We start from the raw sequence: 71,787 nt of genomic DNA on the forward strand, positions 1-71,787 counted from the left end.
ACACACACACACACACACACACACACACACACACACACACACACACACACACACACACACACACACACACACACACACACACACACACACACACACACACACACACACACACACACACACACACACACTTGAGCCAAGTGTAGCAATGATTCATTCACACACAGTTCTAAAACTTTTTTTCCTCCACAAACACTTTGGTGTGAGAGGGGACATGTGGCCTGAGGATCGACTGCCAGCTGGACTGTGTGTGTGTGTGTGTGTGTGTGTGTGTGTGTGTGTGTGTGTGTGTGTGTGTGCATTTGCATGTGTGTGCTTAGGTGTATGAGTGCATGAGAGAGAGAGAGAGAGAGAGAGAGAGAGAGAGAGAGAGAGAGAGATGGTGTTTGTGCCTTTTGAAACTCCATATTTGTCTTCAAAAGGGCAGAGCAACCTCTGATCACGTTCATCTCCATTAGCCCTACAGTGTCTCAAGAAAGACAAATAATGGAAAAAATGCTATTAAAATAATACATTTGATATCCAAAATGTGAAGATGCTCTCTCTCTTTTCTTCAAGCATGTGAGAAGTGACAATACAATACGTAGCTGTTGTGAGTTTATCAGGTGTAAAATACAAATGAAAAATGTCAACCAATTCTTGAAATTTATGGGGGTGAATGAACAGTCATTGAAAAGAAAAACACTCATTTGATGATACAAATACCTAAGGATGTTCTCAATGGGATCGTTAATGTTTCTGGACATACTGCATATAGTGCCATTTGGCAGTGGTCCAGTTCAATGTATTGTTCTCAATGACAATGTGGAAGGCTGTGTCACTTTGTTGGCTGACTGCTTAACTCTGATCTAAACAAGTGAATAAATTAGCATCCTTATGAATATTTACTTAATAATAAAGGCACCATATGTCTGTTGATTGTGTTCAAGGGTGGACAGGAAGGGGGGGGGGTGTTATTGAAACACTGTCAGAACAAGGATGCCGTCAATGGGACAATGTGCTTTTCTGCAAATACGCTGTGCAACTGGTCATGTCTCCACCTACATAAAACAGGCCATTAAGAATCAGCTTGACATGTTTATGTCTTTTGTTCGTCAATTACTCTGTTCATCTCTGCAAGCTAAAGTATTTTTTGTGTGATGTTGTGGGCATGAAGTGCATCGAGAAAAGACAAGAGACAGATGGGCTGACAGCATCCATCAGATTCTTCGGCGACTCGAGGCATCTTTGGCTTCCCTGCCACCCACAGTTTACTGTCCAAAGCTATGTGCTGCGGCCATAAATCCTGTCAACACTTAGCAGATGTGTGTTGTGATGAGAACATTGTTCTGGCGCACGGTGCAAGGGAGGCATTGGCAAAAACAACAGCAGCAGCAGCAACTAAAACAACAACAACTGAAACAACATTAACAACAACTCTAATGGTTAAGGGATTTGATTAAAAAGGTTGAATCTCGCCCTACCCAATAGGTAGGCTGAAGTGCCCTTGACCAGGGTACTTACAGTACCCCCACAAAGCTCCAGGGACCATAGCCAATACCCTGTAGCTAAATAACTGTGTTGCTTAAAAGCATCAGCTACAAGTAATTTAGCAACAACAAATACCAGAGGAAAAATCCTTAAATCTATGGCTAGAAGATGATGGCAGTGACAGGCATACTGTGTAACACCAGACATAAAATAGCACTTAGAGTAACATTAAATAGTTGACATTTGGTTGTCCTGCAGCTTGGAAGCAGACTTGTCGCTCAAGAAAAACAATAGAAACATGGGCTGCACATCTGAACTTGCGTAAAGCCATCATGTTGTAAGTTGATGAACCACAACTTTGAAAACATCTTTTGAGGGTTCATTAAAAAAACTACTTGGAGTTCCTTTAACAACTCCTACACAGTGAAAAAATCCAGAGTTAATTCAATACTTGGGAAGTACTCTCACAAATACACTCCATGAGATGATGGATCGACTCTCTATATAGTGTTGAATTAACACAGTATTTTTATTTTTTATTTTTTACTGTGCAACAAGGCTGCAAGGGGCCTATTTGTTGCTGCCAGGCCCTGACCTCCAGGGAGGTTAAGCTAAGGGAGTGTTCATCATTTATTGTCTGGGTCACCGGAGGAAAATAGGGGAGGGTCATGACACATTTTTCTTTGTTTAGGGGAGGGTCAACCAACATTTTTGATCTATTGGGAAGACAAAGAGTCATTCAAAAATGTTTGGCCCATTTCATTAAAAAAACATTCCAAAATGCCTTGTTTGTAGGCCTATATGTTTCGATGTAGCATAATCCTAAGAAATGCATCCGCCTTCCGTTAAAATTGATCAGACCATTAGACCGCCCCACCCCGAATTGTTTGTCTGTAAATCTACTGAAATGCCCTCCACCTTTGGGAAGTATGTGTTCAAGAATCCAACATTCATTTAACAACAATGTCGGTCAATCAACGATTGTCAAAAGATGTCCGTAGGGGAGGATCATGCATTTATTTTAGGGAAATAAATAACAAACTGTCAACAGATCTTCTAGTGCTTCCGATCCCTGTGTCCCAGAGGCCTGTCATTGCCTTTCATAATATAATATATAATATAATGAAGACTTGGAAATTGAAGGCGGTGGGAAATCATGAAAAAGAAAACATTTGTGAATGGGCAGCATACATTCTGTAACTACTAACAAATGTATACTCTACTTTAGGTGGGGGGGGGGTTGTTTGTTTGGTTGGTTTTTTACCTGTGGCCTATACTACAAAGCTGGTTCAGAAGTAAACCAGGTTAAGTTAAGAGGTAAATCATCTAATAGAACAGCATGGAGTCCTGTGTGTTCTTAATAAAATGAGGACTCCAGGCTCTTCTATTAGATGATTTACCTCTTAACTTAACCTGGTTTACTCCTGAAGCAGCTTTGTAGTATAGGCCTATTATGCACTGCTGGTTGGAAGCAGAGTTGTCTTTCATAAAGAACAACAGAGAGACTGTCCGCATCTCTGATCTTAGTACAGTAACTGCCATAAATGGAGGGCAGCATTGCAAAGTCACAAGCGTCTCTATTGCATGTCAGCCTGTTAAGTTTATGAAGCACTAAAAAGACTTCACAACTGTTATTTGAAACCTGAAAAAACCTTATTAGTGTTGCTTTATAATAGCCTCTGACAAACCCCTAATGAGTCTGTAAGGGGTCTAATTGTTGCTGCCAGGCTCTGAGCTCCAGGAAGGTTAAGCAGAGCGGTGGCCACCGTGAGCTACTGCAGATCTCCTGGTGCTTCCGGGCCCCCACGTCCCAGAGGCCTGTCGTTGCCTTGGTCATTTTCCATCACAGCGCCGATGAAAAACACGGATGGCACCCTGGTGGGAACACCATGGCTTTTCCCGCTCAGTAGAGACCGACCGGCGCTCCGGAGAAAAACAAGAGGGAAATCTGGCGGAGGGTATTTTTCTCACCAGCCACGATAATGGTGATGATGAGCAGACTTGCCAGTCTTACAAGAGACATCTATGAGGCTGACTAACCAGGGAGGGGCAACAGCTGAGGAAATGCACACGTAAGCGCACACACACACACACACAGACACACACACACACACACACACACAGACACACACACACACACACACACACACACACACACACACACACACACACACACACGCGCGCGCACACACACACACACACACACAAACACACACACACACACACACACACAGACACACACACACACACACACACACACACACACACACGGACACGGACACAAACACACACACGCAGACACACGCACACAAACACACACACGCACACAACAAAAAATATCATACATAAAAAAACACCTCTAAAATAGCACTACATGTGAAAATTACTGACTTGAAATCAAAGTAAAATGAGTAGTTTTTCATGAAAACAAATCCTTTGTGCAAACGGCAAAAGAAGACTTAAGTCTAAAGTCTCTTTAAAATCTGAGAAGGAAATACAATCTCATATGGTTACCTAGCTATAATGACACACTATATCTACAGTATGCGCGGCTGAAGAATTGGCCATCAACAGGTCGAATTGTGCGAGCAGCGCACTGGGTGAGCAGGCGGTGTCTTGAGGGAGCCCAACACGTCTTCCGCTAACGATGACTCAGAGACTCAATCCCTTGACAATTTTCCAGAAATACAGACAACCCCCCCCCCCCTTTCCCTTCGCTTCAACACCAACGTCACTGAGGATTTCAAGGTTCGCTGAAAACATTTCCCCTGAAACAAAATAGCATCAACAAAAAAAAAACATGCTACTACACACACGCGCACACACACACACACACACACACACACACACGCACGCACGCACGCACGCACTCACACACGCACGCACGCACGCACGCACGCACGCACACACAGGCACACGCACTCTCTCTCTCTCTCTCTCTCTCTCTCTCTCTCTCTCTCTCTCTCTCTCTCTCTCTCTCTCTCTCTCTCTCACACACACACACACACACACACACACATACACACACACACACACACACACACACACACACACACACACACACACACACACACACACACACACACACACACACACACACACAGGCCTACATTAGGCTAAGACAGCGAAGACAGGGAAAAGAGCCACTGTATCAAGGGAGCGAATGACATTACTGAATCATCTCAGTAGTGAATCACTGTGATCAAATCAGCCATAACCTTTAGCCAGGGTTTTGTCCTCCCGTGAATACATAGCAAAACATTGTTGTGGTATGAAATCATTGAGAAACCCTACCACAGTCTGGACACCTGTTGCAGTTGTCACCCTCCATTAAGGAGTGAAAAAAGATGTTTGGATACTGTTCAGATAAACTTCATTAACACACATGAACTCTCTCTCTCTCTCTCTCTCTCTCCCCCTCTCTCTCTCTCTCTCTCTCTCCCTCTCTCTCTTCTGGGAGGCCAGAGTGAGTAATAAAATAACTCATAAGGGGTCGAGTACGGAAACAGCTCCGAAAGCATAAATAAACCATCACCTCGCTCAGCCATTTTGTTATTGGCCATAACTCAAGCGTCCAATACAGCGTTGCTTGTTTATATAATAACGTCATAATGGTGGCATAGTTAAGTCGCTTGGCAGCCGCAAGTCATCTCTTCTCCTCTCTCCTCTCCTCTGTGGCCAAGAAAATGAATATTAGCTCAGTGATTTGTTTTCAAGGCTGCTCAGTTACCCTTCAAAACTATTAGATGTCATGAACACATTTAACATTCCCAGCTGGGCAGATTTCCCATTTAATTACAGCCATTTGGCTGAGCTCTGTAGATGTGTGAAAAGGACATTCAGTCATCGTTTGCTATAAAGTTTGCTGCTAGTGATACAAAATCTGGTCATATTTATGGATACGGACTCGAAAGGTCAGGTAAGTTGTGAATAACTATGGCATGTGAAAGAAAGACATGTGTCCATTATGTCATTAATAAAGGGAAGTGCCTATTTTTATAATCAACAGGTAACATATTCTGATTGATGACACAATCAAAATATGCATGCTGGGCCAAGAAAGTATGTTGAATCTGATGAAGACAAGGTTGAAACGTCGTTCTGTGCCATAAGAAATGAATAGATTTCGAGTGTGCATAATTCTTTCAACTGGAAGCTAAATCAGACTTTGTCCCGTATACTCTAAGATGGGAAGTCTAGTTTTCTGACACATGCATTATGTGTGGAATGTGACACAATATGGACATTATTCAGTTAAAATATATATCTGACACATTTTGTGGTAAACTGCACATTGATTAGCCTATTTAAATGCATTTTAAAATTTACAACATTACCAAATGTACTAATATTTTCTCATCACAAACCTGGAATGTGGCTTAAATATGACTCAAAAACAGTTCTTATTTCATTGATTCCTTTTATCACACTATCATTACCCCTTGCTTATACATATGACACATCTAACAATTGACACAACACGTGTTGTCCCTGAGCACACACAGCACATGTGTTGTCCCTGGGCACACAATTTGAGTAATTTCTGACACAGCACTTTTTAGAGCAGGGATGTCAAACTCAGGAACGGGGGCCAAATTTGGCCCACGGGGCCATTTTATTCGGCCCGCAAGATCATTTCAAGTGTGTATTACAGCTGGCCCACATACACCATCAATGTATAGTGTAAGAAGCCTTGAACATGAAATTTGGTGTGTCTCAGGACATGCAGACACATTTGAACTATCATACTACAGGTATATGATGGGAAACAGTGTGTGTGAAATTTAATTATGTGTATGAAGTGCATGCATACACAATTTTAGTCCATTTTTTTAAAAATAAATGTTGAGTTTGACCCACGACTTCATTCCAGATTTTGATTTTGGCCCTCAGTCAATTTGAGTTTGACACCCTTGTCGTAGCCTTGACACAGAATGTGCACAGCTTTTTCATTTTAACTGAAGTTAAAAAACACTGAAGCAACATGGTGTGTTGTGAATATTATCGCCAACCAACATTAACATGAGAGGGAGAATATAGTGGAAAAAAGAGATGAAGTCACATCCTTTTCATCTATAGAAACATAAACGCACAAAGAAAAACATGCAATGCCGAAAGAAAACATGCAATTCATCACACATGTTTTTTTCTTTGTGTGTTCACATAAAGCTTAACATTATCCAACAAACAGCTTCTTCTTTGTACACGTGCGCAGCAACAGGGTAGCGTAAATAACAATGAAATGCAATACTCTTTAGCAACTATAATTCTCTCCAGCCTAGTCTGAAATATGAGATGGAAGAAGTGTTTGAAATTTGCCCAAAATTAATCATGAGCTGCTGAGCCAGACCAAGAAACTGTCTTCTGTTTCTCACTCTTTTTTTCCTACTCAAAAATTCTTTTTCTGCCTATTTCTCTCAATTACAAAGCTCAAATGCTTTGAAAAGTGGCAGACTGTGTTTTTTAAAAGGGAGAGAAGGAAAGTGAGATCGGGAGACAGGAGGCAGAGACAGAAAGTTTGTGTGTGTGTGTGTGTGTGTGTGTGTGTGTGTGTGTGTGTGTGTGTGTGTGTGTGTGTGTGTGTGTGTGTGTGTGTGTGTGTGTGTGTGTGTGTGTGTGTGTGTGTGTGTGTGTGTGTGTGTGCGTGTGTGCGTATGTGGGTGCGTGCGTGCATGTGCGTCTGCGCCTGCGCCTGCGCGAGTGTGTGTTTATGTGTGTGTTTGAGAGACAGCGAGCGAGAGAGAGAGAGAGAGAGAGAGAGAGAGAGAGAGAGAGAGAGAGAGAGAGAGAGAGAGAGAGAGGCGAGAATCAGAAGACAGAAGCCACCACAGTCCCAGTGTCAGCTCATCAGTATGATAACTGCCTGTGTGTGAATGTCTCCCCGCTTCACAACTAGGCAACACATGTAGACTGGAAACATGTTATAGGCTATAATTGATTCACGAAGTCTCTGTTTTAAAGCCATGCAAAACCCTGACTGTGCGAGAGACTCACTAATTGGTTGGCCCGTGTGTGTGTGTGTGTGTGTGTGTGTGTGTGTGTGTGTGTGTGTGTGTGTGTGTGTGTGTGTGTGTGTGTGTGTGTGTGTGTGTGTGTGTGTGTGTGTGTGTGTGTGTGTGTGTGTGTGTGTGTGTGTGTGTGTGTGTGTGTGTGTGTGTATGGATTTTTGTAAAATGTGGATTGTTGTTAGATACGCGGCTCATTAACACAGGAACGTGCATCTCTCTACACGTGCACGCGCACACATACACTACACACGCACACACACACACGCACACACTCACACACACACACACACACACACACACACACACACACACACACACACACACACACACACACACACACACACACACACACACAGGGCCGCTGCTAAGGTTTTGGAGGCCCTAAGCATAACTGGACAGGAGGCCCCCCATAATTAAATAATAATAATAATCTATTACCTAATAAATATATGTTTTGAAATGTAATTCAATATTTTTTTAATATTTCATTTTTTTTTAATCAATAGGCCCATTATTTACATTTTTAAGTCAATCTCAATTTACGAGGCCCCAATTTTGGGAGCGCGCGCACACACACACACACACACACACACACACACACACACACACACACACACACACACACACACACACACACACACACACACACACACACACACACACACACACACCCATATACAAGTATAGTCCAGCCAAGGCCCCCTTATATGGGTTGAGCCACACTATTTTTCTGTGCATCCCCTTTCACTACCATAGGTCTGTTAGTCAGTGCCCTGGCATATGCAAAATAATAACTGAACGATAACAGTAGTATTGGTCAGAGATGCAATAGATGATAATAATGCAGTTCTTACGGTAATGGTTCTGATTCTCTCACTTGGTTCATGCTATATTTTCCCCAAAAGCAAGTCAGGTCAACATGTATTTATTTATGGAGCACAACGTCTGACCAAAGTCATGTACAGCACAGGTCCATATTGATCATACTGCATAACAATAGCAATATAATAATAAAAACCAGGTCCACTTTTTACATTTTAAAGGAATCATTCAGGATAACGTTATACCTGTATTTGCCAAGCTAGCTCGGTTCATTCAAGCACTATGATTTAACCAGAAGCTGCCACTGGGGTACACTGTTGGTCTTCATGTGCGCTATCGTCAGCACAACATACTACATACGTCCTAAACAATAAAAAACTCCATCCTTCCTGAAGCAGATCAGGCACACACACAAAATAACATCTAGGCCTGTTCAAACACATAAAAAATGAAATTCATTACCAAAGGTCTACCAAGTACGGGTGATACTGTCACTTTAAATAATATTGCACAAACAAAATTATTTTTCAATCATTGATGCTATGTAAATAGTCAGCACAGGTCAGAAAATGGCTTAAACGGCAATAGTGAATACGAAAATACAAAGCTGTACTGCTCTATGTCAGCATACAGGTGGAATTCATACAACATAAGAGATCAACATCTAAAAGATGTTGATCTCTTATCTTTGATCTTTGATCTTTGATCTCTAGTATTCTTACAATATCGTGCCACTGGGTGGCAGCCTTGCATCATCTTTAAGTTGCTTCCATTCTGACAGATTTCCTCTTTCAGGACTTTTGCCAATGTGAGCAATACAGGACCTTTAGTTTGATTGTTCATGTTTTATCTATATACTAGGCAAACCACCTTTTCATCAATTTAGGTCAAATTACAGAAAGAATCAGTGACAGCAATGCTCCCCTTTACCCTCAGTAGAAACACTGGACTGTCAGAGCAGACCTTTGTTTAGGAAGTCCGCATGATCTGTGACCTAGGTCACCAACCTTTTGTTTATTCACAGACTCTGTTCCTGTTCCTGATGTTAGCGACATGCTGTGTTACCAAGTAACAGTTTCTATGGGTTGGTTGCTAGTGACAGCACTGCAGACAGTAGTCTGGGAAGGCTGCAAAACTAGGAACCAGTCAAAGGTCTATTTGTCAAGTACAATAGAGTCCCAAAATACTGCCCTGCTATAAACTTAGACAATGAGGTGTTGCATGTTGGGCGGTGGTGAAGACTGTGACGTCTGCACAGATCATTTGATCTGACAATGGCTACTCTCACACAATACACAACACAACAGTATCAATAATATCACACTTGCAATTGTATGATGTAGTCATATCTTAATACCAATATCTTACCTAAACATCAATGAATACATTCGTCAATATTGAGCCTTTTACCCATTTACATAGTTAAAAATAGTAACCATGAGCCATAATTGTATGCTATAGCCTACTATTACGGGAGTATTTCTTTCCTCAACAGGTACATGAGCAAATAAAAAAAAGAATAATCTATTTCTTACCATGGGCTACATCATTGTCCACATCTGTCCAGAGTAATGACTCAATCTACCAGCGGTCTACACACAGGTGTAATGGATCGCTCAGCCTGTCCTTGGCAGCAAAGCCATACTGATGGTGGTGCTGTGTGTAGGATGACGTTTGTGAGGTCAGGTATTGTGGGTGCATGTAGATGAGCTTGAAAAAAAAAACCTGTGTCTGCATAGAAACAAGGGCAGATATGGCATATTGCTGCCAGGTGACGCAGATTTCATAGTGATTTAACCAGGCCACCACCACAGAACATAGTTTCAGCTCACTTGTGCCGTCTCCATTTGGCCCCGTGTGCTCCCTGCCCGTGTGTGTGTGTGTGTGTGTGTGTGTGTGTGTGTGTGTGTGTGTGTGTGTGTGTGTGTGTGTGTGTGTGTGTGTGTGTGTGTGTGTGTGTGGGGGGAGAGAGAGAGAGAGAGAAAGAGAGAGAGAGAGAGAGAGAGAGAGAGAGAGAGAGAGAGAGAGAGAGAGAGAGAGAGAGAGAGAGAGAGAGAGAGAGAGAGAGAGAGAGAGAGGAGACACACACACACACACACACACACACACACACACACACACACACACACACACACACACACACACACACACACACACACACACACACACACACACACACACACACAAACACACGATCAAACTTGTAATTGGCCAAGAAGAGCCCAAGTAGGACAACGTCTCCATGGTTCAGGGAGCTGAGCATCCTCTTTCTGCGGGAGTTCGCCTAAAGTGTCACCTGTTCCTGCACACAGGCAGCCTGTGCTAAGATAAATTACCATGAAGTTGCAAAATAATGAAATAAACAGAATAAACAACACATGCCCTTACGATCACCTGAGACAAAATCGGATACTATGTTCTTGAAAATTGTGATAACACTCATCCCAGAACTTCTGTGATAGATGAAGTGATAGCTAAAAATAATTCTGCTGTCATAAACAGGAGCTTTCGGGGAAAATATTGGAAAAGAATCATAAGATACCCAACACTAAAAGTCAAACAACACTAAATGAAAGAGGAAAGAAAAAAAAGATCATCAAAAATATAGGTAAACAAATAAACAAATAAAAGAGACTTTGCAGCCATTCATTTACTGTAGTCAATCCTGGCAACCCTGGTTGTCATGGCACACATCACATGACAGCAGTCTCTCCTGCATAACCGTCTCCTGCTGCTGTTGGCCTGTCCCTTGTTAATCACTCTGGGAGAAGTTGTTGAGAGCTAAACAGTGCTGAAGTCATTTTGTACGAGTTCACTTTGGTTTTCCTGGTTTTATGGCACACCAATCCTACCAGCCAGTGGTTCCATGCGTGAGTAAACTACTGCAGCACAGATGGGACCAGAGCAACTATGACATTCACAGGAAAAAGGTACGATTCAGATGGCAGAGCAAGTGTCAGTCTGGTTTTGACACACACCGAGCATTCAACAGCATCCAGCTGCAGAGAAACTGAATACCTCTGTTTGAGTTAAGCTTCTCCCTTGGAATGGAGTGGAGACAAGAATAGATGTAGAATAGAAACAGAGTGTGATGGGATCTTGAGATGGGTTTAAATTGAACTCAAGCAGAGGGGAAAAACAGAGTCTTTTTTATAGCTGAGGAAAGTCTATTACCTAGCCTTATTTTTCCAGTGACACACTTGCTGTCTTCGTGTAAGTTGATTTATCTCCTGTGAGGAAAGGAATTTTCATTTAAAATGCTCTTGTTATTAGTAGGCCTATGTGATATTTTTTGAACATTTTTGTAAACATTTCTAATGATTAATACAGATTGCATGGGACTTAGAATGGAACCAGAGTTTGCCTCGGGTATATTTTAAAGGTTTTAAGGCTGTGAGTTTTTTCCCCTCCTCTTCAGGTGTCGTCTGCTAAAGCCACCATAAATCGGACTCCACCTAAAACATACCCCCACATCAATAACAACAGCAAAGAGAAAAGGGTAAGCAGATAGCCATGCAGTATTATTGGTAATTAATAACCCCCTCCATAAGGTACCCTGAGCTTGGCACTGTCCTCCACACACACACCACTGGGGCCCCTGTTGGGCTTACCACTGCTTTGCATGGGTGAGGGACGAGTGCGATGTCTTTGTGTGCTGCTGTGGTGTGTTGATGCTCAACACAAAAAAACCCTTACATTAAATTGTTTTTATCAATATTGCAGCAGTTTTTGCAGTAGGCTATTTGTTGCATTTCAATAGGGTTTTTTGTGCATTATCTGCTGTAAAGGGGAGGATGCAACTATGCAAGCAGGCTGCAGTATGATTATGTCACCAGTATTGTTTCTTGTTGGACAAAAAAGGGGGACATATTGCACCCATTGCAAAAGTCTCTGTACTAATGATAATGGCATGCTATTCCAATGCCTGACCACAAGATGGGAGTGTTCATCAGCAAAGAAAATACGTTGCCCACCTGTTTCTGATCTGCTGCTTCTTTTTTTCACTCAAGCTGAAGGAGGACCGCATATCTGTTATCGAAAGAGACAACCACATACTGCTTGAGAAAATCTCTCACATTATGAGGACAACTGGAAGGATTGACAATAAGAATGACTACATAACTAAAAGGTAGTAGGCCTAACCCACATTGATGTGATCAATACAGTCCCATTAGTCAAAATGTAAAGCCCTGGTGATGTCTTTCATTCCTTATTTCTGATCCATCCACAAAGTAGATGTTAATTCAACATGTAAAGTCAGATTTAAAACTCGAAGTGTTGGTCCCAGAGATGTGGACTTGAGACTTGGACTTGAGTCAGACTTCAGTCACCACAAATGACTTGACATGAGACTTGTCTTGGCAATATTAGCAATGACTTGAGACTTGACTCGGACTTGTATGCTATTGACTCGTGACTTGATTGACTTGACACTTTTAGCTTGCAATGACTGGCAATAGCGTGCCAAGTCTAAATATATTATTTTTTTTGGATTTGTATATGGAAAATACATGGGGAAAAATAATAATAATTTGGCCTTAACCAGTAGGGCCTACCAGTAGGCCTACTATTTTTGTTTAGAACACGACTGACAAAGGGGGACATGCACACAGTAGTATGGAGATGAAATGAACTCATGCCCACATGTAAATATTGTGCATAAAATGACTTGTTAAGGGCTTGGAAAAATTAGACTTGGAATTGAACTTGACTTGGCTTTGGCACGACTTGGATTTGAACTTGATTTTGTCAAACGTGTCTTTGTTTGTGACATGACTCGGACTTGATTGGATGGACTTGAGACTTTGCGCTACTTGGGACTTGCAAAAAGTGACTTATCCACATCTCTGGTTGGTACTCTCTCTGTTGAATTGACACTGCATATTGTACATCATCATCAGACTTAGCAGCGAGAAGAGGCAACAGGACCTCCTGAGGATCACAGAGGAGAATTTGCTAATCCTTAGTCGCTTGTCTCAGTGCGGGCCCAACTACAGTGTCCAGCGATGGCATGATGACTGGCTGAGGACCACAGCACTGATGGAGAACATTGGAAGATATCCTCGTTTGACTTCAGTACAGGTGCACACAATGTGTACAACAGGACTTCTTTTTTTAAACTAAAGTCACCTGATAACCTACCTATTTGTAGGCTACGGTACTTTTCCGTTGTAAATTAACTGTGTATGGATTTAATTTCAGGCCCAGAGGTTTGGTGCATGGTCTGCCAAGAAAGTCAGTGGTGGGCAAGTGGACAAAAGCACAGCTGAGCAAGAACAATCAAGTGACAGCACTGATGGAAAGCATCCAGGGCACACCCAGCCAGAGGAGGATGATGATAGTGACATCTCACCAGAGGAGAAGAATGCAGACCACCAGGACCAGAAGAATGCTGAAGTGTCTGAAAATTAAACAATAGAACCTAATACTACAATGCAGGGAAAGACCTCAATAAAGATTTGTCACATGCTACTTGTGTGTGTGTGTGTGTGTGTGTGTGTGTGTGTGTGTGTGTGTGTGTGTGTGTGTGTGTGTGTGTGTGTGTGTGTGTGTGTGTGTGTGTGTGTGTGTGTGTGTGTGTGTGTGTGTGTGTGTGTCTTGTTGGACAGATATTAATCAAACACAATGAGAAGATTTTGATTGTAGGCCGTGTAGGCTACGGCAGTGGTTTTCAAAGTGGGGGCCGCGAGGGGTTGCCAGGGGGGCTGCGGAAAGTTGTTAGGGATAAAATAAATTGGGCCTATTGAATAAATTGAATAACTAATGTAGCCTACACTAAAATAAACCAAAATTGAGGTACACAATATTCCCATGAGTTAATTTTATGTGGTGCACTGACTCACAGGCCTAGGACTGTGGTTGTGGGGGGTGCACAGGAAAAGTAGTGCGGCACAACCCATGTAAAGGGGGCCTTGGCTGGAATCTACCGGTGTATGGGGGGCCTTGGCATGGTTAAGTTTGGGAACCCCTGGGCTACGGTAGGCCCATAAGGTTCCCTCTAAATCATTCGCCTTGATCTTGATCCTAGGGAGTCTGAAAGTTTCCTTCTTGTGGTATTTTAGTCTGCACTTCGTTGAATCTTACCGATCATTATTTGGCACTTACAAAAAAATTGTGTCACTGATGCCAAAGTCCGGCACTATGGTGAAGTTTCTACACGGTCCATTTTCAGAGTTGCACTACCGGTGCAGAAGTAACCGCGGAATTGAACTACGCTGTGCATTTGTCAACCAACTTTGATCCTCCAGACATAATTTCCCTTCCATAATCTTAGCATGGTGTTCTTGTCAGTATTGTAGAATAATTTTAGACAATCACTATGAACCTTGACAGACTGCGAAAGCGTGTCCGACACTACATAGATCAGGTAAGGTTTAATTTTAATCTCCAGTGGCTACCGTTAGCGCACCCAGCTATCTATGGAGTTTGCATTAGTGCTATGGCTATTCAATGCAATGGCAATGCAGTTTGCTAAAGCTAACGCTAACCTGTTAGCTAGCGTTTCTTGCTAACTTGTCACCACGTCAGCTACATAGTTTGGCAAACATTCCCCTCAATTTCTTACACTTACGTTGTGAACAGGGTGAGTTTAATAATGTACGCATTAACCGATAACAGACATGTCTCAGGTCCTACAGCCCGTGTTGTCACCCACGCAAGCTCTCGACCTACTATGTGGATTCAGTTATCCTTAGTCCATAATTGGATGTCTAGCCAGCACAAGTGATACTCCACAGGTTCACACTCACAGTATAGTAGAACAACAAAACATATGGCAAGCAAACCTTACTCGGAGATGATTTGGTTAACAGTTAACGGAATAAAGTTTGTAGTCACACATGTAGCCAGCATGTGTGTGTACAAATAGAACGCGCCTTATGTGTGCAGACCAGAATCATGTAACAGAGTTCTATCACCAGCTCTCGTGTCGCCCTTTGCATACGTGATGGGACAGACTAGTTACCTGGTCCTGGACCGACTTTTCAGAACCATATCTGAGGCAATGCGGTGGAAGAGAACATGAAGTACTACTCTTGTCAGCTAGATTGGCAACAACACTTCACCCCCCATGTCTTTCGAGTCTGTTGCACTGTACAGTAGGAGCTGAATTGCATTTCGCTGTGAAGTGTGACCGCAGCAGAAAACGCGCATTTAACATGTTTACACGCTTCGCACCTTTAACAAATTGTGCATTTTTCCCTTTTCTTGGACCTGATGTAGTCCCTGTACAGGCTGCGTATGGCTGTACTACTGACGTCTTGTAAACATACCGTAGTAGGACGAGTAGTGTCTTTGAAGTGGCGTGTGATGTGGACAAATAAACTTGCATAATTGTGCTTTAATCAGCGAAGTTGCTACTTGAACATATATGTGATTACTGCATATTGCTCTCCCTAACATCCTGTCATTGGTTGTCCTGTCTCATCTCAACAGCAACAGTATCAAAGTGCTCTCTTTTGGGCAGACAAAATAGCATCCCTTTCACATGGTAAGTGTCACCCCAAAAGTTTATGCCCATTGCCTCATTCCTCTCCATATTTTAAGATGAGCAATACATGTATTGGCCAAGATGAATGCATTTATTGACTAAATGTACGCCACTTGATTTTCAAAGCAGTTGAAGCATCTGTGTTGGTCTTGTTTTCACAGAGGACCCTCAAGACATTTACTGGTTAGCACAGTGCCTTTACCTAACGAATCAATATCATCGCGCCTCTCATGCTCTCCGATCACGGAAACTTGACAAGGTACGCGTACGACTCTAAGGCTCGCTGCACAGAAGGCATGTTTTCCTCAAGTTTACACCTCTTGTATTTCACACGCATCAGTAGCTAGTTACTGAGTCAAACCAGTTACTCAGTCAAACGTTTAGGCTGGACTTAATTTTGTTTGAAGCTAGAAGTTGCATCAGTTTCGTTTTGTCTCTTTCACTGAGAGCCAACCTCAGTTCCCATTTCGATTTTGGCCTGGATGAATACCAATCACGATCAGTTTCACTATCGATTTTGCAGATTTTGTTGTGTCTTAATCATCCTTACACTTCTATGGATGCTTTCCATTTTCTATGTGGGCCTCTGTCTGAATCGTGTTAAGAACTGCTGGAACATGTTGAACGGTCAAATTAAGGCGTATTCTGGGTCGAATACTTAACTCTGTCTCTTTTTCCTGTAGTTGTATGGAGCCTGTCAATACCTCGCTGCTAGATGCCATGTAAGTATGAGAGATGCATCATTGGACTTAAAATTTGAACAGCGCTGCCAATGTGTTGCTTATTGTTGAACACTACACTTGTCAAAACTAAATGTATCTTGTTTCGGATAAAAATTCATGAACATTTTGAAATTACTGCAATACATCTCTTTTTTTCCCTTGTCTCTGATTTGTTTCTGTATTGATGCTTTAACTGCTCTGTTGTCCGCAGTATGCTGCCAAAGAGTACCAGCAGGCTCTGGACATTCTGGACATGGAGGAGTCTGCCAGCAAGAAATTACTGGACAAACCCATCAAGGAGGACAATGGGATAAAGGAGAGCGCCAGGGAATGGGAGATGTCCCCAGCTTCAGTAAGTGGCCTCCAGTCTACCCTTGTGGCTGAGGCTGTCAGTCTCCAGGTCCATACATACCCCAGTGTTTCCCATACATTGAGGAAACTATGGCGCACCGCCATAGTTTAAAATTGGCCGCCATAGTTTCCGAAAATGTTTAATTTTGTTTGTTTTTTTGTTTTTTTTGTTGTTTTTTTTTTTTTAAACAATATCCGTTTAAAAAAAAAAAAAAAAAAGATTTCCTTCGCATTTTCCTCCTGGAGTAAATACATCCTAAGAGAAAACCATGAGTGCTTGAAAGACAAGAGGGATCAAAAGTCTAGTCAAATTGTTGTTATTAACTTGGGTTTGGGAGCAATAAAAAATCTTCAGAGAAGGGACAGTTGGGATTTCACAGTGCTCCTAAATTCTTAACTGTGCTCCTATTTTTTTTTTTTTTTTTCCATTGCATAGACCCCTGCATGAGGGACAAATGAAACGTGTGTTGCAAACACAAATGATCCACTGTAGGCCCTACTGCATTTTAAAAAAATATAAATCACAATGTACTACTATACTTTTCATGGGTAAAATCTTGTGTAATTTCTCAAAACATAAATGGCTGAAATGTAGGCCTATAGTTTCTCCATGCGCCAATGTCATACTTTACTCATTGTTTTGCCGTTTTGCATTTACGCCGTGTGAATTTCCACGCACACCCCCCCACCCCACCCCCCCAACAAAAAAAAATCCCGGCTGCCCCCATAGTTTCCAATTTTTTTGTGGGAAACACTGTACCCTAAAAGGGGTGTCCAAATCAACCCGACGGTTGGGTATTGTCGAGCGTTGGGGACAGTTCGGACAGAATTGGCTCGGTGTGTCTTGGTGCGTTTGGGGTAGTTGGAGGACGTTGGTGCTTGTGGGTCTCCGTTGAGAGACGTTCAGCATGTTCAGTTGGGCTGAGGAGTGCGTCGGTGGTCAGGTTCAATACCGGGCTCTGACTGGTTTGTGCTAACTGCAAGCAGGAGGTGGGAGGGCAGTTAATTAAGCTATAGCAAATTCGCAAACGTCTACTTGAGTTTCATTATATTACACTTTGTTTGTTTAGACAGCTTGTAACACACTGCCCAGCGTGCCTTTTTCCTCTTTAGCGAACTAGGTTGCAGTGAGAGAAATTAAGTCTTATATTGAAATAATGACACTGCGAAAGTCATCGTGTTTTGTGAGCTAGAGACGGAGATAGAACGTCATCTTGATGGATTAATTATGAATGGGAGGCGAGGGGGACTTGGCCTATAGGCATAGTAGGCTGTAGCCTATTTAGAGTCATTAGTAATTAGGGGTGCAATGGTACACAAAGACCACGATTCGGTACGTACCTTGATTTATTTCAAGCACAGGTCTGATTGGTTCGGTACAAATACAATACATTATACCGTTACAGGCCTATTAGTAATGCATCTACTCTCAAGGCATCCCGTGAAATGTAGAGAGTTGACTTCGCAAAAACATGAAAACATTTGGCTACTAATAGGGCCAGGTGCCACCCGGAGGAGTGTCCACGGCAGGTGATATCAGCCCGTTGTCTTGGGAAGAAAACTGTGTCTGATCAAGACCGAAAGGAGCAGACAGGCAACTTACTAGTCGTAGTTGGAAAGTCTGGTTGGATCGGCTATGTGTGCATGAGGCTTTACAAGTTAAAAATGTTAAGGAGGTGGGCTTCAGATCAGAGGGTTACTGGTTCGAGTTCCATTTTTCCACTCCCTAAGTCACTCCTTGGCTGAAGTGCCAAGGGACTGTGAAAATGAAACAATGAATCAACCTGGGAAATTGTAACTCCTATTGTCATTGTGACACAGCACACAAGTTCACACTGCACGGAACGAAATTGCATTTATGCCTCACCCGTACAAGGGGGCAGCCCCCAATGGCTCCCCAAGGGAGCAATGCCATGGGACAGACCATATTCAGGGTACCTCAGTCATGGAGGAGGATGGGGATAGCATTGGCTAATTACTTCCCCCACCAACCTGGCGGGTCGGGAGTCGAACCGGCAACCTTTGGGCTATAAGTCTGACACCCTAACCGCTCTGACCCCCTCGCAAAATGTAACTGATAGTGAAACAAGAGCAGTTGATTTTTGATTTGCCATTTTATTTGTGCAGTACTTTGAGGTGGACACTGACATTAGTTCAACCTAGTGCAAGCTTCCATAAGCCCTATAGTAGGCTGAGGATGTTTGTGTTTACTCTGTCTTTGATGTGGGTGGCTTTGGCTTAGACACTGATATGCTGCTGACGTTGGCAGCAGTCATTTTTTAGTTTTTGAAGTCCAGTGTGGGGATGATGCGATGTGTGATTCTCTCTTTCTCTTGTGCTCATTCTTCTGACCCCTCTCTCTCTCTCTCAGATCAGCAGCTCCATTTGCCTCCTGCGGGGGAAGATCTATGATGCCATGGACAACCGCCCCCTGGCCACGTCCAGCTACAAAGAGGCCTTGAAACTCGACGTCTACTGCTTTGAAGCCTTTGACCTTCTAACGTCCCACCACATGTTGACCGCCCAGGAAGGTAAAAGGCCAGCGACGTGTGCTTGGGGATTATAGTTCAGTTCAGTCCAGTCCAGTCCAGTCCAGTCCAGTCCTGTCCAGGCCTGGTCCTGTTGGTGGTGGGGCCCCTGATATGCCCTCGGCCAGCCGCGGCCCTTACCTTGGGCCCTGTGTGCGATTGTTCCTCCACTGTACTTCTGCATGTGCATACATTTTAATTTTCTCAGAATAGGTCTTGTTGTTGTTTTAATTGTTATTTATTATTGAGAATCTCAGTAGGGGGTTACACTAAAAATACATTGGTGGATGGCAAAGTAGATCTCTAATCGTAAGAGCACTTGAATGAAACTGCAGTTTGTTTTAATGCAGGATGAGCTTAAAACTAATTTATGCACAAGATGAAACCTTTTCTTGCCCGTAAACAAGTGCATTGTTTTGATCAGTAAGAGCACTTCACCCCTCCCGCATAATACAGTGCACTGACACTGATGGTCTTTCTGCAGAGAATGAGTTTTTGGACTCCCTCCCCCTGAGTCAACAGTGCACGGACGAGGAAGAGGAACTACTTCGGTTTTTGTTTGAAAATAAGTTGAAAAAGGTCAGTTTAACTCTTCAAAATACACGGTTTTCTTGACCTTTCTGACCTCATTGTGTGTGTGTTTGCACGCGTGCGTGCATGCGTGGACTTGTGTGCATGCTTTGTTTTATGAGGAGTGGGGGTAATGGAACATTTTTCATTGATAAGCAGATGCTCTCTCCCAATCTATTGACATTAGAGTATGTGCGAGGACTCCTTGAGGTTCGTGCCGGGGTGTGTGTGACGCAAATCATTTGCATGTGGAGGCCAGTTGGGATGCTAATGGCATTGTCTGTCCGATGAACCATATACTCAACCCAGCCTCTCCACCTCTCTCTCTTTCTCTCTCTGTCTCTCTCTCTCCGCAGTACAACAAACCCAGTGAAATGGTTATACCTGATTTAGCCAACGGACTGGAGGACAATTTGGATGTAGTCGTCTCTCTGGCAGAGCGACATTACTACAACTGTGACTTCAAAATGTGCTACAAACTCACTTCCATGTATGTTCAATAACACTACAGCACAAGACACACACACACACACACGCACACGCACACACACACACACACACACACACACACACACACACACACACACACGCACACGCACACACACACTCCATTGCAAGTACTCCATTGCATGTTGTGCATGTTTCAAGTTTTATCTTTTTGTGGTTATTCGTTTTCATGTTGAGTCCCCTTTGATGGTTCTTTTGTGTCTTACTAGGGTAATGGTGAAGGACCCATTTCATGCCAACTGTTTACCTGTGCACATAGGAACTTTAGTAGAACTCGGCAAAGCAAATGGTAAGAAAAGCAGCCTGGATATCAAGTGATGTTCTATACTGGCCACGTGGTCATTTTGAGAGGCTGTAATCAACCCATAATGGAATTAGCTTAATTTTTGCATTTGAAGAGTTCAGATGCAAAACCCCCTAAGTGCCTTTTCAGAAAATAATCTTAATTCATTTTTATTTAATACCAAGCTATCAAAATTGCATATTTTTTATTTATGTAATATAACTATTTATATGTATTATCAACTACATGAATGTAAACCAAACCAACAACGGGGTTCTCTAAAAATAAAGAAGTGCCGGTCTTCAGAAATGGAATTAGGGGGTTTTGCATCTGAACTCTTCATTTGTAGCTGCTGAATTTGTGGATTTTTGGATGGTAATGAGTCATTGCTTACTATATACATATTCTTGAAAACATTTGGGATTGGTGACGATCCTTGTAAATACTGTACATCCATAGTATACAGAAGGATTCAATTTGATTTGAAAACAGACAAGTTTCCTGGAGCCTCTATTATATGGTGACTAATGTGTTTGTTTTTGTTTTCCATTTCAGAACTGTTTTATCTCTCTCATAAGTTAGTGGATTTGTATCCTAATAATCCGGTAAGAAGGGTGGTCAATCTTATGTTTTTGGATGAAGACGGTTTGAAAGAAGATGTGACTCAATATGAATCGCTTATCTGTGTCTGTGTCAACAGGTGTCATGGTTTGCTGTCGGTTGTTACTATCTAATGGTAGGCCATAAAAATGAGCATGCTCGCCGATATCTAAGGTAAGACCCTCTAATGAAATATGATTAGAGTACTCCAGTCATAATGACACATTGATCGTTAGCCATTTATAAATAATAAATAATTTCCATTCGGTCAAATTCAAATGGACATGGTAATCTTTTTATGATTTTCATCTAAACAGTTTTGAAGTCTTATTCTTGACATCTTTGCCCATGCATTTTAGTAAAGCCACGACTCTGGAGAGGACGTATGGGCCAGCATGGATCGCGTATGGACACTCCTTTGCCGTGGAGAGTGAGCACGACCAGGCCATGGCTGCTTACTTCACTGCTGCTCAGCTGATGAAGGGGTGCGATCCTGATCTTTATTTTACACTGAGTACAAATGCCGTTTAGAAGGTCGCTGTTCCTATTTTTTGCTCGAATAATCAATCAATCAATTGGAAGCCACCATTGGTGTATGCAAATGTTTAAGCACAGTAAGGACAAGACATACCTAGAAGATTGTACCTTTCACAGTTCTTCCGTGAAAGTTTCCCCCTGTCTGAAGTTGAACTGACCTAGTTATACTAGTGTATTCTGTTTTTCCTTTTTTGTTGTGTATGCCCTGTTGTAAAGCTGCTTGTTAAATATAATGCAAAACACACACACACACACACACACACACACACACACACACACACACACACACACACACACACACACACACACACACTATGATGATTTCATGTAACACATACAGTACACATTCACTATGTAATGTACACTTTTTAATAGTCAGGTGCGAGGCATACCGTAGACAACGTGTAGAGTTGTCTGTAGACAGTGCATGTCTAATGTGGGTCTTGCTGTGTGTGCGGTGCTCCAGGTGCCACCTGCCTATGCTGTACATCGGCCTGGAGTACGGCCTGACCAACAACTCCAAGCTGGCCGAGCGCTTCTTCAGCCAGGCCCTCAGCATCGCCCCTGAGGACCCCTTTGTCATCCATGAGGTGGCCGTGGTCGCTTTCCAGAATGGAGAGTAGGTTAAGCCTCAGTTTGTTATCAATCATTCAAAATGCATTGATATCATATCACATCATTTTTGCCTGACTCAGTGCTTTCAAATACGCATACACATTCACACATTCACACACCAGCTCTGGAGGCTGCCAAGAAGATGACAATTGTCCTGGGTTCACTGTGAGGGTGTTTCACATGCACATTCACACACACACACACACACACACACACACACACACACACACACACACACACACACACACACACACACACACACACACACACACACACACACACACACACACACACAGATGGTAATAATGGACCTACATTAAATACTAGACCTAGCGCGGGATGACTGTCATGAGTCATGTCATTATATATTTTTTTATGGGATATGTGAAGTAAAACTAAGTAGTTTGTTTTACAATCTTTCCTTTTTTTCAACTCATAACAGGGTGAAATGCACTTTTGAATATCCATGGGCTATAAAATCGCACACCGCAAGTTTGCTACAACTCTGTTCTCTACTTACAGTTAGACATCAGAAAGACAATTATTCTTCCAAGCTGTCAGGGGGGGAAATGGTCTAGTGTCGCTTTAAACCAATACTGCAATGTAGCTCATGAATTGCATTGCATTTTTCTTTGTCTGGATGGAGCTCATATCCCTAATGTGATTAAATGTTCATGTGCCCTTTCAGTTTTAAGACGGCGGAGAAGCTGTTTCTGGATGCTATGGATAAAATCAAAGCAATTGGGAATGAGGTACGTGTGTTTATTTGTTGTTGTTTTTTGGTTTGTTTGTTTTTTCAATCAAGAAAATAAGTTGTGTTTTGTGAGTGGGTGATGTGTGTATAAATGGAGTTACAAAATTCATGAAATCTGCTTTTATACATCTGTTGTCTTTAACACATCAGGTCACGGTGGATAAGTGGGAACCATTACTGAACAACTTGGGACATGTCTGCCGAAAACTTAAGTAAGTTTTCATTGTTTTTCATTATCTTGAAAAGGCCATGTGTGTGCATTGTGACTTGGATGTGTACACTATTTTAGTGTAGTGCGAGTGACAACTGCTAGCAGTCTACTCAACTGACAACGAGCGGTACAAATACTCCACAGCAGACTGGCATCATAGAAAGTCATGGCGTTATGACGCTATTGCATTCCACATGTTTGGGTATCGTATTGTCTTGTTAAGTTGCGGAGGGCAATGCCACAAAAAACAGTTTTGTAACATGACTGCCTCGCATGAGGTTAGTAGTTGTCCAGTGCAAAATTGTCCCCAGACCAAAACCGCCCCTAACCCTTACCTGTTAGGGGTCAGACATACCAAAGCCGAACGGAACGGACGCGGCCTTTCTGCCGGTGTGTTCTACTCTGCCTTTCACACTGACAGCGTCGGTGTGCACGGCCAGTCCTGTTCAAAACCCCCCCACAGCCAAAGCTAGCTTGCTACTTTGCCATTCATTTGAATGGGACCCCGCCGGTGAAAAATACGCTCGAGTTCTATTTTCCAAATGCAGCGCGGCGCGGAGCCGGCTCCTGTGCCGCTGACGCCTGACTACCGCCGGTTGGTGTGTGAGGACAGATATGTTTCCATGTATTTTCACCGACGCCGGTAAAAATCGCGTCCGTCACGCGACGCTTTACCGCCCTGGTGTGTAAGACCCCTTACAGGGTGTTGTAGAGCAGTATTTCTTAACCTTTTTTCTTGAAGCACCCCCTAAACTCTGCCCAAGACAAGCCGTGCACCCCCAAACCAAACGTCTATATGTGTGTATGCACAAAAAAGTTATTCTTGCTTTAGACATTAATCAATTATTAAATGACTTTACTTTTGGTCCAAAGCATGTTTTAATTTGTTCTTGATTTGGCCTAATTATGAGGTTTAGAATCAGAATTTTGGTCACAACCTCAACACAAACAAAATTCTGTGCACCCCCTGAAATCTCTGGCGCACCCCCAGGGGGTGCCCGCACCCCAGGTTAAGAACCACTGTTGTAGAGCATGAGAAAACCTGCAAAAGCATGGTGCGCACACGCAAGGACTGTCAATATTGGCGCTGTATTAACACGTTCTCATAATGCCATTTTGCTGTATAGCTATATTTTCCTCCATCTCCAGATCTGTACCCTATGCACTGCTTTGTAAATGCTGGCTGCCCGTGATTGTTGTGCCGTTGTGCCGTTTAGCCTCTAATTAAGTACACCCTAGCAACTGGGAACTCGCACCTCCCCAGTGTGCTAATTTATTTAATTAGCATTGAAAAGTCCGGAAACATTTTATGTCTCAAATATTCTGAGGGAATTAATAAATGGGAAGTTATGGGAAAACATTTTATATCTATATGCGTAGTTTAACTTATCAGGGAAAGTTTCTAGAAAGTGCACTGTATTTGGAAGTTAACTGGAATAATAACCATCTGATAAAATGGCAAATAATAACTTTTTGTTCAATAGTTGGATCCGGTCAAATTATTTATCAATTTCTGATTGGAAGAGGCACGCCTACGACATTCCCCACGTCAAATATGTGCTAATTAAAGTCCCACAAACAAACTGGTTGCCGTAGCTGCCTCTCACCATCTAGTTAATTATAAGTTGGCCACCACGTCTGATTGATATAAATAGATAACAACCTTAAAATGATGTTACGATGTTGTTTAGGGAGCATACCATACAGATAAGTGGTATAAAAAAAAAAAAACCTAAAAGGGAGATGCGGCGTGTCTTTTTCTGAAAATAAAAGCAAAGGAACTATTGTATAAAAGCAATATAACACTTGTAGTAGTTGTAGTGTGCGGTTGGTGTGGGATACCCTCACCCTCAGCCTTCGTCTTCGTGTCTGCGGCGAACCACACCCGTGAGGGTATCACAGACCAACCTCACTCCCACCCGTGTCACGTTGGTTAACTCTATGTATTTTCTCAGTCTCTTGAAGACGTTCCCCTATGCACTGCTTAGTAATGAAGTGCTGCCCTTAGTTATTGGGTCTGTTGCCCTCATTAGGCTCACTCCACCAGCTTGGAACACACACACACACACACACACACACACACACACACACACACACACACACACACACACACCCCAGTGTGCTTACTTAACATTAAAGCTGCATTCACTCTACACGTGGTTAACCGCTGAGCGATAGCAGTCAATAGAATGTGAGGCTTGGAAGTGTGAATTAAGTGTTTAGTTTAGTTTAATTGATTAGCTTATATGACATGGCATATACAAGACAGTTCTAGTACCAGAGTTGGTGATAAAACTCATTTCCATCTGTGGTCCCTCGGCAGGGAGCTAAAATAAACATATTAAAAACATGCACAATATGTTCCTTACTGTTGCCAATACCGAGCAATGTGATGTCATGGGATCTAAGTGAAAACGAGCTTTGAGCTTTTGTGCAATTAAGCGAGAATAGAGTAGAGGTAGTTGTACAGGACAGTTGTGCAGATGCAATCTATAAAAAGGGTCAACAACGTTTATTTCCTAAGGAAACATAACTTTTTTTAATGTTGACAACACAATTTTGACCCTATTTTACAAGTCTTTTATTGAAAGTGTTCTCTCCTATGGTATTGTATGCTGGTATGGTCACTCTAAAGTGACGCACAAAAGTAAACTGGGTAAAATTGTTAAAACATGTGGGAAAATAATGGGGCGTCAGCAAAATGAGCTTCATAAACTTTATTTAGATAGATTAACAAAGAAAGCGGACAAAGTTTGTACTGACACTACCCACCCCCTCTCAGTTAAGTTCCAAATACTCCCTTCAGGATGCAGGTACAGATACCCTAAGTTAACATTAGAATGAATAGAGCAAAGAACTCCTTCATCCCCATGGCAATTGACGAATTGAACAAGATGTGGGAGATACATTCTTGACATTATGGACATTCATAGTGTTAACGGATGCATTTGACCAGTGGTCTGTATTTATTACGTATTTATTTACATAGCAACTCATATGTCTAGCTATTTATTGTGTGTATTAGTTGTGTACTGTATGTGTTTTTATTGTAGGCCTATATGTTTTTCTGCCATTCTGCTGTGCTTTAAGTCAAATTGCCTTTTTAGATGCGTCCCAGCATCTCTATAAGAGGGTCTGTCTGTCCGTCCGTCTGAAACGCATTCTTTCAATTGTTCCTTCTTTTGTCCACAAGGTGGCAGAGTTGGCATTTTGGACCGGAGCGTGCAAGCCAAAATGTATAATATATGTTACCAAACCGGCAAGGCTAAGCTGATTGCATTGTGAGACAACTGAGGTGTTGAGATGTTTGTGCTCAGATAGAGGGGCATTGCATTGCATAACGCTCCACGTCATGGAACCGTAATTAGTTGACAGGCGACCGGCAGCGCATACAGCTCTTCCTCTAAACGTGGACCTGTAACATTTGGTTAACTTTTTTCCTTTCATAACATTCACATTTTCCTTTGTGCTCGGATAGAGGGGCGTTTGCATTGCATAACGCTCCACGAGATGGAACTGTAATTAGCTGACAGCTCGACCCGCAGCGCAGCTCTTCCTCTAAACGAACCTCCCAAACCAGCGAGTTTGCGAACATTCTGCCACTTGTTTCAGTGAGTAGGCTAGTCAGTGTGCGCTGCGCACTGAAACATATTGCTCGAACTATAAGTAGACAGCTGGGCCATTTGACATACGGTGTTAATGATGTTCTCGGACATATTGCAAGGGAGGTTCATTTGTTTTCTGCTGGCGGGCCCGTAGCCTACCCTACAGGTGCTTTCAGTTGCGCTCAGAGAGAGCACGGGAGAGAACACGTCTTTTAATTCGTAATTGCTTGGTAGTCATGTGAATTTGGTAAACTCTGACACGGAAGCTCACTGCTGTGTGCCTTGACGGTGAAGCTGGTATTGAAAATTAAGCGCATAATTCACCCAAAGGGTGAACCCATAAGCGCATGATTCACCCAAACGTTTTGTTTATTTATTATTTGTCGATGTTAAGATTCTTTCCCTCATGCACATGGTGCTGAAATTGCGTGATACTAAAGGTTGATACTAATAAATGTCTAGTAATTTCTAATGTAGCCTACTTGATCTAGCCTATGTGAAATTTTAAATCATATGGTTCTTTTTCAAATCTAAGCATGATAGGGTTATTATAGCCTAAACTGCAAATGTTGCTGCCTGCTACATTATTTGGAGTTTCCATGGGCAATATGACCAATAATCAAAAAGTATCCTACATCCTCAGGGGGGCGTTGACAGGTTAGGAGGAGGCCAGAGGGAAAAATGGCATAGTTGGAACTGGCATAGAGGGACGCATCTGTTGTCCTCCTATTTGCCTTGTTAACGACATTAAAGCTTTCAAGTCAAGTCAAGTCAAGTTTTAGACTAGAGCCAGCAAGACTGAGAGAGGCAGTCTATGGTGCTTTCCTGCTGATGGCTCTCTGACCCAGTGGACTAAATTCTGCTCCTTGTAGTGCTTTTTTTTTCAGATGAGTTGAGCTTTTTCTATTTTAACGACAAACAATGTGCATGTTCCAGCTCCGCAGATCAGCAGCCACCACTCATTGATAATGTTCTTGTACATATTTTTTGGTGTTCTCTGATGTTCTCCGATAAATCAGTAACACTGTTCCTGCTTTCGTTGAGTATGTGTGTGCCAGACACGTCACCTTTTGTATTCAGTGCTTGCATGATTTCCCGCCATTAGTGATTCATAGATTCTCCACACAGAAATAAAAGAAAAGGGCTGATTTACATTTCAAGATGTTGTTGGTCTTTTCACCCCCTTAGAGGTTGTTTTTCTTTGTGTGTGTGTGTGTGTGTGTGTGTGTGTGTGTGTGTGTGTGTGTGTGTGTGTGTGTGTGTGTGTGTGTGTGTGTGTGTGTGTGTGTGTGTGTGTGTGTGTGTGTGTGTGTGTGTGTGTGTGTGTTTACATTTAGTGTGCACATTGGATGTATGGTGTAGTTACTTAGACAGACACCCTAGTGACGTATGTTAGATGTACTCACATCGAAATGATGACTATAAACAGTTTCTGTCTTGAGTTTTGTATTCAGCCCCGTCATATTTACAGCAGGAAATGTCACCCCACACCCCACCCCCAAATGTAACTCGTTTCCTCTTTAACAGGAAGTATGACCAGGCGTTGGAGTACCACCGTCAGGCTCTGGTGCTCATCCCCCAGAACGCCTCTACCTACTCGGCCATCGGCTACGTACACAGCCTCAAGGGAGACTTTGAAAGTGCCATTGACTATTTTCACACAGTGAGTGCCACCGACTTCCTGTAACAGTCATGCCATCACTCTGTTATCACTCTGTTGATCTCATGAGAGACACAAGTGCGAGATGAAAGCTCACTCAAATTACTCACTCTGCATCAGAGGCGACTTAATCCCTTGTGATTTAGTCTAGTTTTTAAGTGTGTGGTAGGTACAGCCTACCAGCGAAGTCTCATTTTCTATGTTATTACCACAAGGTGAATCAAATGCATCGCTGTTTTTTTCTTCTTTTCACTGGTAAATCCCGGCAAGAGTACAGCGGAAGGGTTTGCGGTTTTGTGTTCAAAATCAAAGCCAGTCATTGGCAGCATGGTGCAAATCAGCTAACATGTCAGTCTTCGCTACCCGTGGTGCACTTTTATATGGCGGCTTATATGCCAACGATGTGTCTGAGCCGCATCACCATTTTATTCCAAGTAATTCTGATGAATGCCACTTTGTTACTTGTACTGAATTGAAACCTCAACAGCTACTGTTGTGCTGCTCAGCTGAAAAGAAAAATTGTATAAGTTTATTTGAACATTGTAGATTCAGTGTATGTAAATGTTAAATCTCTCTCTCTTTCTCTCTCTCTCTCTCTCTCTCTCTCTCTCTCTCTCTCTCTCTCTCTCTCTCTCTCTCTCTCTAGGCACTTGGTCTGAAAAGAGATGACACATTTTCAGTCACCATGCTGGGACACTGCATAGAGATGTATATTGGTGATACAGAAGCATATATAGGTACGATGTATAGTTTGTTGCTAGTTGTGTTTATGGTGGTTTATACTTTTAATTAATTTAGCCATTTAGGGACGTAGTGAAATTAATTTTTTAGTAAGAGAAGTGTGTGCATGTGCGCGCATGCGTGTGTTTATTCCTACTTCGCCACGTTCACCTCTCCTCTTCCTGTCCAGGGACGGACATTAAGGACAAGGTGCGCACCACGCTGAGCACGCCGGCACTGATGAAGATGCTCAACACGTCGGCGGACGCCACCGGGGGGGACAGCAGAGTGCAGCCCCTGGAGGAGAGCGGCATCATGGCCCTGGAGACGCCCCCTCCACCACCTCCACCACAGCCCCCGCAGCCCCAGCCCTCGTCCAACCCCGCCGACAAGCAGCCCTCCGACCCAGGCTTCCTGCACTCGCTGCCCCTGGAGTGTGACCTGTACGAGAGCGACATGATGCTAGAGACCTCCATGTCCGACACCAGCACGTGACCCGGACAGGAGTTTTGGGTTGTAGAGCTCGGCACCACCGAGATTGGGACGAGGTGGAAACGAAACGAGCGCAGCTTATAGAAAGACAAGCAAGGCGAATTGGAAACATTTACATACACTCCCTGGGAACGAGGGAGGGAGAACGAGAGAGTGATGATGGGACATGATGGAGGTGAAAAGAAGTGAAGCATGTCTGGTGAAATGCGTATAAAAGTGACTTGACTGAAACAAAATGAGAAAGCATTGCTGCAATTCTGAGCAACGTACCCACCTCCCTTAATTCCCCTTTTCTCACTATTCCCACGCCCAACACACACACACACACACACACACACACACACACACACACACACACACACACACACACACACACACACACACACTCGTTCCTCTTCAACTCCTAACGCGCACTTGAGTTTTGCTCACCTGTGGATTTTTACATTGAATAAATGTGAGGCTGAATGCAAGATGGGTTTAATGAAAAGAATTCATAACAAAGAATCATACAATAAACCCTGCTTCAATATTTTTTACATTGTATCTATTCTCTTTGGCAAGTTATTTATTTGGGAGGAGTAAAGAATACCGGCATATGATGTTTCGTTTGTAAGAAGCGCGTATAACAGGCTTGATGATGTAAGGTCACACAGTAAATGACAAGGCATTAGTGCGGCTTACACATACAGATCTCCAAAAAAAGAAAAATAGAGAGGGGAAAAAATGAAATTCAAACGGGGAGTGCCTGTGTGTGCCGCCAGAGCACAATAGTGAAAAACGTCTGCCTTTACGTAGCCTACTCGTGGGAAAAGGCAACATACAGTTATCAGAGAAATTGGATGTTTCATAATAATCAATTGCCATTGATATTTCCAAGCCCCCTAGGGCAAGGCATTTCTACATAAAAACCGTCTAATATTTGGTCACAGCTTGGGCTCGAGATGTTTATTTCCAGTAGAGACCCTCGTGGGGACCTCGGCGCGCGCGCTGTTGAAGGAGGCTAGTTTCAGGTGATCTGATGTTGCCTCCAGAGACCTCGCCGACGTCACGGTTCAGTATGTGAGGAAGATGTGTGGGCAGCATTTGGAATTCAGTAGAACAGCTGGATGGATAGCGACTGAATGTGTTAACACATCTGCTCTCGGTCCGTTTAATATATGAGCGAAGAGATATGGGCTGCACCCCTACTAAGTCAACTCTTACCTACACGCACGACCGGGTGTATAAAGATTTGGACACCTGCTCTACTTTTGTACCCAGTCTGAAGAGCTCGGTGTCCACTCCTGAAAGACCGTCACCTAGACTTTGTGTGGAGACCAGCAGTGGAAAGCAAACTTTTCTCAGTGGTGAGTTGGTAGTGTTGTAGGCTATAGTGCCAAAAGATAGTTTGGCGTATTGCTGGTTGGTGTGGAGTGGATTGCCTATTCGTTTTCATTGCGCTGGGGGGAAATTATCATTATTAATGAAAATAAATGGCACTGAATGGCTTTTTCTTTGATGCATTCTAGTCCGTCTAAATTAAGCTACCACTGCAAATTAATTCTGGTACAACGTTTGCTTAGTTCCTGCACGAGACAGCTTTGGACGGTCCATGAGCCAACCAAGCAGCAGCCCCGACTCGTGGAGCTGCGCGACTGCCAGCCCCACAGGCACGCCGACTCCTCCACTGCACCAACCCAATGGAAGACTTCATCCCTCCGTCAGTGACAGCGAGGAGTTGAAGAACCCAACTAGCAGAAGATGATCATTGACCAATTTGTCTTCCGATTTGTGACGCTCTTCTGCACAGATCCAAATGGTCAAGTGTTGCAGTGTCAGTCAGAAGGATAGTCGCGTGTCTTTTTTTTTTTCCAACATTTTATTTTTCGGAATATTGTAGCCAATATTTTATTATGGAATAGGCTAATTGAACTTTTGTGAAAGTTGGCGCAGAGTCCTTATAGTTTTTGTTTTGTTTTGTTTTGGGTTTTTTGCCTGATGCAATTGTCATATTTGATTGTAAACGAGTTTGAGTAGACTACTATTATGTAGTCTTTATTCCATAGTATGCTTTTGAAGATTTTGCATTTCTTTATAAATGAAAGAAGTAGGCCTAGGCATATACGATCAGTGAAAGATCTGCGCTCCTAGCCTAGAAATCTAGACGCCCCTAGTGGCCGCAAAATGAATTTGCTCCCGGGGGTAGGGGTTTTTGGCGCGGCCAGGCTACTGCGCTCCATGATCTTCCCGAAACTCGCTGTGTTGTGGTTGAGCTCTCGCGATAGTACGTGCTCAGCTCCAGTGGATGTGAGAAATGGAGAGATGAAGTCTGAAAAAGAGCAGGTGACTGAGAGTAGGGAGAGAAGCATCGTAGAGATACAATTCAGGGAAATCCAGCGGGACCAGGACAGTGTGCCAGCGAGCCCAAAAGTAAAGGAAGAGAAAAAAGAAGTTTTTACGAAGGTAAGTCATAAACACTACCCCGCATCTCTTGAATGCCGAGAACCGGTGACAGATATGGTGGCTTCGGTCAGCACCATAGACAGCGAAATTCTGGTCGTCAATTCTCAGAGGACGAGTAGCCTACTCACCATTTCGTGGAAGCATGTGGAACCTTTTTTGTAAATCCCTGAAAAATCAATAATTTACCAGGACAAAAATACATACCCCTGCTTTTATTCCGAGCATTTAAACGTGCTAACGGTGTTCAAGCCAGAATGCCATAGCCTACACACCCACGCAAGCTAGTCTTACTTGCGCGCTGAAAAGCTGTAGTCTATTCGATGGCCAACCTCACTGATGAATGCATAAAGGCGCATATCGCATGCTGTGGATGAGGCATTATGTAACCTTAGCAAACGTGTTCCATTTTACTGGGTATGGATGTATGGCCTGTTACAGCTTTGTGATGATAACTTGCCCTGTGTGACCTTGGCTGTTCGTAAATTAATTTCGACTGATTGTGACTTGTGAACCTGTCTAGCAACAGAAATAGCCTATGTAGCCTACTTCATGAAACTTAACATGCGATTAATATGCTACGATTACATGGCATGACATAGGCCTAATATGGTACTAATCAGGGCTGTAGTCAAGTCCACCTTTGTAGAGTCCAAGACCAGTACTAGTCAAGTCCGAGACAAGTCCGAGTCCAAAGAGGTTCGAGTCCGAGACAAGACCGAGTCCAAAAAGATTCGAGTCCAAGTCAAGTCCGAGTCACATGTCGGTCAGTGTTTGACAATGAAAAGGATGAATGTCAATAGTGTGAACCTTAGAAGATAACCTATATGGCATGGATGTGAAGACAAACTTGTTTGTTATTGGGTTTCAAGCTCCACTTTACAATCTATGATGGCCAGTGTTCTAAACAAAACTTAATGACAGACCCGGCGAGTCCAAAAGCCTAATTTGGCAAGTCCATTGTCCGAGTCCAAGACAAGTCCGAGTCCAAACAATACCGAGTCCGAGACAAGTCCAAGTCCATAAAAAAACGGACTTGAGACCGGACTCGGGCCGAGTCCGGACTCGAGTACTACAGCCCTGCTACTAATATGCAAAACGCTTACAAATCTGCTGTTAAGTCTCATAATAGTAGTAGGCCTGTGTCATGCAGCATTCATTTATAGGTCTTTTATAGGCCTATGCATGCATGATCTGTAGGCTATAGGTCTATAGGCCTAGTGCATAAATACGCATAAAAACACAGGACCTACATATAATGAAACTAACATTTTGGATAAAATTGAAGATGCAATATGAATATTGTGCTTTTCTAAGATTATGAGTATGTGCCCTATGACCGACAGTAGCCTATAAGGCGGGAAGCCTTTACAGCGTAGGCCTATGTGATAGTCATTGTGTAAGTCTGATGTTTTTTTAATTTCATATGGGTGCATAAACTGTTTGATTAAAGAGCAATTGTGCAAATTTCACAGGTTGTCATAAGAAGATTGCCACCGAGTCTATCCAAAGACCAACTGGAAGAGCAACTAAGTCCATTGCCATCCTATGACTATTTTGAATTCTTCCCTGCTGATCACAGGTATTTAATGAGATGGAGCTCTGTCATTTTCACTTTCTAGAAAAAGCAGACTGCAAAATCACCAAAGCACGATGACTGAACTGCCTTCATTTTTTTTCCTTCTGGCAGCCTTTATCCCCACCTTTTCTCCAGAGCCTACATCAACTTCAAAAACCCAGAGGACATAGTTCTCTTCCGAGACCGATTCGATGGTTATGTTTTCATAGACAGTAAAGGTAATCATGCCATTACTTGCTGTTATTTGTATTTGCAGAGTCTGTAAGTTCTTAAAATGGCGTGCATGTGTGCTGTACATAGAGTACATCCTTGTCAAGTAGAGCATTTATTATTACAGATAATGGTTTCCTGTTAGGCCTAATTACAAATGTCTTTCAATTCAGGCCAGGAATATCCAGCAGTGGTAGAGTTTGCCCCATTTCAGAAAATATCCAAGAAGAAACTAAAGAAGAAGGATGCCAAAGCAGGGAGCATTGAAGAAGGTAAACCCCATGTTAGGATTTCTGATTTTGTTGAGGAGGAAGATTTTGCACATCCCAGGTTAAGGTGCTGGACAAAGGCTTATTGAAGTTTTAAAGTGAGGAGTCTACACACTTGAAAACCGTTTTTATGTGCTTTGTTCTGAGTCTGAATAAGACCTGAATGGTCGAAACATACATTAGTTCTGCCACAAAAAGTATTTAAAGTGTGCAGGACACTGTGGCCTGGAGAATACACTGTTTTTGTTCCACTGCTTAGACCCAGAGTACAAGCGGTTTTTGGAGACCTACTCCTGTGATGAAGAGAAATCTATGGCCAATCCAGAAACACTACTGGGGGAAATTGAAGCAAAGACCAGAGAACTCGTAGGTATGGCTGCTGTTGACACTAACATTCTGTAGTTTTTCTATAAATAACCAGTTATGAAATGTAGGCTATTAAAGTGTGTGTGTGTGTGTGTGTGTCTGTCTGTGTGTGTGTGTGCGTGTGCATGTGCATGCGCGGTATTTCAGCTAAAAGAACAACACCCCTGTTGGAGTACATCAAGAATAAAAAGCTGGAAAAACAGGTGAGCATCACAGTTGAACATTACAGAGCAGAACTGTGTTATTACCATGAAAGGACCCTTGGGTGAAATTAACCAGCAGTGTGACACCGTGTGTGCGTAGAGGATCAGGGAAGAGAAGCGAGAGGAGAGGAGGCGCAGAGAGCTGGAGAAGAAGCGACAGAGGGAGGAGGAGAAGAGGAAACGAAGGGAAGACGAGAGGAGGAAGCGCAAGGAGGCAGAGAAGCAGAAGAAGCTCTCCGAGAAGGACATCAAGATCAAGGTGGATACTGATGGCGCCAACTGTCTAATTGTACAACTGTATTAAAAAAACAAACTTACACATAGTGCTTGTTCCTATTCTTTCTTCCTTCCTTTCTTTCTTTCTTTCTTTTTCCATCTTTCTGACTCACTCATTCAGACACACACACACACACACACACACACACACACACACACACACACACACACACACACACACACACACACACACACACACACACACACACACACACACACACACACACACACACACACACACACACACCAGCAGGCCTAATGCAAGGAGAAAACCATTTGTGATTGATGGAAGATGCAGAGCTTATAAACAGACACGCACACACACACACACACACAAACACACACACACACACACACACACACACACGCACACACACACACACACACAAACACAGTATGCGCTTGTAATAAAATGAAAATATACTTCACTTCCCAATAGCTTCTGAAGAAATGTGACCGTGATGATGACCTGGACTCAGACCGGCTGAAGGACAAAGGAGACAGCGGAGAGACGGACAGGAACAAGTGGGACAAGCAAGCCGCTCACATGAAGTCCAAAGAGCAGAAGGAAAAGTAAGAATGCAAGCTAGAGAAGAACACATTTTGACTACACTTCAAAACAGCCTTGGACATGCTTCTCGTTTCAAATGTAGACAATAACACAGCCTTGGACATGCTTCTAGTTTGAAATGTAGAAAATAACACAGCCTTGGACATGCATTTAGTTTCAAATGTAGAAAATCGTACTTGAGACAGCATTCATGTTCCTCAGAATGAATCACAATGCTGCTGTCATCCTCATTTCTTCGATCAATAAAATATTGGTAAAAACAGGCAAAGCTGGTGCCTATATACACTGTATGCCTGTCTTTGGAGACTGTGAGGGTGACAGCCTTGGACATGCTGTAAGTTTAAAATACTGTGCATTTGATTCCTTTACTGCCTGTCCTTTGAATATGTCCATGGCGATTCTTAATCGTCCAGGACATGCTATCAAAAGAGTTAAAGCGATGGTTCGGAGTAGAATCACCCTAATGCCATTTGAACCGTGACACCCATCCACCTTTACACCCGAAGTGTTTTCTGCCGCAGACTTACATCAACAGAGTTGCCGTGTTATTCGATGTTTATTCCGGTTAGCTTGACTCAAGCGCATATGGATACTGGGCACCGTCTCCAAACTTTCCCCACAAAAATAACATGTCATTACACCAAACTTCTGCAGTAGCACAAATATGGTCTGTACTCACGAAACGAAGCATTTGGAAGTTTGGAAATAGTCCAGGAGTTTAGTATTATCAACACAAGCTGAATAGCTTCTCTGCTGCTAAAGCTGTGCCAACGTTACTTCCGTCATATGAGACAAGCCCGTAAAAGTCTTCAACAAACTTCCAGACGAGAGTGTTAAAAAAGTTTTCACTGAATTGTGATTAAGGCTTATATTTTCAAGGAAATACTTAAAAGATATTTCAAATCTTACCTACTATCAATTAGACAATGATTTTCGTTATCAATACTGATGCTGAATTCACTTTTCATTGTGCATATTATGAGCTTCGTTGAGGACTCTTACATGCTTGTCTTAGATGACGGAAGTAACGTTGGCGCAGCTTTAGTAGCAGAGAAGCTATTCGGCTTGTGTTGATAATAATAAACTCCTGGACTATTTCCAAACTTCCAAATGCTTCGTTTCGTGAGTACAGACCATATTTGTGCTACTGCAGAAGTTTGGTGTCATGACATGTTATTTTTGTGGGGAAAGTTTGGAGACGGTGCCCAGTATCCATATGCGCTTGAGTCAAGCTAACCGGAATAAACATCGAATAACACGGCAACTCTGTTGATGTAAGCCTGCGGCAGAAAACACTTCGGGTGTAAAGGTGGATGGGTGTCACGGTTCAAATGGCATTAGGGTGATTCTACTCCGAACCATCGCTTTAAGCGTTAGTGGTTTAATGTGCACCATTCCGCCAATGGAACGCTGTAATAGTCTTTGAGAAGACTTTGCTACCATAGTACTGCACTTCTACAGCATTACATAGGGCCTTTACTTAATCCATAACGACATGGCCATTCCCATTCTGGTAACAGCAAATTTATTACAGGGGGCATGGCTTCTCAAATGAAAGGTCAAAGGAAGAAGTCCAATTGCTCACACTCAAACGTTTTGGATGTGTTTAGATAAACATATGACCTTTGCATGTCAACTTTATCCTACTAATGCTGTGTTTTTCTTTTTTGCCTAGTGTACCACCTATGGCTGTTTGTCATACCTTCAGTAACTCATGCCCAATAGCTCTATCTCTATGCCAATGAGACTATGCCATGCATTTGTAATTATTATTTTCTCCATGTACCTCCTGCAGTGTGCTCACGTACCCCTAGTTGTGAGGCACGGCCCTAATGGCATATTCCACCCTCTGTCCAATGTAGGGGTCAGGGAGAGAGTGACAAAGAGCAGCGTGACCAGCTCCCTCAGCCGCAGCAGCAGAGTCACACCCGGCGGCAACGTGACCGCGAGCACCGGGGGCCGCGGGACGAGGAACGCAAGCGCCAACGCCACCACCACCACCACCATCACCACGACTTCGACAAGTTCCCGCGCCGCAAGGACCAAGAGACCAAGTGGGGCAAAGGTTACTGCCAGGATCAGCGCTCCAAGAAAGATGGCGGTGGCCACGGGCACGGGCAGCACCACGTGTACGGCTATTGCCCCGGTGACGGTGCCAGTGACAAGATGGACAGCCAGGACCTGGATGACCTGGCCAGCCGCAAGGAGCGCATCCGAAACAAGGTGAGCGGGAAAAAAATAAATGCTGTTGCAATGCACAGTATAATTTACCAGTGATAATTTACTACTTAGAGAGATTGATTTAGCATCTTCAAGAGTGCATTTCGTCCCAGAGTACTCTTTACATGTTGAAATAACACTGGGCATTCCATCTCTCTACTGCTTTTTATGTGGCATCCATCCCATGGTAATAACCACTGGTTGCCATGGATGCACTTGTGCTGATGATGAGAACAGGAGTAGAAAAAAGGGACAAGTCTTTATTCACCATTTATCATTACCCATCATATCTAACTCAACTCACAGTCTCCAAGAGTACTGAAACCTCTGCCCTGAACTGCCCCATGAGCTGTGTGGTTACTCCGATGTGATGAGGTGAGGCGGATGGATAGACGTGTGGCAGAGGGGCAGTTGGGGCTGTTGCTCTGTGCTACTCTGGCTATCATTGGTTGGTGGGTTGATTGACAGCTGAATGGGTGGGGGGGGGGCTGAAATGGTGATGGATTGGGGTTGCTCCTGTTGACTGACACAAGTCACGTGTTTATCTCAGTCTGTGTTAGCGCTTCACAAGAAACGGACGTGCCAGTCTGAGGGGCTGGACCAGATAACAGGGAGAGGGGCTCTGCCAGAGAAGGTACCGCTACCAGCCTTTATGAGACCTTTCCTCCTGCAGGGAAGACGGGATGGGGGATAAGGGAGGGACGTTGGAGAGTCAAGGGATGGAAATGATTGGGTGATAGGTGGGCATAGAGATCCTAAGTCACATGCTTTCCGGTAGATGCCACGGGACCTCAGTGATGGTCTCCCATCTACATGAAATAGAAGAGATTGGCACTCAGGGCCCTACCGGAAGAATCATGACTCTGGCACTCTATTGTACGGGATTGTATTGTATTAGTTCTCCAGTGTGCAGGAAGGCTCCACAAAACAATAAACACATAGAAAGAATTTAAAAAACAATTTCATTAAAGAAATTAAAAAAATAAAGACATTAATTATACAATTTCCAAAATCAGTTGTCTAAGTCAGTGCCATAGAGTCAATATATGCATAGCTACAAGCTTACTGCAGTGGAGCAGAGTGCTTTTTTTACACGCAGTGTAGCTTTCTACTACACTAAATGTAATGTAAATGTAAACCGTTTCAAATGTATTTATCAAACTGAATGTAAAAATGACTTTACACTTCAAAAAACAAATCTTGTCTACTAATGAAGTAGTTTGTGCACATAGAAAATTATCCATGACTTCTTGTACCACACATCATGTTCTATAAGATGTGCTTCATAAGCTCATGTGCTTTTCTGTTTTGTCCCCAATTGACTTGGCAGTGTATAAAAATGGACACTGGAGACTGAGGTCCCAGTGTCGTTAATAATACAGTCACCCCACGCTTTGGGCAGAGAGGCTGTGTTATGATAGTGCGAGTGTTGTTACGAGTGTGTTGCTCTTCCCCCTTCTGTCCTCCCCCTCGTGTGTGTGTGCGTGTCCGCGTGCGTATGCATGTGCGTGTGTACGTGTATGCATGTGTGTGCGTGTGTGTGTGTGCGCGTGTGCGTGTGCGTGTGTGTGTGCGCATGAGTAGGATCGGCCTGCCATGCAGCTCTACCAGCCGGGGGTCCGTAACCGTAAGCGTCTGGGCTCGGCCGGTAGCAAGGCCTACGACTGTCCCGCCCAGTCGCCGGAGCACTGCGCTGACCTCTGCTACGACCTCACCCTGGGCACCGGGTCAGAGAAGAGCGGAGACGAGTAGAAGTGGAGGATGGAGAAGAGGGACCAAGAGTGTGCTAGTAGTGCATGTGTTCAGTAACAAGCAGGGATTGGTCAATGGGTGTTTTTCAGAACCCTTTTGCAAGAGGAGCATCACTGTCTGTCTATGCTGTTGTTTTCTCTTTTTTTTTCTTCTTTTTTTTGATTGTATTGTTTGTCTCTTTGTTTTTCTTTCACGTGGTTGATGTTTGACTATTGCACACACAATGAAGCGCCCTTACGGTTGCTATTTTGAACTGGCACCCACTTCCCCAAATGCTTACAGGTCTCAGGACAGCAAAGATAGTGTGGTAGTGGTAGTGAGAGAACATGGCCTGGTAAAGCAGATTCAGACTCTTTTGCAGAATGTATGGAAGGTACCGCACGAGGTAGCTGATGTGACACTGGGATATTTACACTTTTCCAAGAAGGAATGCCTCTTCTTAAATAAAACAGAGGAATTCTCTGTACGCCTTTTATAACTATGATGGTTCCAGTTACATTGTACATGTTGTAAAAAATGCTTTTAGATTTTATCACAATGAAGATAGAGATATTTGGAAAAAGAAATCATATTTAAGAGTAATTTATGAATTTATCTGAACCATTGGAATTAAGAGTATTGTTTTTATTCTTTAATACACTTTCCTGTGTTTTCATCATGTGTATGATGAGGGATTCATGAGAGATTGAATGTACTTTCTTAGAAGACCAAGTCCAAGATGATGAGATCAAGTCTTTTTCCTGACTGTCAAATTAATATATTGTACTGTATTGTGTACTGTATCCGTCAATGTTGCAGGATTATCTTTGACTGTGATATTACCCTTTTTACTCCTCATCATCTGCATATTTGCGCTGTGCTCACGGGCATTAAAAGCAAAAGTGAACACGCTATACATTTTGTTAAAAAATCCCTATTGACATTGCGGCGCAAAGTGTTTGTCTAGTATATGATACGAGCCTTTCAGACATACATTCAGAGATAAAAAACTTTAAGGTAGACATTTTGGACATGGAAGCTTAATGATTAAAAGAATGTTTGTGGTAGCCCACACTGGAGCTCTTAAAAGTGGCACAAATCCTACCATATACTGTATGTTACATGCCTTACATGAGATTGATGTACCTTATGTATATGTACACTAAGTAAAACAAAGACTACATAAATGTATTATATGTTTGGCTCATCTTTAAAGGGACACTGTGTGAGATTTTTAGTTGTTTATTTCCAGAATCCATGCTACTCATTCACTAATGTTACCTTTTTCATGAATTCTTACCACCACCATCAAATTCTAAGCATTCATTGTGAATTGCACTTTTCATACATGAAAAGGGGGATCTTCTCCATGGTCCGCCATTTTCAATTTCCAGAAATAGGCATTTTTAGCTGCAAAAATGACTGTACTTGGGCCATACTAGAAAAATTAAGTTTATTATTTAGTAAACTTTCACCAAAAGATCAAATTTGGCAATAGGCAACCCAGTTTCAATGACCAGCATAGTTGCAGTACCTTTTTTGACCATTTCCTGCACAGTGTACCTTTAAAGGAGCCTTGACAAGTTGGGCTATCTTTACAAAAACATCCTAGTCAATAAATACCATTACCTTGCATTAGACATTGCGAGTGTCATTGTTTTGTATTATCACCATATGCATTAAAATCAGTTGGAATGCTTTGGACATGATGGCTGGAGATAAGTGTGAATTTGACTGGTGGTTTTAGGCAGAATAAATAATAATGGGATATTGCACCTAGCAAGTTAGAGTCTCGCATGCAGAGTAATTTTATATGGCCCGCGAGATCATTCCAAATGTGTTTTGTAGTTGACCATTCACCATAAATGTATAGTGTATTAAGACTTGAACATGAAATTTCGTCCATCACAGGAGTATGGCCAGGCCACTGAAACAGCCCACACTCAAATGCAACAGAATATGTGCAAGCAAATTTGAACTATGGTGGGAATCTGTTTGTGATATTTAAATATGAGTGTTAAGAATGTGTGTGCACAATTTTACTCGTTTTTAAAAAAAATAGATATTCAGTTTGGCCCGCAGCTTCGCTTCATATTTTAGTTTTGGCACTTGGTCAATTTGAGTTGGACACCTCTGATATCATTATACAGTAGCCTATGTGTATGTCTCCCTCTGGTGGACATTTAGACAGCTGGTCTACTGGTGTGTTCTGTTAATGTCTCTTAGCCATATTGAGAAAGGACTTTGATTCTTTTACTAAAAAATCAACTTTTTGTCATTTATGGAGTATTAACTCCCAACATTAATACTTAATTCAAATACTTTATGGTTATTCTTTGAAATAGACATCTTTTTATACAGTTATATGATATTTACACACATGGGTCAAAAATGATCCGCATTCATTTTTTATATACAGAATTAATAGGCAAACATATTTTTTGACCATATTGTCTTTTTTATGCTTATTTTCCAACAGGAATCTATATGAACTTGATCGGATCGGATTTAAGCATTCCAGGCCATGCATATTTGTATAAAAATATGGGGCTGTGGTCGAAGGTGCCCAACACCTTATATCAGGTGTGCATAATTATTAGGCAACTTTGTTGTCTTCTTGGAAAATGGGCCACAAAATAGATCTAACAAACTCTGAAAAGTTGATTAACAATTTTGAAGTCTTCTAGAGGGATGTGGCTGTCGTGAAATTGGCAATATGTTGGTCACTTTACCACAGAATTATGAAATGCATCATTACAAAGTCATCCGTCTCATAAGAAATGTCACAGCCAAAAATTGAGAAGAATTTAAGGTGGAGCTACAAAAAAGTATTACCCTGCAGTCCTATAATATTACACAACAGAAACCTACACTGAGTGTCCAGAAGAACAGGGCATTGAGCACTCAGAGATATGGCCAAGGTAAGAAGGGATGACACTAGACAGGTTAATTAAGTCAAGACTGGGTCAAAAATACCTGGGGACAGAGATTTCAAAGTTAGACCTATATGGACTTGGGGAAGTGACTCTTGATAGACAGGGTGGATGAGCCCATGGCCGGATCATTGAGAGGAAGACATTTGCATCTTTTGAAGACCATGGTATTTATGCAGTACTTTGCTGGCATTTGAGTGGAACTCAGGAACTCATGTAAGTGTGCACATTGCTGATCTAGCCATAGACTCATCTACCTGGTCCATTAACAGTCATCTTCACTAGTTCATAAAACCATTGAAAAAAACTGTCTAAAGACATTTCTTGACCCAGTCTTGACTTAAGTTTATTGTTGAGTGGTCTTCAGGTTTCAGCCTGTTTTACCTTGGCCATGTCTCTGAGTGCTGAATACAATGTTCCTGTGGACACTCAATGTAGGTTTCAGTTCTGGAATATAACATCACTGCAGGTAATACTTTTGTGGGAGTTTCATCTTCAATTCTTCTAAATCTGGTAGTGACTTTGTGAGCTCATGTCATGTGACACTGATGGCTTTGTAACAGTGCTTTAGACGGATGTGACCAATATTTCAAGACAGCCACACCCCTCTGGAAGACATCAAAATTGTTTATAGTATTTTTGGAGTTTGTTAGATGTCTTTTGTGGCATATTTCCCCATAGGAAAGCAAAGTTGCCTAATAATTATGCACATTAATTATGCCCTGATATAGGCTATTGGGCTCCTCCGATCACACCGTCTCTTATTACACAAATATGCATGACTTGGAATGCTTAAATCCAATAGGTCAGCAGTGGTCAACAGTGGTCAAAAACAGTTTATTTGTTCCTGACTGGAATCCTTTTAAATATATTTTAGTTCCTAACGTGAAACACTTCAGACTTAGGCTATGTCTGCAATAATGGGGGAAATTATTTGTGTGTTTATTTATATAAGATACAAAAAATAACACCCATTTTGTGCATTAAAAACAGTCTAAATCACAACTTTTAATCCATTAGCTATTAAAATACATTAATTGTGGAAGTTATTATAGTGAAAGATTTAGACTTCCATTAGAAATGAATGCGGGCCATTTTCGGTCCACGTCTAGAAATTAGTGATTTAATACCAAATTCATGTTTATTTGTAAAATAAAAATATGACAACATTTTAAAAAATACTTTTTTGAATTAAGGACCACCTATGTAATTACTTTTAGAAGAATTATGGGATAAAATGTATTGGTTTTAGAAGTTGTGTGAGAGAATACATGATTAATGCTCAGAAATACATTGGAAATGAATGCGGGTCTATTTAGACCCATGTTATGCGTTAGTGTGAGTCCAATGGTTTATGCATTAAAGGGTTAAGATGCTGATTGAAAACAGATTTGAATGATGAAAATGATGAGAAAATAGATACGCTTGGGTATGTTTCATTCTAATTGTGCTCCTCCAATATTTTCATCCAATATTAACATACATTTTTTCCCCAATGGGGTCACTATTGATTTATGGGAGCCTTAAAACCAGGCCAATAAATAACCCTAAAGGTCCTGATTTGACGCTGGGAGAGGTACATCAACTGAGAACCCCAATTGAAAAATAGCAAATCCTCTGTGCAGCATTGAGAAGGGTCTCTAGGTCGTCCTCAGACGAGCCTTCCATCGTTGCTTCCAATCATCCCAATTCTCCATACATCTTTTCAATTCACTGGTACTCTGGGTTCCTGCGTCCTTCTTAAGTATATCCACATAGGCCTAATTAAGTGTGGGGTGTCCTCTTGACCGGCACCCATGCGACGGTTTCCACAGCACCAGTTTGCTGGCTGGCAGTTCTTGGTGCATTTGGCAGTGTCATGCAAGTCTCATTCTCCTTACAGCAATTTTCTCGCTCACCCTTGGTAATCCCTCGTACAGAATTTAGTTGGTTACATATGCACTATCGCTGATGTTAAGCACTGCACGCAGCATCCTGGTGTGGCACCTATCAAGGGATTTCTCTAGGGTTGGCTTCAGGGTCCAGCATTCACTGCCATAGAGGAGAACAGACTCCACTGTCGCGTAGAAGAAGCTGGGTGATGTGCAGGGTGACGTGCCAAAAAAAAACCCATGTCGATTAATATTCTGATTTTCCCTCTGATACTGGCATTCTTTAATTTGTCTATGGTACATGAGACACTGTAGGCCTACATAACTAAATCAGCTATGTTTATTCCCAACAGCAACTGATATTCTATTCTTTTTTCTGAACCCTTTTGATTGCAACTGCGGCAGAACACCTAACAATTAGGTTAATCCCAGAACTTGTAAATTCTTTAAATTAACTTTAAGGCTTTCCCAGAAAACGTTTAGGTTCCCCACAATCCAAATAAAGGTTCTTTGAGGAACGTATTGGGTAGGGTTCGCACATCCAATGTTACTTGTTGCAGGTGCCAGAAAATAATATCAGACAGTTGAAGAAGGTATACTGTGAAATAAGCTCCAATTTTTAAAAAATTAAATTAACCCCTTTATGCAGAGCCTATATTACGGTATAACCTTACTGTCACCAAAATCGTAATGGCTACATCTTAATCTGTTACATAAGGCTCCCTTATGTCATAGCAATGTTGTTATGATGTAGTTGAGTATTTTCAGAAAATAGTGAATAGGACCACCGGCGACCCCATGCATCAGTACAAAGAGGCTACAACAGCAACGTTTCCATCACCCTGGATCTTCATCAGGGTGTCCTCTGTATCAACCTCTGCTTGTTAGTAAGGTTTTGAGGGTTTGTGGCACATTTGAATGTCTCCATCATGTTTTGTCAGCTTTGTAGCCCACAACTGACGTGTGTGTGTGCGTGCGTGCGTGCGTGCGTGCGTGCGTGTGCAGACCCACCTTCAACTCTTTGAGGAACTGCCACAACAGTAGCTACACACATCCTGCCACTTTTAAGCGTCCTCTACGCTGCTTTTTACAGTGGCGAATGGAAATGTTCTTAGAGCATATTAGATGTACATATGCCTGATCATTAGGTGTAAAATCATTCTCTATATTATAACGATCAGGATATACACACAGGAGGTAACTTCCTGACAGTCTGTTTGCAAAGTTCACCACATGTACATTTGTCGGTTGGCTGAGGAACTGTTTCAGCAATAGACATAAAACGATTGTCACCACTTTATTACCAATAGATCTGTTAGGTGTACAGTACATACCGTACACACACACACACACACACACACACACACACACACACACACACACACACACACACACACACACACACACACACACACACACACACACACACACACACACACACACACACACACACACACACAATGTCAGATGCATAGTATTTTCACCTCACACACATGCACACACACGCATGTGTAAGAGAGAGAGAGCCTGCTCAGATGGCACACTTAACACCTGAACCAGTTGCACTTTCACATTATTCTTGTTATTGATGGAGGAGAGATACTATAAAAGCCATTGACACTTGACATCATTCCCACGGTCTGCTCAAGTAGCCTAGGCAACAAAACCGCTGCTCAATGCCATGCCAGGTGAAAACCAAATACCAAGTCAAAAGATCTGAGGCTTTGTTTAACAGGTCGACGCAGATTTGATAACATCTCAAATGAACCGATGCATGCCAGTCACAGAACTCTTCATTCAGGCCATTGCGAATGTTTGACACTTGAGGTTTTGTTGCACGTGTGAATGTCTCTGTCATGTTTTGTCAGCTTTGTAGGTCATACAGGCCTGCTGATATTTTTGTTTGCTGCTGCTGCTGCTGCTGCTGCTGTGTGTGTGTGTTGGGGGGGGATAAGAGACTGAGAGAGAGAGATTAACTTTGCACTAAACAAGATTCCATTGTTAGGTACGGTATATTCCATTTTAGGCCAGAAAAAATGAATGTTCCCGGCCATATAGTGTACTGTGATGTAAACACATAATACACCCTGTGTTCAGGGACACATACTTACTTCTGTGAGGCTTTGTTAGTAGGAGACAGGACAAATAACTTAGAATTTGAAACACATTTTGCATTTTTTTTCTCTGCAATACCTTAGTACCGTCGTTCCTGGTAATGTTGAATGCACCTATATAATAGTCTAGATAATGCATTTTTGACCACATCCTGAAACATTAACTTTCCCGCCATCTCTCTCTCTCTCTCTCTCTCTCTCTCTCTCTCTCTCTCTCTCTCTCTCTCTCTCTCTCTCTCTCTCTCTCTCTCTCTCTCTCTCTCTCTCTCTCTCTCTCTCTCTCTCTCTCTCTCTCTCTCATTGACCTGAACTACCCGTTGCATCGAAGCCTAGCCTATCATTTTGAAAACTTTCCATCTTAGGTCAGTGGAAAGGGTCCCTCATCCAATACAACCGACCCCTTTCACTGCCCCATCCCTCCCAGTCTGCTTCCCCCAACCCCTCCATTGATGCCACATGTAGACACCCCTGTGTTGAATGATTAAAAAAAATTTTTTTGAGGCATACCAGTGAGAAGGTGTAACTGTGAAAGGAGAGGACAGAACGGAAGATGTGAGCCTGCCCTTTTTACCACACGCTTATCTCACATATCAAGTCAAGTCAAGTCAAGTAGGTTTTATTGTCAATTTCTTTACATGCACTGGTCATACAAAGAATTTGAAATTACATTTCTTGCTTTCCCATACAGACATAGACTAATCTAGGTAAGGACATAGACAGTATAGACATAGACAGTACTTATACATGGACTTAAGACAGTATGGACATAGACAGTGCTCATACAGACATTTAAAGTGCAAGACTGGACAACAGAAGACTTGTAGAGGACATACATTAAGAGGTATTGTTGTGCTTTTGTGCTTTTCCTAAAAAAAAGTCCTTTATAGCGTTCTGACATGGTAATAGTAGCATTTTGAAGAAAAATAAATATTAAAAAGGTCTGTCAAGTACACCAGCAGCAGTGTGTGTGTGTGTGTGTGTGTGTGTGTGTGTGTGTGTGTGTGTGTGTGTGTGTGTGTGTGTGTGTGTGTGTGTGTGTGTGTGTGTGTGTGTGTGTGTGTGTGTGTGTGTGTGTGTGTGTGTGTGTGTTTAGTGCAGGTAGAAGGTGCGGTGTGCGTCTGTGTGTGTGTTCGTGTGTCTGTGTGTGTGTGTGTGTCAGTGTGTGTCAGTGTGTTTATGTTTGGGTTTAGTGCAGAAAGTGCAGTGTGCTTGTGTGTGTGTGTGTGTGTGTGTGTGTGTGTGTGTGGTGTGTGTGTGTGTGTGTGTGTGTGTGTGTGTGTGTGTGTGTGTGTGTGTGTGTGTGTGTGTGTGTGTGTGCGTGTGTGTGTGTGTGTGTGTGTGTGTGTGTGTGTGTGTGTGTGTGTGTGTGTGTGTGTGCATGTATGTTTTGAGTTATATATATGGTTTCCCATAAAAAAACCTTCTTCAGCAATGTGTTGATTTCCCTTTCTTTTTCTGTATCCCACTGTCCACCTTGCCTTGCCCTTTGATGAGCTATCAACTCAGTCGCAACGCAGTCGTGGCTCAGTGGTTAGAGCACTGGGTTGGCAACCCAAAGGTTCCCGGTTCAGTGCCCGACTGAACCACGGCTGAAGTGCCCTTGAGCAAGGCACCTAACCCCCACACTGCTCCCCGGGCGCCGCTCAGCAGGCAGCCCACTGCTACGGACTAGTGTGTGTACTTCAATGTGATTCACTAGTCCAAATGGGATAAATGCAGAGAAAGAATTTCCCCTAGGGGACCAAAATTGGCTCCAATCGGCTTCATCTATCAACACATCTGTACAATGGTCAAAGTCTTTATTCATGGCAGACACTAAACAAGTGACTGACCACTGTAAAATGATCTCTCTCTGTCTGTCTCTCTCTCTCTCTACAGAGAAAGTTTTCACTGTTGTTTTGCGTTGATGTTGTATAGTGATATATCCGCCTCCCCTCTACTTTGCTCACATGCTGTATTGTTTTTCTCACTGCTTCTGTCTACCGCTCTGGTCCATATTTAGCACCACCTTCTCTGGTCAGAGTCTAATGTTTAGCTACAGTATCCATGGCCACTGACAGATTTGACCAGGCCAGGGGCAAAATAAATTGAAATGGCCCACTTTTCAATACAGTATACAATGTAATGGGGTCCCATTTTGGGGGCCCCCTCTCCCTGGGCCTGGGGCAACTTAGCCGTTTGTCCCCCACTGTTGGCTGGCATGAGTGGATCTGTAATGGGTCGACAGGTCTCAATTTCAAATATTTTGTACGTCTAGTACACATGAAGCTTTGACAAATAAAGAATTTCCATATATTTCATGATAATGCCGTTCCAAAACATGTAGAATCACATCCAATCCAATCCATTCTATTGCACTTCTAGACAACTTTACTATTTGAAGTGTAACCAAAAGCAGAACCCATTCAATCAACAGGAAGTATTGACACAGATCTTGTGAATCTCGTGGACAGGCACAAGTTAAAAGGGGAAAAAAAGTACTCATGTCTGGTCATGGTGATGTACTAAAACCCATGTGCTCACTACATGTCAGAAGAATAGGTTCCATCAGAAGAATTAAAACATGGTAGAACTGTGTTTTTCCTTGTTAAATGTCCTGTGCAAGTTCTGTAATGATAAACTTTATAAACATTCAGGTCTTTTTTCATCTAGGGTTTCAGAGCTTCATGATATCCAAATTAAAACTAAAAGCTTTTTTTCAGTTAGCAGTGTTTTTATTCTCACCAAGCAACATCGTAAGCTGGATCAACTAAACAACAACCTATGTGCTCTTGAGTGGTTGTTTGCAATGTTATGCTTGTCATAAAAAGCCTAAGAGGAACTCATGCTCTGAACACAAACAAAACAATGTGTGATAAGAGGGTCTGAAATGGAAAAGTCCCTTCCCTGCTTAGCAATGCAGCATCGGCAGCAACTAAGAGTGAAAATGAATGGAATCGATTGAAAAGACCGCACAACAGACAAAGATGTATCATGTCTACTTATGTGGCCACCACACCCAAAGTTTCAACATGGAAGGACTGTTAAGTGTGTGCGTGTGTGTGTGTGTGTGTGTGTGTGTGTGTGTGTGTGTGTGTGTGTGTGTGTGTGTGTGTGTGTGTGTGTGTGTGTGTGTGTGTGTGTGTTTGTGTGTGTGTGTGTGTCTGAGAGAGTCACTGTGTGCACGCCCATTTTTTACCACATCGCCACCAACTAACCGCCGTTGGCTTTGCAACTGGTTGCTTCCAGCTCACGTGGACCTGATGCTGAGTGTGTGTATCTTCTCCGAACTGCCACGTGCTCACACCTGCAACAATTACACAGAGGAACATACTGCTAGTATGTAGTGCACTACACTGAGGGTGAGAGAGGCTCTGTGTGTGTGTGTGTGTGTGTGTGTGTGTGTGTGTGTGTGTGTGTGTGTGTGTGTGTGTGTGTGTGTGTGTGTGTGTGTGTGTGTGTGTGTGTGTGTGTGTGTGTGTGAGTGAGTGAGTGAGTGAGTGAGTGAGTGAGTGAGTGAGTGAGTGAGTGAGTGAGTGAGTGAGTGAGTGAGTGAGTGAGTGAGTGAGACAGAGACACAGAGACACATCATGTTTGCTATGTAACAGGTGAGCCAAATAGAGTTACTGAACAGTGAGATGACAACACAACAGAGATGGAGACAGAGAATATAGGTGTCTTGTGAAATATCACAAGCCTGTTGTTCACCAACGTACAGGAAACAAGGGAAAGGAAAGAAGAAAAGTCAAGCAAGCGTATGCCACCTCAAGGTGATGAAATATTGTAGGTGTACAGTCCTAAATACGGTACACCTACAAACTTAACAGGGCCCCGTTTGCCTTGCACCAGCATACTGTTGCACACAGGATGCCTCTTTCATCTGCCATACGTGTAGTTAGTGCTTTAATGCGCCGTGTGTTTTGACTATCAGTCATGTGTTGATGCGCAGAAGCTGACGCTCTAAAAAGACGCTCACTTCCTCTGCCCAACGGACCAGAGCATAAAGCAGCTACTGGCTTCCTGACTGTACCTCACAAACGAAAAAACAGTCACAACTGCCAACTTGCACGTGTCAGCACACATGTACCCTGGCTGGTGAGTACACAGTGTTTTTCGGCGGTAAACAAAATCATTTTAGGTCTCTGGTTGAATTATTCCAATTGCATTGCCTTATTCAAGACCTGCACATGTGTAGTTTTACCTGTACGCTTGTTTTATGATCTCAGTCATAGTAATATTGATTCAGTGCTTTTGTTATCAGTAATAAGGATGATGTGTGTTTCTGTGTATGACATGGTTACACAGTTTAGTTTACATCTTTATTGACAAATTATGCCTTAATCTATTTGACATACAGTAGCTGAACTGGTTTTAACAAACAAATCTCTTAGAAGCTTGTTGAGTCGCTGTTGATGTTTTTTGATGGCTTGTTCTACAATAGACCACAATGTAACCTCAGACAATGTGATACATTCTGTGGTTTTTTGACTTTCATACAGTGGCAACTGTGTACCCTATTATTTTCCCACGACTGCCTACTGTCCAGGTTACATACTTGTCATGAGCTCCAACATACATTATCTTCATGGCTAAGATATGCAACCTTTTAAAAACTGCCATTGTGAATGTGACAAATTTGGACATTCAAAAACAACAACAAATGACTACTGGAAGTTTTCTGAAACTGTTGTGGACGAACAGCGCGAGAGGCCCTCGTGTTGCTGTGTGGTCGGTATGACGCAAGTGTGTCGGGTGGGGTGGGGTGGGGTGGGGTGAGGTGGAGAAAGAGAAACACAAGCGTCCTCTGTGTTGTCCTCGCTGCTGCAGCATGGCATGGCATGAGCTGTACATACACGCAGGGCCGCTGACAGCTTTGGCTGGGCCCGGGACAAAGTCAACCGAAATGACCCCCACCTCACCACTCAATACATTCAGTGTAATTGGGACCCAATCCTGGGTACCCCTTCTCCATGGGCCCGTGACAGCTGACCTCTTTGCCCCCCCACCCGACAGCTTCCATGCATGCATAAAAGTGCGCCACTCACTGAATGCTAATGGCTTTGGAGGCTGGGCAGAGTAGAGCGGAGCGGAGCGGAGAGTAGCAGCCCACCATATAGCTCAGCTGACTCCTGGGTTGGTGCTGGTCAAGAGCCCAGCACTGGCATATGTTGTGGAGGGTCAATACATGTCAGTGTTGTTTGCTGTGCTCACCTTCATTTTACCCAAAACAGCAGTTTTATGATTGATTATATTGAGGAAATCGCACTGTATTTGTACATGTTTTGTCCTGCACCTGCAGTATGTTTTGGATGTGCACACTGCTGTCTGTTTATTAATATTGAGGATATAGGCCTACATAATGATTATCCTTTGTTGATCTCCTGAACACTCGTCCGTGCCGTGCCTGCTTACTCCCTTTTAACCGGGACACAAACATCTCTATAGAATTGTACCTTCCGTGGTTTTTCGCAAGTACGGCATACTAAACATGAGAGTGATTTGGCACCTGCTAGATTGTTTACTTCCCAGGTACACTGTGTCCTGTGCTCCGTTACCTCACGTGGCCTCTATAGTATTGTGCCTGTAATGTACAGTATCAGCAGTACTGGAGATGTAGTTTTGCATGTGTCAACTGTGGCTCCAGTCTGACAAACATCACTCGAGTGTTCCGTGCGAGTAGTTGTGATAATCTTCACACATTCACTGATAACGGTCTACTGGCTAACAATCAAAATTTTTGTCAAGTCAACAGAAATCACTTGGCCATGTAAAGACTACAAGAGTGGACCTACCGTAAATCATATTACAAAATTGCCTAGAGTTGTTCAAAAGATTAAAAGAATTGGAATCAAGGAATTCCAAGAGTAATTTTATCAGTTGGGCAAAAAGACATTTTATCAGTTGGGCATTAAGAATCTCCTTGCCTACCACCGGTTCTAGGGGTGCAATGCAAAATACTATATACACCGGGCACTTTTTAATAGGGTTTGTACGGTATTTACCTGGGAGAGGCTGACTGTAGGGTGGCCCTACAGAGGGCAGATTTGACGGGGCCCTAGGCAGTTGCCTCATCTGCCTTTTTGTAAAACTGCCTCTTCTAGCAGCCAACCCTGTTGTCACTTGCAGATGTGTATCTATTGACTGGCAAGACAAGTAATATCTGGTAGCAGATCTAACCAACATCATGTGCAGTACAGCACATCAATCTCAGATGTAGGCCTGAAGAGACTTCAGATCAGACAGCATTACAATTGAACCCAACTGCAGCTGGAAGTTGAAATTAGACAGTTGCTACAGCAGTTCATTTGTGATGCTCTGTGATTTAAGCGTTAGCAAAGTGGGGATGGGGAAATGTGTCAGGGGCTGTGCCTTGGGCTTGCCCAACGTTTCAGACAGATCGTGCCTACGCCCATGAACATCCTGTTTGTCACATGCACCATGCACAAAGAGGGCCAGGGGTAACGATGGAGAAACTGAGACAAGGCATTGAGTTAGAGTTCACATTTGCCAAACCAGAGATGTTTATGGCTGATTATACCATTGTTTTTTAATTGTAAATCATCAGTTATGTACAGTATATTGTTTGAGATGTGGTTACTTGTCTGATGACTCACTATAAGAAGAAAAACTAGCTTACTACTGTCTGGTGTTCTTCACAGTATCACTGTCTGAAAATCAGACAATTATCAATAATGGTATATAAATATATTTCTGCTGTAACATTCTTGTAGCCTACATTCTATTATGACTTCTGGCAACATAGCGTTGCGCTTTTTAAACTATATTGCTTGTGTTATTTGTAGCTAGGTCCTTCATGCCACTTTCTAATGTTTATTTTTAAACATTTTATTACATACATATTATATTATTATTCTTTGATATTGGCCATTTGGTTTTGCATCATTGTTGCTGTATCACAGATACAAGCATGACTATGTCTTTGGAAGGCCTGTGAAACAGCTGCTTGTCACTTCAAACCAGACTTGGTTGCAGGAAACCATTATTCTAAATTACACAATAAAGCGACTTGCCGTACAATGTCCTTTTTGTGAACAACAGTCATGCTGTAGGAAGAAGAATTAAAAAAACCCATTGTCTATTCACCCTACACCCACCAACCCACCACCCTTCTTATGCTCCCCCCTTCTCTCTCTCTCTCTCCATGCAGATTCACTCCTCTCATCATGGCTGGGAACGGCACCAAAATGGACAATGACACCCTGAACCTGTTCACGGACACCACAGCCAGCGCAGTGATCTCCACCATATACATTGTGGTCACCCTGATCAGCCTCCTCAGCAACGGCATGGCCCTGTGGCTTTTGCTCTTCCGCACCTCCCCCAAGACGCCCACCGTTGTCTTCATGATCAACCTCACGCTCTCCGACTTGGTGCTGGGGCTCGTGCTGCCCTTCCAGATCCACTATCTCCTGAACGGCTACAACTGGGTGCTGGGCTCCTGGTCCTGCACGCTGCTCACCACGGTCTTCTACGCCAACATGTACTGCTCCATCCTCACCATGACTGCCATCAGCGTGGACCGCTACCTGGGCATCGTCAAGCCCATGACCTTCCGGGAGATCAGGGAGAAGACCTCGTACGCCGTTGCCCTGTGCGCCCTCATGTGGGTCGTGGTGCTCACCATCCTGCTGCCCCTGGAGCAGGCCGACCTGCTCTATGAGGTTAGTTAGTTCAGTTCAGTTTAGCTTATTAGAAACAATGCGCAATTAAAACATAAATGTTGCCATTGTACCACCAGAGTTAGCTTCAGGCTAATTTATCTGCAAACCCAATCAAGACATGAAAACATGAGTTACATAGTTCTACAGTTGCAGACATGTATGTTATATAGTTAGTAGGACAACGTCATGGCTTATTTGCTACACAGCCTCAACAGGAAATGTACTTACGAAAACGTTTTTGCAAAACTGGCTAAATAGGTACCTAAGAGCACATTTTGAGGAAGGAAATGTCGACCAGATGTGCACATTTTCAATTTATTTGTCCAGAAATTATGAATAGCTACTGGCAGCCTTGACCGTGAGCCAGCCATGACCTTAACCACAACCATCTACTGTTATTTAACACCAGGCAGACATATTGTATTTTATCATGTGATCTTAGTCCTCTCTTTAGTACCCCTTGTGGACATGTTCTGCCTAAAAACGTACTCCGAGGTGGGCTTCAGTGGCTTCCGAAAACGTACTAAATTACAATGAGGTTGGGTAGCATAGGGTTTACTTGATAGGGGCAAATGACATGCAAGAACCCAACAGAAATGTCTATTTATCCCTCCCTGCATTCATACATACATGAATAACATGGTCACATTTGGTCTGGTTACCTCCCAACAACCGGTTACCCAGAGAGAGAACCACAGTGATTGGTAAAAACTCATTTAAAAAGGGATAGAAACATAAATATACGATCAATCACTGTGGGTTCTGACATCTGGATAACCAGTTGTTTTGTGACACCTGCCTTTTCCTCTTCCATATAGGTGAAGGAGCTGGAGATCATGACGTGTTTCGATGTGATCCGCATGGACATAATGCCCTCAGTGTACCACTGGGCAGGGCTCTTTGCTGTCATGTTCCTCTTCCTCTTCCTCATCCCCTTCATCGTCACCATCTTCTGTTACATCAGCATCATCTACAAGCTGGTCAAGGGCAGCAACGGCAACGTCACCCACCAGAAGGGCAAAGTGGTGCGGCTGGCCATCATCGTACTGTTTGTCTTTGTAGTCTGCTTCGCTCCCAATAACTTCCTGTTGATCATCCACCCGGTCAGCAAGCTGTTCTTCGACAAGTCCCTCTATATGGCCTACAAGCTGTCGCTCTCGCTGAGCTGCGTCAACAGCTGCCTGGACCCGTTCATCTTCTACTTCGCCTGCAAGGAGTTCCGGCGGAAGCTGCGCAAGATGCTGCGGCTGCCGTCGCTGAGTAGTGTGGATACGCACATGGCCCTCAAAGAGGACCTGTACTCCATGCGCTCCAACCCAGAGGACGAATTCCTCAGCGGCTACGGCCCTGGAACCACCATACTGAGGCTCAACAGCAACGCCTCCAGCCACCTCTCCAAGTAATAAGAACTTGAAGGTTGAGAGGTTGTTCAACGTGGAGCAAAAGAAAGGCGTCCTTCTTTCTCTTTCTTTGTTTCTCTCTCTCTCCATCTCTGTCTGTCTGCGCGTCTGAACTCCATGCACTCAAACCCAGAGGATGATTTCCTCAGCACCTACGCCCACGAGACCAGACCACCATACAGAGGTTCAACAGCATTGCCATGAGCTCTCCAAATGAGAACTTGCTTGAGGGGTTCCAACCCAGAGGACGACTTCCTCTGCAAAGAGAGCCATACTGAGGTTCAACAGCATTGCCTCCAGACACCTCCCCAAATGAAAAGTTGCTAGAGGGGTTTGTTCGCTCCAACCCCAAGGATGACTGCCTCAGCATGTATGGACGGGAGACCTCCATACTGAGGGTCAACAGCATTGCCTCTTGCTGCCTCTTCAAATAATAAGAACTTGAGGGTTGAGAGTTTGTTAAACGTGGAGCTAAAGAAAGCTACCTTTCTCTATCTTTCTTTGTTGCTCTCTCTCTATCTCCATCTCTGTCTACCTGTCTGTCTATATGTCTGTCTGAACTCCAAATAGTAATAACTTGCCTGCTTGAGAGACTTGATCATGAATGTGGAGCCAAAGAAAGCTGCCCTTCTCTCTCTCTCTCTCTCTCTCTCTCTCTCTCTCTCTCTCTCTCTCTCTCTCTCTCTCTCTCTCTCTCTGTCTCTCTCTCTCTCTAGAGTCAGGCTATGGAGCAAGAGCAAGCACACACAAACACAGCATTAGTCATGCTTAGCCTGAAGCTGCCATTTCCTTCTGTTGCTACAGTTTTGAAACAAGCACCCTGAGCCCACAACAGCACTGCCAGAGCTTGGACAGACAATGTAAACAAAGATGATATTGCATTGTGGGAAGGATATTTTTAATGTGAATTTTACAGACTGCAGAATGATAACAGTGTTGTAAGTGTATTTGCTAGCTGCTTAAAATGAGCTCCCTGACACAGTCAAGGGCATTACTGATCAACACAAATAAGATTGTTACTTTCATACAAAACATCCTCCTCTCTTGAAATATAAACCCAGATGTGTGAATATGTGTACGTTTTGCCCAATTGGCAATTATTACACAATTGTCTGAATGTATGTTTTTTTCTGTGTACTTGCTTTTGTGTACGATGTGTTCTGTATTTATTCTTTCTTTTCATGTGTTCATGTGAAGCTGTAGAAGTGTCTCAGAATGCTGGAATACAATGAGTCATTGGAGACAGCTAAACTTTGCTGTCACCAAGAATTAATTTCAGAGAGCCATGATAAAAAAAAATCTCTTCTGTACGAACTAATATTTTGAGGGGGGAAAATATGAGCAAAGAAGTCACCCACCTCAGTTTGGACCATGGTGTTCACTCAGTGTCTCAAACGTGCACTTTGACTTCAACACCAAAGGACCCACACTCATAGGTCAGTCAGAAAACAATCATAATCCTTCACCCATCATAACCACTTAGGCCGGCCTATAGACCTGTAAGGATGTTCAGAAAAACAAACTTGAAGGTGAGTGGAATGATATTTCATTCTCTTCACTTAGGGCCATCTGCTGTCACTTCACCTTACATTGTGCTCATAGGAGTTGGACAACCAAGTATAATGATGTTGATATGTACGAAATGAACAATGATGAATCATGATGAACGAAACGATCAATGATGACGTTTTTTAAGTGTTTTGCCACTGATACTATGTTAGCATATGTAGGCCTATTGATATTAGCTTTACACATAGCCTATGCTGTCATGACTGTCAAATTGCTGATGTTTTTTTTATTGAATTAAAGAAACGCCATTTGCATAAAATCTGGCTGTGGATTCTTTAATCAAAGACAGTTACTTCCAATCTGTGCTTGTTTTATCATTGGCTATTTTACAAGTTCACAAAAGAGGAAGACTTGCTGTTTTTCTTCCAAGTAACTAGGCCTAGGCTTATATTCTGAGAGTTCCCCTTTACCAAAATGTAAACACTTGTTTTTTCAGTGGTCAGCAAACCAAGTGATGAAAGTATCTTGAAGAGGTCATAAAGAAAGAAAGAAATAGGGAAAGATGGAAAGAAAGGGGGAAGAGAAAATACAGGCAGTTTTCGATACTCATCTTCAGTTTCTTTCAGCATCGTGTGTTTGCGCTGGCCGGTGCAGTGCGAACATGTTCAATTCATTCACGCACTCAACTCCAGAGCCATGCGCATGCGTCACATGCTCCGCCTGCATTTGCTTGCCTGAAATTTCAGATTGCTTTGGCAGGATACATTGATACCAGGTGAGTAAAAATGCCACATTGTATGACTACTAAATGTAAAAGGTAGCCGTTAATAACAATGTAGCACCCTATGAACAACATAGTGCATTTCCCAACTACTTTTCTCTTAGCTTTTGATCCGAAGTTCTGAGGATACAAAAGCGAATCAGCAAGCTAACATGTCTGTTGTTCATTGAGAATAAGCATCACCCTCTAACATTCGAACAACCATCATTCAACGGGAATGTTACAAAGTATTTAGTATGTTGTGTCAAACTCGGGTTATGTCGCTAGTCTCTGCGACTACATCGTGCAGGTCAGGCATGCTTGTCGTCCCCTAGTCGAGAGCACTGGTTAGGCTACTTCACCTGCACAATTGCACTGTAGTCGACAAACTATTGATATTCTACTGTTGAAAGCTCCACTGCATAACTGTCTAATCTACGCTATCGTCTATGCATCGTTCTGCTCTTGTCGGCAGTCAGAACGAGGGCCAAAAGCAAAGCCAAGACCATGGTGCTGAATCCAGTCATCAACAAGTTGGCTGGGAAACTGGTGGTCCTTGCCAGTGCATCTCCAAGAAGACTGGAGATCCTGACGAATGTGGTATGTTGGACACACACACACACACACACACACACACACACACACACACACACACACACACACACACACACACACACACACACACACACACACACACACACACACACACATATACTACTACTACTACTACTACTACTACTAAGCTACCTGTAAATGTAGACTGCTGTTTCATGCTCTATCCAAATCTAACAGATGAGTTGTTGTCTCCTCTGCCACGTTGTGGGCCATTGCAGGGGCTACGGTTCGAAGTGGTGCCATCGTGGTTCAAGGAGACTCTGGACAAGGCGATGTTCAAGGACCCACATGACTACGCTGTGGAGACAGCCAAGCAGAAGGCCCTAGAGGTGGCGATGAGGATGCCATATGTAAGAGCTGCTTCTCATTAGTAGCCTGTCTGTGCAGATGGGCCCCACCGGCGTCAGGCCCGTTCACTCAATACTAAAAAATGACTCAACTAGATCGTCACAACATTGCTATGACATTACAGAGAGCCGTAGCCCCATAGTGCACGCACTTCCACCATTGGAGCGCTGTAATAGAGTTTGAAAAGTTATCTACTTCACTACTATGACAAAACACAGGACTTTTAGTAATGCACTACAACTTGGTCATTGTCATTCTGGTAACAGCAAATTTATAACGGCGTGTCTTAACAGGTGAAGTACATATTAATACTTGGTCTTTGTAATGTTGGTGACAGTAAGGTTATAACATTGGCGCTGCACAACCGGGTTAAGAATCAATCGGTGCTGCTGCCCTAACCTGGCTCTCACCAGATGAATGTGGTTCCGCCTCGCCCCACACAACTCTGTGAGGGGAGCAAAGACAAGCTTTGGGGAAACCACATGATACAGCTTACTGCTGCCCAGCCCTGAAGTTATGTTTCATCTCTGCTTTTTGTGTTCATAGTGGCAACTGTGTGTCGTAAAAAATGCTTTGACATGAGATGACATGTCGTGAAAGATTGAGATGACTGTCATGTTGATTGTTTTTTTTCTCAGAAACATCTGAAAACTCCTGACATTGTCATAGGAGCAGACACTGTTGTGGTAAGCAGATGTATTAGGGAGAGATTCATGATTACGTAGCCTTTCAGAGAAAGTAAATTGATGTGACTGCATTCACTCACTTCATATACTACCTCATTCTAATTTTGTCTCCCAATGTGTCCTATCCTACAGACTGTGGAGGGGCAAATTCTGGAGAAGCCACAGGACAAGCAGGATGCATACAGGATGTTGTCCAGGTGGTTGGACCGCGCTGTACTCTTTTGTATTTTAGGCCTAAATTGTTTGATGAATGATATGGGTTTTAATGACGACTGTGGCTTTGTGTGTCTGTCTTGCAGCCTGAGTGGGAAAGAGCACAGTGTCTTCACAGGAGTCGCTATCGTACTCTGCCAGGAGAAAGAAGGTTGGTACAGTGCTGAAGTTTAACTTTGAAACTTTAAAACATAGTGACACAGGTACTCGTTGAAACCCCAGTCAAAAAGAATACAATATACCCCATATGGTGTTGACAAATAGTGCACATGGGTCAAAGACGTGCAAAATAGCATTGTCATTCAGTGTAACGGATACCTTCTGCTGACTGTAACGGTTAAAAAAAAAAATGTCATTTTTAAATTGTTTTGAAGTGAATGGATGACAGCCGAGGCTTTCATGAATTCACTGGAAAAAAATAAATTAAAAAGAGTCATGTTTTTTACAGTTACAGTCAGCAGAAGGTATCCGTTACACTGAATGACAATTTCATTTTGCACGTGTTTGACCCACATGTATTATGGATCTTATCTCCCTTCACATTGCCACAGATTCTTGAGACATACAGTGTCTGTTTTGAGTATTTTTTTCAACCCACTGTTCTTCATAAAGCCATTATATTGATGATGTGTATCCGTTATTTTTTAATTGTCATGATGCCATATCCTCCCTCTTAATAAAGAGGTGGAACAACCCCCTATTTCTAATACATAGTATTACTTGGTATCATGGCTTTGCCATGTTGTGCTCCCTTTGTTTCTCCCTGTAGACAAAGAGGTGGACTACAGGGTGGTGGACTTCTTTGAGGAGACCAAGGTGAAGTTTGCAGACCTGTCGGAGGACATGCTATGGGAGTACATCAACAGTGGGGAGCCCATGTGAGTATGCCTGGGGAGTCCCAACTCTATATAATAATTATATAGAAATTTTATTTGTTTTCTCCACAGAGGAGAGGTGTCAGTGAAGCACAAGTAAAAGGAGAGGATGGGAGGTTAGATAGGGTGGCGGACCCCTGGGCTGTGTTGCCTTTCACCTACGAACTATTGTCACGCTCACTGCTAAACAACAGCCAATCACCACCAAAGTTTTTGTGTGTTTACACAAACTGTTGTTTTTGTACAGTACGTACAGTCAAACGAAAGCCTTGCTGTAATTGCTTGGGGGGGGGGGGGGTTATTCCAGAAAGAGAGCAGTGATTTACCACAGTTTTAGAAGAGCCCCGAGGCTTTGGTTTTGCCAGGTGTGTAATGTCAGACCCTTCTGTACGAACATTTGGTGCAAATTTCCAATTTATGAAGAAATGAATGGTTGAAGTAGATCCACACTTAATGTTGCTAGGGTCCTTCTAATTTAAGATACTAATTTAAGAGGCTTTTTAGATGTGTTAAAGTGCACTACTAGAGAGTAGCTCAACTATGTTGGTCACTTCACCACATTCCTGGAATGCCCACCAGGTTCCACGTCAGCATCAGCCGTATAGCTTGCGTAACGTACTGTACATCATTCACACAGCAGAGTTGAGAGGGGTGAGAGTGGGGGGACAGCAGATAGCATGCTTAGTTTAAATGGTCATGACATGAACCCATTGACACTGCCCACAAAGTCACACAGCTGATTGACGAAAATCAGGATTACAGAAAGGTTATTCAGTTTATTCATTCATTGGACAAATCTAACGCACATTAACTTAATTTGGTCAAAGTTCATTGCTGACCATTCTTTGTCACTTGTCGCATACTCTAATAATAATTAAAAAAATCAGTCGTATGCATATTTGCACAAACAATATGCTGCAATAACTTGCTATTATCGGTCTGTCTGCCTCTGAATAGGCCACCCAGTCAGACAGGTCACACTTTTTGCAGATTGTGGACTTTTTGGACTCGTGGACTTTGACATAAACATCCATTTCAATGTTTACTCAGATGACGTGACTGGGCAAGCACAGGGTTAATAGGGTCAGGGAATCTATACAACAGGGAATTCTAGACCGATTTTGAAATGGAGGACTAAATCTTTGTAGAATTTACATAAAATGTGAAGCTTAGAAGCCATTAATTTAACACTAGATGTCTGTTAAAGAAAGGGATATTTATGACAATGCGGAGACTCTTTAGAATAGGGTTCACATGTTAGCAAATAATAGATGTCTAATGGCTGGCTGTATAAGTCACTTATAAGACATTTGTTAAAGGCCTACTAGGTCCTTATTACATGTTTATCAATCATGAAGGCCTTAATGACTGTGAACAAGAAATAGTGTTAAAACAATGAATTCCCTTTTAACTACTAATGTGCAAGTTTGTTAGCCCTGAGTTGACACTTTGTTTGTAAAGTTACAAGTCTTATATTATAAGATAGGATTCTTATACAATTCTTCTTTCTCAAAGGTATTATTTTATAATCGTAAACTACTTCCATGTGACCAAAGTGGCTTTCTGTCTGCTGGTCTTAATGCCATTTGCAATGTATGCCTCTGCTTGCTGTCTTTATTTGTGAAAATCATCCTTTCTGACTGTTTTTCCAACTGTAGATACAGCAATACATTGCTCGTTTTTCTAAACTGATGTATGAATCAGCGTTAGCAAAGTGTCAACCAAAATACTTTTTAAGTGATAGGGTTACCAAATAATTATGTTCTACAAAAATTCTAGAAATCTTCTTGCCTACAACAACATATTCCAGGAAAATTACCAATAACGAAGCACTGCACGCAAAGCTACATGCACCTGACAATGACCTTCCTCTTTACATAGATTACATCACTTTAAAAAGAAAGCTGTGTGTGTAGTGTTTATGTACTGTGCTCTACCGTCTGTACTCAATGAACCCTTTCGGCAGCCAAGAAATATTGAGTCTAAATGAGAGAAATTCAGTATGTGGGTTGTCATTGAACACATGAATACTTGCTTTTCTTGTTTAGAGACAGGCTGTGTGTGTGGGTTTTTCAGTACATTTTGAAATTAAGTTTTCCCTTTGTCCTTGTTAGAATCTGGTATTGATTTTCTACACCCTTATTGTACTTTGTAATTAATTGCATGCACTCTTCTTCTTCTTCTTCTTCTTCTTCTTCTTCTTCTTCTTCTTCTTCTTCTTCTTCTTCTTCTTCTTCTTCTTCTTCTTCTTCTTCTTCTTCTTCTTCTTCTTCTTCTTCTTCTTCTTCTTCTTCTTCTTCTTCTTCTTCTTCTTCTTCTTCTTCTTCTTCTTCTTCTTCTTCTGAAGGCTGGTGGTTACTGGATTAAATATGTGTGTCATCAGGGATAAGGCTGGCGGTTGATCAGCGATAAGGCTGGTGGTGGCAGTATTCAGGCGCTGGGCATGATGGTTGTAGTTTTTAAAATGTCTGTATGTGTGTGTGTTGTGTGTTGTTGTTGTGGTCAGGGATAAGGCTGGTGGTTATGGTATCCAGGCGCTGGGCGGCATGCTGGTGGAATATGTGCATGGGGACTTCCTCAACGTAGTGGGGTTCCCACTCAACCACTTCTGCAAGGTTAGACTTTACTATTTTTTAAATGCTTCATATCTCATTACATGGTTATTTACTATACTGTAGGTATATGTGAGCTCGTCATGCACCTGAGCATGTGATTCCTTTGAGTTTACTTAAATGTGTGCTACATAGATATCTCTGCTTAACCACTCTTTGATGAAGGCTTTTAAACTACAGCTTGTCAGCATTTTTATCTTTGTGTGCCCCATGCAAACTAAATGGTCTTTAAATTACTATATATTGCTATTGCTATACTAAATAATACCTTGGCTCGGAGGCAAGTGCTTTTTATTTCATTGTTCAGTACAGCTTTTACAGTAAAGGAATAACTAGATGCAACTCCTCTACCATGAGATACCGCTATAGAGCCCTCAATATTTTTGTCCACGTCTGCCAGGTGCTGGACACCCTCTACAACACCCCGCCTGACAGCCCCACTGACGAGCAGGGTAAGCTCCAGAGGGAGGACTCTGACGAGACCTGGCCGCTGGTCAACAGCCTGTCCAAGTGCGCCGAGAACGGGGAGCTGGAGCCCCTGGAGAAGGGGCAGGGGGATAGCGAGGTGGCGTCTGTGGACGCTGGAGGGGAGGAGGAGGACGCCACCTCTGTAGGCGGAGCCAGTGGCGGGAGTGGCACAGGGGTACAGGTCCAGGAGCAGAACGTGATTGGGCCGGAGGAGGCTGCGTCTGTGTCCGGGTCTGCCTGCAGCTGTAACAGAGAGGATTTCCCCCACAGGATAGTGGACATCATGGACGGCTTCAAGGCCTCTAAGGTATGGTGTGCCACTGAATGCAACTGGTTTTGGAGCGACATTAGCCAATGTAACCGAGGTGTTCCTGCACAGTTCCTGCACAGAAAAAAATGTGAGGTAGTCTGTCACACAGTTGAAGCACACAAGAGGATGGGTGCTGAAATGGGACAACAACCTTGCCTGGGAACTCCCATACTGCCTTTAGTTCTACACAATCCTTTCTTGTGATTAGGTCTGGTGTTAACCAGGCAAACAACAACCCATATTTTAGAGGCAATTGACTTTAGAATTGCTTCATAACAATGAAATACACATTCTGGAATAGTCCAGTCAAAGCTCTGACAGAAAACATTTGAGATGATATGGCATGAGTCAAGAGAGCTATTCACTCCAGACATCCCAGAAACCTTGCTGAAGAAGGGCAGTTTTCTAAAGAAGAGGGAGACAAGATACATCTAGATTGTTTTGCTAATCTGATCTGCAACTACAGGAAAAATGCGACTAATTTAGGATTAAAACCTATTGAATGCAAGGATGTACTGACTTATGCCTTGCTGTCCTATGAATATTTACATCTTATGGCCAATGAAAATATGAAAACTTGTAAATGTTCGGGTTGAATTAGTTAAAGCAGACTCTGGTTGTTCCTTCTTGTGATTTCCGGGAAGATCAGACCATGTTTTATGACCAATTTTGACAGAAATGTAAGAAATTTCAAAGGGTGTACAAACTTTTTCCTGGGACTGTATCTAGTGGGTCCATCTCTGTTGCTCTTTGGAGGACCAACTCCCAAGACTGTTGCGGCTCTACTGTGGCTGCTGTGTTCACATTGTTTTTCTTACTGCTTTACAAACATTTACAAATGCTTCGTTGATGATTTGTTAATTCTTTACAAAGTGCTTGTAAAGCTTTTTGAAGACAGTTATTCTAAAGTGTTACCATTTCATCTTTAGGGTGGGTGCACAATGCGCAACAACAGTGATTTGTGGGAAATCTTATAATCTTATAATGTTGAATTTCATCATTCTGTATCAGTGATGTAATGAGAGAGAGAGAGAGAGAGAGAGAGAGAGAGACTTTATTAATCCCCAAAGGAGAAATAATTGAATGCCAGCCTGTTCCTGTCCTCAAGTTATATCCCTCCACCCCAGCACATAGCAGCATGAAATAAAACACAATAACTTCAGTCAATTTCAACATGAAGTTGTAATGCTCACACTACCCTGGACTTGTCAGTACGTGAGAATTTTTTTTCAGCCTTTTCTGAGATTCTAGTCATGGTTATGCAACATCAGCAGATAACTAGCGAACAGCAAAAATATTTTGGGAAAATATTTGGAGTAGGCCTTTTTAAAATGTAAACAAAAGCTGCCCCCATTAGAATAGCTCAGATCTCAGAAACAGCTGAGCCAAAAGATGCAGCATCACTGGGTACTGACAAGTCAAGGCGTGAACTTCTTGCGTTTGAAGCATTTCACTCCTCTTTTTGAGAAACTTGAGTCAGTTAGGTTGGATGTGGGGATTACTGAGAGATTACATGTTTATTAATTGCTTACAGCGAAAGTCTTTTGGTAACAAAGTCACCTGGGGGATATTCATATTACACGAAGAGCCCTTGGCTTCCTGTTTAGAGAGTTGGGCCCCAAACATGTGCCTCTTCCCCCTTTTTGGTTAGGTAATAATGGTTGCCACTTACTCTTGGTCTTTTCAAATGTTTGCCTGCCCCTTTAGTCTTTGTGTTCTTGTTTGAAGTGTGTCTGTTGGCAATTTTTGTTTGATTCCTCTCTCGTCATCTTTTGTCACCTGTTTGGGTGTGTTTACTCAAGCAACATGTCATATGAATAAAACATATATGTTAATAATAATAATATATATATAATAATACAAATTTGGTTATTGGGCAAAGAAAAACCCAGCAGCTTTCATGATTTCATGCATTGCTGACTCTGATACAGCCATAACCGTTAGAGTTAAGTCAGTATGAGTCAAAAAGGGAATCTTCAAATTAAAACCACAACTAAGAGCTTCATATGATATAATTGTGCTTATATGTGTGTTGCTATTACAAACTGCTATAACGACGTCTGATAATTTTAGATTTCTCGACAAACAGGTGGACTTTCCAAACTGTGGTTTCATGAGAACTGTGAAAACCGCTGATATAGCAGCACGTTCTTATTATCAACATAAAGTAAATGTGTCATAGATAGCAGATCAAAAACCACGGGCAAACACCTGGCTGCTCGCTTTGCTTTTTCCCGCCTTAGGTGTGTGTGTGTGTGTGTGTGTGTGTGTGTGTGTGTGTGTGTGTGTGTGTGTGTGTGTGTGTGTGTGTGTGTGTGTGTGTGTGTGTGTGTGTGTGCGTGTGTGTGTGTGTGTGTGTGCGTGTGTGTGTGTGTGTGTGTGCGCGCGCGTGTGTGTGTGTGTGTGTGTGTGCGCGCGTGTGTGTGTGTGTGTGTGTATGCGCGTGTGTGTAGGCGCGTGTGTGTACTGTATGCGCGTGTGTATGCGCGTGTGTATGTGTGTGTGTGTTTGTGTGTGTGTGTGTGTGTGTGTACACCTGCAAATGTGTGAAAACGCACACACACTCACACTGTGCTCATGACTTCCAGCTAGCTTTGTTGTTGAAGTTCTTGAAAGTGGCACACACACACACACACACACACACACACACACACACACACACACACACACAGCTCATGACTTCCAGCTAACTGTGTTGTTGTACTTTCTGAAAGCTGTGTATAGGCTGTGAGAACAGAGTCTGTGTGGTTTCCTCTTTTTTCATATGCAGTGAAGCAGCATACAACTTAAAAGTATGTGTGTATGTATGTGTGTGTGTGTCAATGTAAGTACTGTAGGTTCATTTGTGTTCATGTGCATGTACAGTATACAGTATTTCTGTATTCAGTATTTCCATTTTCCATTCTCACTTGTAACCCAGGCCCTGTTCACGGCGTGCAAGCTGAACGTGTTTGACGTGCTGAGCGAGGGGACGGAGCTCTCGGCGGCGGAGGTGTCCCGCAGGATCAAGGCCTCGGAGGAGGGCTCCACGCGCCTCCTGGACGCCTGCGTCTCCCTGGGCTTACTAGAGAGGAGGACACAGGAGGAGGACGGAGGACTTGGTCAGTACAGTCCTATTAATAATGTATAGGTCCTACTACTAGTACTGTACAGTATATGCCTGCTGGAGGCCTGCGTCTACCTGGGGCTGCTGGACAGGGGCAGTGGTGTAGTCTACATAGAACGCGGGTATACGGAGTATACCCACTTCTAAATTTCAGGGATTTCAGTATACCCACTTAAAATTAATTGATCCATTGTTTTGAATAGCACAAATATATACAGTATACCCACTTCAAAAAATGCTCAAATATACAGTATACCCACCATAAAAAAGTAGACTACACCACTGGACAGGGGTACACAGGTAGAGGATAGAGGACTCGATTACTAATGTCCTTCTACAGCGTTTGCCGTGCATATATCATTTTGTGGCGCAGCACCATAGAAATAAAACCTAGCACCAAGAATTGATCAACAGCCTTTACATGTCAGTGGTCTCTCCCTCTCATTTCCTGTCCCATTCTTCACTATGTGGTCCAAATAAAGGTGAAAAAGGTTAGACTGATCCTCTACTGCCTGGTACAAATTGCAGTCACTGATGACAGTCATAGTGAATTTTATTGCAGTTCAGATCACACTACAGATATTGATTGTGGTACGGAAGTGATGGTGACGGAAAAGTGTGTTGTTCAATAACAAAGTGACGCATAAAGGCAGACGTCAGTGAAGATGTAGGATAAGAGTGATCACAAGAAAACAAGGTATCAAAGACAGCAAACACAGTTACGGGCAGCATAGAGAAACGAATGAAAATGGTTTATAAACAAATAACGCAGTGCATATACGAATAAACAGAGCAATTCAGTTGCCTCTATTTGTGTTTGCCTGAAAAGTGCACAATGCCGTAATGCTTTGAATGTTTCACAACCCCCGAGTTCCAGCAGCTGATACTAATTTGATAATGTTTCCTAGGCGTCGAAATGGAAGGCAATTCTGCGTGTCCTCAAGATACTTTGTATGTACGGTGGCCTATCCAGATTTTGCAAATGTGGTTTTCTGTGCACAGAAAGCAGGGGTAGTCGAGAGAGTCTTCATTCACCCTCTGCTGACTCACTTTAGCAGATAATCAGATAACTTCGATCTCAGACCTTAAAGGGACACTGTGCAGGAAAGGGTCAAAAAAGGTACTGCAACTATGCTGCTCATTGAAACTGGGCTGCCTATTGCCACATTTGATCTTTACATGAAAGTTTACCAAGTAATAAACAAATATTTTCTAGTATGGTCCAAGTACAGTCATTTTTGCAGCTAAAAATTGCTTTTTTTTGGAAATTCAAAATGGCGGACCATGGAGAAGATCCCCCTTTTCATGTATGAAAAGTGCAATTTTTCCAGTCATAATGAATACTTAGAATTTGATGCTGGTGGCAAGTATTCATGAAAAAGGTAACATTAGTGAATGGGCAGCATGAATTCTGGAAATAAACAACTAAAAATCTCACACAGTGTCCCTTTAAATAACGTAGAGAAGAGCTTGAGGAGAATGTAGAGATTTCACCATATAGTAGGGGCTGTAAGCCGAGAAATCGTTACGCGCTGGATAGAAGCATATAATTCGGTACACGTGTTCCTTGACTGATTTGAAGACATCCTAGAAGGGGTGCCCCTTGAAAAAAAAATGTCTACCATGTCATATACAATATGTCATGTTGGTAACGCATTACATTGTTATTACATGACATTATACTTAGCTGACAATGTTAATATAGTCCTCAGAAGAGATGAAGCAAGGGTAGCCTGCTAGACCAGATTGATAAAACTACAAAATGTACATAGTGTGAAAGTATGGGTGAGTCTGTGCTTACGTGCTTGACAGCATGTAACATTGTGAACAATTTGAGAAGATTCTTGGTCTGAATTAAAATGAGCATTGCCAACACTAAAACTATGGTGAGAATAGACTGCTGCTAATGCTCGATTTGAATGGGATAGTGTCAGTGCAAGATGCCCTAGGTAGCAGGTTCCCCATCCTCTAATTTCCATAACAGATATACGTATTTTATTTGTATGAGAGAGGGTAAAGGACAGGACCTTTCCATATGTATGAAGAACCCCATAAGATCACCTAATTCTATATTTTTACAAGTGCATATTGTGAGAGCATTTCAGTCATCTTTAGAATGGCATTACAGATTACTCAATATAGGCCTACATGTAGGCCACAGTATGGCTTCAGTTCAAATTAAATGGGAATGATTTCTTAGTGTATGTTGAGTAAGAAGACAGAGATTAAAAAAAAATTTTTTATTTGCAGACAAGTCCTCACCTAGTACTTGTGTCAAAAGTTGTATTAGTTAGCTCAGTAATCATTGAGTACTTAAACTGCTATCAAAACTGACAGCTGATGGACAACATGTACTGTAGGTTCTTTTGCCACCCTTACCCATAGGAGAAATATCTATATAGAACAACACTTCTCATATGGTATATACTATGAAAGTAAATCATTACCTGGACTCATTTTCTTGATATGCAAGGCACATAAATAGACTGGGCGGAAGAATAGTCGATCATACCCCGCCCCCCCAAACAAAATGCCACACGACTTTTTTTAACCTTCAAGATTTTGAGTGGTAACAGTAACATAACTCATTCCCACTACACCGTTTTGCATAATATTGTACATGTCCTCAGAATGCTCTACATCAGTGGTTCTCAAACCTTTTGTGTGAAGTACCCCCTGAGAAAATATTGAGCTCTCCGAGTACCACCTTGACAACCAACATTAGAATATCGCAGTAAAGGCCTTCCATATTCACTTTTGCCAGTCAGTACAGGAGAGGTTCATAATGGTATTCCAAGTACCACCAGAGATGTCTCAAGTACCACCTGTGGTACGCGTACCACAGTTTGAGCACCACTGCTCTACATGTTTCAGTTCTATAGTTGTACTGTACAGTACAGTGCAGTGCAGTGGAGTGCAGTACAGTACAGTAGCATATAGAATGGTGCAGTATAATAAAGCACAGTAGAGTACAGTACAGTACAGTACAGTAGCATACAATACGGTGCAGTACAGTACAGTAGCATACAGTACGGTGCAGTACAGTAAAGTAAAGTACAGTACAGTACAGTAGCATACAGTACGGTGCAGTACAGTAAAGTAAAGTACAGTACAGTAGCATAAAGTACGGTGGAGTCTAGTTAAGTACAGTACAGTAGCATACAGTACGGTGCAGTCTAGTACAGTACAGTACAGTACAGTACAGTACAGTACAGTACAGTAGCATACAGTACGGTGCAGTACAGTACAGTAGCATACAGTACGGTGCAGTACAGTAAAGTACAGTACAGTAGCATAAAGTACGGTGGAGTCTAGTTAAGTACAGTACAGTAGCATACAGTACGGTGCAGTCTAGTACAGTACAGTACAGTACAGTACAGTACAGTAGCATACTGCACGGTGCAGTAGAGTACAGTACGGTATATCACATTACAGTACAGTACAGTACAGTATAGTAGAGTACAGTACAGTGCAATACAGTAGAGTACAGTATAGTCTTATAGACGTTAGCCCTCCAAAGCCAATAGGATTTCCACATGCTGTTGTTTTAAGTTTTTGAAAGACTATTTTAGTAGCCTGTTTTAAACAAAGGACCACACCCACAAATAAAAAAATAACGAGCAAACAATAAATTAAGTGGTTAGGTAGCCAACATGTCATCTAGATTAAAGCCAAAAGTAGATGGAAAAACAGACATGTTACCATTTTGCTCTTTTAAAACAAAGTATCTGTCAATATACTGTATGTATGGTGTATTGCATATTGATTATTCATAATTTCCTAAGCATAAATGCCCTTATCACTCCATTGTACACTTAGGACTGCGTTATACATATCTGAACATTAATCAGCATACATTTGTCATTTGACAGCTGTCACTGACACTTGATATGTACATATATTATTGACTTGATTGATATGAATATATTTCAGTTGGACTCCTAGGGTTAAATCATTGAGGGGGGTCCTAAGGAAGTAGTAGTAGTTTGTGTGTGTGCGCGCATGTGTAAGTGGGATTAAAATTGTTGTTTGCCATCTTTACTGAAGAGCAGACTGAGTGCCTGAACCTGCTAATGCTAGCATGCTAACATTGGGACAGTTATGTGTGGCCCAGTTCAAGGGTTTATCTCTTCTCCCCTAAATTTTCTAACCACAATTTTCTTTTTGGATGTTATAGATATGACCCACTGCAAATTTTTAAAACTCTTAATGAATGTTGGTTCAATACCTAAATGCCCAGAAATGAGCTCTCAATTGTAGAGTGATCTCATTCTGACCATGGTTTTTATGATTTTCCTGTTTTTGAATCTAAATAAGACATATATAACATTGTTTTTATGGTAAGTTTTGCACATATTTTCAAACTTCAGTTTGTATACATCACACACAAATAGGTGGATTGGCCCATAACACCATTATGTCCAGGCAGTACAGCATTTTACTACTATTGGCTGGTTTTGGGCAGCCATCTTGGATTTACCCCATAAAAATGACCTTAATG

The 71,787-nt window shown here is 42.5% G+C and overlaps 5 protein-coding genes across 7 annotated transcripts in view; all 5 read left to right on the forward strand.

Annotated features, from left to right (window-relative positions):
- The first annotated feature begins 11,131 nt into the window (after positions 1–11,131).
- Positions 11,132–13,769, forward strand: cfap97d2 (CFAP97 domain containing 2). Its single transcript, XM_063214551.1, has 5 exons — positions 11,132–11,227; positions 11,716–11,796; positions 12,308–12,426; positions 13,199–13,379; positions 13,500–13,769. The coding sequence occupies exons 1-5, from the start codon at positions 11,132–11,134 to the stop codon at positions 13,707–13,709; spliced, it is 687 nt and encodes a 228-aa protein (XP_063070621.1). The 3' UTR covers positions 13,710–13,769.
- Positions 13,770–14,485: 716 nt separating this feature from the next.
- On the forward strand, positions 14,486–29,944 carry cdc16 (cell division cycle 16 homolog (S. cerevisiae)). Its single transcript, XM_063214552.1, has 18 exons — positions 14,486–14,664; positions 15,732–15,786; positions 15,948–16,045; positions 16,470–16,508; positions 16,720–16,860; positions 19,231–19,390; positions 19,872–19,966; positions 20,314–20,447; positions 20,674–20,753; positions 21,303–21,352; positions 21,448–21,521; positions 21,707–21,832; positions 22,351–22,503; positions 23,188–23,251; positions 23,404–23,465; positions 28,597–28,732; positions 29,376–29,466; positions 29,640–29,944. Exons 1-18 carry the CDS (start codon positions 14,617–14,619, stop codon positions 29,942–29,944), a joined length of 1,911 nt encoding a protein of 636 aa, XP_063070622.1. The 5' UTR covers positions 14,486–14,616.
- A 2,298-nt stretch (positions 29,945–32,242) lies between these two features.
- On the forward strand, positions 32,243–39,839 carry upf3a (UPF3A regulator of nonsense mediated mRNA decay). The gene is made up of 10 exons (XM_063214553.1): positions 32,243–32,383; positions 33,856–33,962; positions 34,071–34,177; positions 34,343–34,441; positions 34,698–34,808; positions 34,952–35,007; positions 35,108–35,266; positions 35,723–35,856; positions 37,717–38,077; positions 39,659–39,839. The coding sequence occupies exons 1-10, from the start codon at positions 32,243–32,245 to the stop codon at positions 39,824–39,826; spliced, it is 1,443 nt and encodes a 480-aa protein (XP_063070623.1). The 3' UTR covers positions 39,827–39,839.
- Positions 39,840–50,146: 10,307 nt separating this feature from the next.
- On the forward strand, positions 50,147–57,856 carry p2ry8 (P2Y receptor family member 8). Its single transcript, XM_063214554.1, has 3 exons — positions 50,147–50,797; positions 53,871–54,384; positions 55,203–57,856. The coding sequence occupies exons 2-3, from the start codon at positions 53,887–53,889 to the stop codon at positions 55,785–55,787; spliced, it is 1,083 nt and encodes a 360-aa protein (XP_063070624.1). The 5' UTR covers positions 50,147–50,797; positions 53,871–53,886; the 3' UTR covers positions 55,788–57,856.
- A 136-nt stretch (positions 57,857–57,992) lies between these two features.
- asmtl (acetylserotonin O-methyltransferase-like) overlaps positions 57,993–71,787 on the forward strand; it is a 28,365-nt gene continuing 14,570 nt past the window's right edge. For 2 of the 3 annotated variants that reach the window (XM_063213614.1, XM_063213616.1), the window contains exons 1-10: positions 57,993–58,068; positions 58,529–58,653; positions 58,887–59,018; positions 59,655–59,702; positions 59,835–59,899; positions 60,002–60,066; positions 60,685–60,793; positions 63,297–63,405; positions 63,803–64,177; positions 67,101–67,281. In XM_063213614.1, coding sequence (XP_063069684.1) covers positions 58,561–58,653; positions 58,887–59,018; positions 59,655–59,702; positions 59,835–59,899; positions 60,002–60,066; positions 60,685–60,793; positions 63,297–63,405; positions 63,803–64,177; positions 67,101–67,281 — 1,177 coding nt within the window. In that variant the 5' untranslated portion in view covers positions 57,993–58,068; positions 58,529–58,560. The remainder of the gene's footprint in view (positions 58,069–58,528; positions 58,654–58,886; positions 59,019–59,654; positions 59,703–59,834; positions 59,900–60,001; positions 60,067–60,684; positions 60,794–63,296; positions 63,406–63,802; positions 64,178–67,100; positions 67,282–71,787) is intronic. The other variant, XM_063213615.1, reaches the window with a different exon arrangement.

This window comes from Engraulis encrasicolus, chromosome 13 (genome assembly GCF_034702125.1).
Source record: "Engraulis encrasicolus isolate BLACKSEA-1 chromosome 13, IST_EnEncr_1.0, whole genome shotgun sequence".
Lineage (NCBI taxonomy): Eukaryota > Metazoa > Chordata > Actinopteri > Clupeiformes > Engraulidae > Engraulis > Engraulis encrasicolus.

Coding starts and splice junctions, on each gene's coding strand:
- cfap97d2 (XM_063214551.1), top strand. CDS start 11,132: ATGGCACACCAATCCTACCAGCCAGTGGTTCCATGCGTGAGTAAACTA. Junction 11,228..11,715: donor ATGACATTCACAGGAAAAAG/GTACGATTCAGA, acceptor CCTCCTCTTCAG/GTGTCGTCTGCTAAAGCCAC. Junction 11,797..12,307: donor ACAACAGCAAAGAGAAAAGG/GTAAGCAGATAG, acceptor TTTTCACTCAAG/CTGAAGGAGGACCGCATATC.
- cdc16 (XM_063214552.1), top strand. CDS start 14,617: ATGAACCTTGACAGACTGCGAAAGCGTGTCCGACACTACATAGATCAG. Junction 15,787..15,947: donor AATAGCATCCCTTTCACATG/GTAAGTGTCACC, acceptor TTGTTTTCACAG/AGGACCCTCAAGACATTTAC. Junction 16,046..16,469: donor GATCACGGAAACTTGACAAG/GTACGCGTACGA, acceptor TTTTTCCTGTAG/TTGTATGGAGCCTGTCAATA.
- upf3a (XM_063214553.1), top strand. CDS start 32,243: ATGAAGTCTGAAAAAGAGCAGGTGACTGAGAGTAGGGAGAGAAGCATC. Junction 34,442..34,697: donor AGCAGGGAGCATTGAAGAAG/GTAAACCCCATG, acceptor TCCACTGCTTAG/ACCCAGAGTACAAGCGGTTT. Junction 35,008..35,107: donor ATAAAAAGCTGGAAAAACAG/GTGAGCATCACA, acceptor GTGTGTGCGTAG/AGGATCAGGGAAGAGAAGCG.
- p2ry8 (XM_063214554.1), top strand. CDS start 53,887: ATGGCTGGGAACGGCACCAAAATGGACAATGACACCCTGAACCTGTTC. Junction 54,385..55,202: donor AGGCCGACCTGCTCTATGAG/GTTAGTTAGTTC, acceptor TCTTCCATATAG/GTGAAGGAGCTGGAGATCAT.